Below are 72089 nucleotides of genomic sequence, written 5' to 3'. Positions count from 1 at the left end.
CCCCCCCTTCCCCCCCAGTCGCTCTCTCCCCCCCTTCCCCCGTCCCTCTCTCCCCCCTTCCCCCCCAGTCGCTCTCTCCCCCCTTCCCCCCCAGTCGCTCTCTCCCCCCCTTCCCCCCCCAGTCGCTCTCTCCCCCCCTTCCCCCCCCAGTCGCTCTCTCCCCCCCTTCCCCCCCCAGTCGCTCTCTCCCCCCCTTCCCCCCCAGTCGCTCTCTCCCCCTTCCCTCTCTCCCCCCTTCCCCCCCAGTTGCTCTCTCCCCCCCTTCCCCCCCAGTCGCTCTCTCCCCCCTTCCCCCCCAGTCGCTCTCTCCCCCCCTTCCCCCCCCAGTCGCTCTCTCCCCCCCTTCCCCCCCTTCCCCCCAGTCGCTCTCCTCCCCCCTTCCCCCCCAGTCGCTCTCTCCCCCCCTTCCCCCGTCCCTCTCTCCCCCCCTTCCCCCCCAGTCGCTCTCTCCCCCCTTCCCCCCCAGTCGCTCTCTCCCCCCCTTCCCCCCCAGTCGCTCTCTCCCCCCCTTCCCCCCCCAGTCGCTCTCTCCCCCCCTTCCCCCCCAGTCGCTCTCTCCCCCCTTCCCTCTCTCCCCCCTTCCCCCCCAGTTGCTCTCTCCCCCCTTCCCCCCCAGTCGCTCTCTCCCCCCTTCCCCCCCAGTCGCTCTCTCCCCCCCTTCCCCCCCCAGTCGCTCTCTCCCCCCCTTCCCCCCCCAGTCGCTCTCTCCCCCCCTTCCCCCCCAGTCGCTCTCTCCCCCCCTTCCCCCCCAGTCGCTCTCTCCCCCCCTTCCCCCGTCCCTCTCTCCCCCCTTCCCCCCCAGTCGCTCTCTCCCCCCCTTCCCCCCCTCCCCTCCCCAGTCGCTCTCTCCCCCCCCTTCCCCCGTCCCTCTCTCCCCCCTTCCCCCCCAGTCGCTCTCTCCCCCCCTTCCCCCCCCAGTCGCTCTCTCCCCCCTTCCCCCCCAGTCGCTCTCTCCCCCCTTCCCCCCCCAGTCGCTCTCTCCCCCCCCTTCCCCCCCAGTCGCTCTCTCCCCCCCTTCCCCCCCCAGTCGCTCTCTCCCCCCCCTTCCCCCCCCCTCTCTCCCCCCCTTCCCCCGTCCCTCTCTCCCCCCCTTCCCCCCAGTCGCTCTCTCCCCCCTTCCCCCCCAGTCGCTCTCTCCCCCCTTCCCCCCCAGTCGCTCTCTCCCCCCCTTCCCCCCCCAGTCGCTCTCTCCCCCCTTCCCCCCCAGTCGCTCTCCTCCCCCCCTTCCCCCCCCCAGTCGCTCTCTCCCCCCCCTTCCCCCCCAGTCGCTCTCTCCCCCCCTTCCCCCCCCAGTCGCTCTCTCCCCCCCTTCCCCCCCAGTCGCTCTCCTCCCCCCCTTCCCCCCCCAGTCGCTCTCTCCCCCCCTTCCCCCCGTCCCTCTCTCCCCCCTTCCCCCCCAGTCGCTCTCTCCCCCCCTTCCCCCCCAGTCGCTCTCTCCCCCCTTCCCCCCCAGTCGCTCTCTCCCCCCCTTCCCCCCCAGTCGCTCTCTCCCCCCCTTCCCCCCCCAGTCGCTCTCTCCCCCCCTTCCCCCCGTCCCTCTCTCCCCCCCTTCCCCCCGTCCCTCTCTCCCCCCTTCCCCCCCAGTCGCTCTCTCCCCCCTTCCCCCCCAGTCGCTCTCTCCCCCCTTCCCCCCCAGTCGCTCTCTCCCCCTTCCCCCCCCAGTCGCTCTCTCCCCCCCTTCCCCCCCAGTCGCTCTCTCCCCCCCTTCCCCCCCCAGTCGCTCTCTCCCCCCCTTCCCCCCCAGTCGCTCTCTCCCCCCCCTTCCCCCCCCAGTCGCTCTCTCCCCCCTTCCCCCCCCAGTCGCTCTCTCCCCCCCTTCCCCCCCAGTCGCTCTCTCCCCGCCTTCCCCCCCAGTCGCTCTCTCCCCCCCCTTCCCCCCCCTTCCCCCCCTTCGTCGCTCTCTCCCCCCCCCCTTCCCCCCGTCGCTCTCTCCCCCCCTTCCCCCCCCAGTCGCTCTCTCCCCCCCCTTCCCCCCCAGTCGCTCTCTCCCCGCCTTCCCCCCCAGTCGCTCTCTCCCCCCGTCCCTCTCTCCCCCCTTCCCCCCCAGTCGCTCTCTCCCCCCTTCCCCCCAGTCGCTCTCTCCCCGCCTTCCCCCCCCAGTCGCTCTCTCCCCCCCTTCCCCCCCTTCGTCGCTCTCTCCCCCCCCTTCCCACCCCCGTCGCTCTCTCCCCCCCCCCCTTCCCCCCCGGTCGCTCTCTCCCCCTCCCCCCCCGTCGCTCTCTCCCCCCTTCCCCCCCCGTCGCTCTCTCCCCCCCTTCCCCCCGTCGCTCTCTCCCCCCCCCCTTCCCCCGTCGCTCTCTCCCCCCCCTTCCCCCCGTCGCTCTCTCCCCCCCTTCCCCCCCCCGTCGCTCTCTCCCCCCTTCCCCCCCAGTCGCTCTCTCCCCCCCTTCCCCCGTCGCTCTCTCCCCCCCCTTCCCCCCGTCGCTCTCTCCCCCCCCTTCCCCCCGTCGCTCTCTCCCCCCCCTTCCCCCCAGTCGCTCTCTCCCCCCCCTTCCCCCCCAGTCGCTCTCTCCCCCCTTCCCCCCAGTCGCTCTCTCCCCGCCTTCCCCCCCAGTCGCTCTCTCCCCCCCTTCCCCCCCTTCGTCGCTCTCTCCCCCCCCTTCCCACCCCCGTCGCTCTCTCCCCCCCCCTTCCCCCCCGGTCGCTCTCTCCCCCCTCCCCCCCGTCGCTCTCTCCCCCCCTTCGCTCTCTCCCCCCCTTCCCCCCGTCGCTCTCTCCCCCCCCTTCCCCCGTCGCTCTCTCCCCCCCCTTCCCCCCGTCGCTCTCTCCCCCCCTTCCCCCCCCCGTCGCTCTCTCCCCCCCTTCCCCCCCAGTCGCTCTCTCCCCCCCCTTCCCCCGTCGCCTCTCTCCCCCCCCCTTCCCCCCGTCGCTCTCTCCCCCCCCTTCCCCCCGTCGCTCTCTCCCCCCCCTTCCCCCGTCGCTCTCTCCCCCCCCTTCCCCCCGTCGCTCTCTCCCCCCCTTCCCCCCCCTTCCCCCCCAGTCGCTCTCTCCCCCCCTTCCCCCGTCGCTCTCTCCCCCCCCTTCCCCCCCGTCGCTCTCTCCCCCCCCCTTCCCCCCGTCGCTCTCTCCCCCCCCCTTCCCCCCAGTCGCTCTCTCCCCCCCCTTCCCCCCCAGTCGCTCTCTCCCCCCTTCCCCCCAGTCGCCTCTCTCCCCGCCTTCCCCCCCCAGTCGCTCTCTCCCCCCCTTCCCCCCCTTCGTCGCTCTCCTCCCCCCCTTCCCACCCCCGTCGCTCTCTACCCCCCCCTTCCCCCCGGTCGCTCTCTCCCCCCTCCCCCCCGTCGCTCTCTCCCCCCCTTCCCCCCGTCGCTCTCTCCCCCCTCTCCCCCCCGTCGCTCTCTCCCCCCCTTCCCCCCGTCGCTCTCTCCCCCCCTTCCCCCCCGTCGCTCTCTCCCCCCCTTCCCCCCCCCGTCGCTCTCTCCCCCCCCTTCCCCCCCAGTCGCTCTCTCCCCCCCTTCCCCCCGTCGCTCTCTCCCCCCCCTTCCCCCCCCGTCGCTCTCTCCCCCCCCTTCCCCCCGTCGCTCTCTCCCCCCCCTTCCCCCAGTCGCTCTCTCCCCCCCCTTCCCCCCAGTCGCTCTCTCACCCCCCTTCCCCCCCCAGTCGCTCTCTTCCCCCCCCTTCCCCCCCAGTCTCGCTCTCCTCCCCCCCCCAGTCGCTCTCTCCTCCCCCCCCAGTCGCTCTCTCCCCCCCTTCCCCCCGTCGCTCTCTCCCCCCCTTCCCCCCGTCGCTCTCTCCCCCTCCCCCCCGTCGCTCTCTCCCCCTCCCCCCCCGTCGCTCTCTCCCCCTCCCCCCCGTCGCTCTCTCCCCCCCTTCCCCCCCCCGTCGCTCTCTCCCCCCCTTCCCCCCCCCCGTCGCTCTCTCCCCCCGTCGCTCTCTCCCCCCCCTTCCCCCCCCAGTCGCTCTCTCCCCCCCTTCCCCCCGTCGCTCTCTCCCCCCCCCTTCCCCCCGTCGCTCTCTCTCCCCCCCTTCCCCCCGTCGCTCTCTCCCCCCCCTTCCCCCCGTCGCTCTCTCCCCCCCGTTCCCCCCAGTCGCTCTCTCCCCCCCTTCCCCCCCCCAGTCGCTCTCTCCCCCCTTCCCCCCCAGTCTCGCTCTCCTCCCCCCCCAGTCGCTCTCTCCCCCCCCCTTCCCCCCGTCGCTCTCTCCCCCCCCTTCCCCCCAGTCGCTCTCTCCCCCCGCTTCCCCCCAGTCGCTCTCTCCCCCCCCCTTCCCCTCAGTCGCTCTCCCCCCCTTCCCCCCCGTCGCTCTCTCCCCCTTCCCCCGTCACTCTCTCCCCCCCTTCCCCCCCAGTCGCTCTCTCCTCCCCCCCCCAGTCGCTCTCTCCCCCCCTTCCCCCCAGTCGCTCTCTCCCCCCCCTTCCCCCCAGTCGCTCTCTCCCCCCCCCTTCCCCCCAGTCGCTCTCCTCCCCCCCCCCTTCCCCCCAGTCGCTCTCTCCCCCCCCCTTCCCCCCAGTCGCTCTCTCCCCCCCCCTTCCCCCCAGTCGCTCTCTCCCCCCCCCTTCCCCCCAGTCGCTCTCTCCCCCCCCCCTTCCCCCAGTCGCTCTCTCCCCCCTCCTTCCCCCCTGTCGCTCTCTCCCCCCTTCCCCCCAGTCGCTCTCTCCCCCCCTCCCCCCTCCTTCCCCCCCAGTCGCTCTCTCCCCCCTCCTTCCCCCCAGTCGCTCTCTCCCCCCCTTCCCCCCAGTCGCTCTCTCCCCCCCCCAGTCGCTCTCCCCCCCCCCTTCCCCCCCAGTCGCTCTCTCCCCCCCTTCCCCCCCAGTCGCTCTCTCCCCCCCTTCCCCCCAGTCGCTCTCTCCCGCCCCTTCCCCCCCAGTCGCTCTCTCCCCCCCCCCTTCCCCCCCAGTCCGCTCTCTCCCCCCCTTCCCCCCAGTCGCTCTCTCCCCCCCCTTCCCCCCAGTCGCTCTCTCCCCCCCCTTCCCCCCAGTCGCTCTCCCCCCCCTTCCCCCCAGTCGCTCTCCTCCCCCCCCTTCCCCCCAGTCGCTCTCCCCCCCCCCTTCCCCCAGTCGCTCTCCCCCCCCTTCCCCCAGTCGCTCTCCCCCCCCTTCCCCCCAGTCGCTCTCCCCCCCCTTCCCCCCCAGTCGCTCTCTCCCCCCCTTCCCCCCCAGTCGCTCCTCCTCCCCCCCCTTCCCCCCCAGTCGCTCTCCCCCCCCCCTTCCCCCAGTCGCTCTCCCCCCCCCCCTTCCCCCAGTCGCTCTCCCCCCCCCCTTCCCCCAGTCGCTCTCCCCCCCCCCTTCCCCCAGTCGCTCTCCCCCCCCCTTCCCCCCAGTCGCTCTACCCCCCCTTCCCCCAGTCGCTCTCTCCCCCCCCTTCCCCCCAGTCGCTCTCCCCCCCCTTCCCCCCAGTCGCTCTCTCCCCCCCCTTCCCCCCAGTCGCTCTCCCCCCCTTCCCCCAGTCGCTCTCTCCCCCCCCCCCTTCCCCCCAGTCGCTCTCTCCCCCCCCTTCCCCCCAGTCGCTCTCTCTCCCCCCCCTTCCCCCCAGTCGCTCTCCCCCCCCCCTTCCCCCCAGTCGCTCTCCCCCCCCTTCCCCCCAGTCGCTCTCCCCCCCCTTCCCCCAGTCGCTCTCCCCCCCTTGCCCCAGTCGCTCTCTCCCCCCCCTTCCCCCAGTCGCTCTCTCCCCCCCCTTCCCCCAGTCGCTCTCTCCCCCCCTTCCCCCCAGTCGCTCTCCCCCCCTTCCCCCAGTCGCTCTCCCCCCCCCTTCCCCCCCAGTCGCTCTCCCCCCCCCTTCCCCCCAGTCGCTCTCCCCCCCCCTTCCCCCCAGTCGCTCTCCCCCCCCTTCCCCCCAGTCGCTCTCCCCCCCCTTCCCCCCAGTCGCTCTCTCCCCCCCCCTTACCCTCAGTCGCTCTCTCGCCCCCAGTCTCTCTCTTCTTCCCTCAGTCTCTCTCTCTCTCTTCCAACAACATGCTCTCAAAAACCCTCGGCACCGCCGGGCACTCCAGCTAGTTTTGTATAAATTAAACATTACGGCCTAGAAATTGGCCTGAGGCGCCCAAGCGGTGCGAAGTCGCCTGCGCGCTGGAATTTGCGCCGTGATCGCCGCATTAGCGATCGCCGCAAATTCAGTTGAAGTGCCCCTAGAGGGAGACGGGGTGCGGCTCGAGGCGCTCCGCGTCCCTCTTAGGGCGCTGAAGAAGTGAATTTCGCAGCACTACGCGCAACAGCGCCACACGCTGCGGCACGGCACGCTGCGATACTGCAGGCCTTCCTCCCACTGTTAAGGGGAGGGGCCTGCAGCAGCGCAAGCCCCGATCGCGAGTGCCGGCAAAAGAGCCCAGCACCAAGGAGAAGTGCCGGGCTCTCGGGGAAACAGCCGGCAATGCCGCAGGGTGGGGGGGGGGGGGGTGGCGGGGGAGACCAGGAGGCCGGGGATGGAGGTGCTGGCAGGCAGCCGCCAAAAAAGCAGCTGCCCCGCACCGCCACCTTAACTTGCGCCTCTGCCGGCACAGTAAGGCCCTGTGAACCGGGCAGCGAATGGCGCTACAGCGGCGTTCGCTACCAAATATCGCGAACGGGGCGCTGCGCACACCGATGACATCATCGGTGGCGGCGCAGCGCAAAAGGCTAACGCCACCATTAGCGACCCTGCTGAATATCGCGGGAGGCGCAGCCAGTGGCGCTACAGCCACTGACTGCCTCTTTAGGCGTTAAGAGGTGGCGCTACTCACCCAATTTTTCCCTCCACCTCTTTACTCTTGTACACTCTGCATTTGTTTCTAAAACCCAAAATACTGTTTGCCTTCTTTATAGCTTTAATCGACTTGCAGTAACCCAAGAATTTCTAAATGCTTACTAATTTCTCAAATAATGAAATCTAACTGTCCACAGGTGACATTAGATTAACTAGTCTGCTGATACCCAGTTTATCTTCCTCTCCCTTCCTGAGCAAGGGTATGTTATGTCACCTACTGTTTAGTCCCATTGCACAATTTTCATTTTTAAAGGAGGATTCTCAGCACTACCCTATCTTTGTGCCTAGTTTTACATTTCATTTTTGTTTAACAGCGACAAAGAAGTCTGTCTACATGTTGTATGGCTTATTAAGCTTTTTGTTAAGTATCACACCAAAGATAAAGGCAATCTGTTGAGCAGCAACATGAAAGGGTCTTGAATGTCACCAGCTGTGGGAAGCTGTGTGCTCTGCAGTGCAATGTCGGAGACACTGCTGAGATTTATCAATGACATTTTGTAGTCATGTTAACCGCTTACTCTTAGCTTGCTTTTGTTCTAAAGTTGTTGCAGAAAAGCTAAATGGTCAACTTGAAAAGAAATGGTAGCCTCAATGTCTAAACTTTGCCTTCAGAAGAAGAAAAGCTTAATGTAAAAAGCTGTTTGAATAAGCAATATAAAGTTATCATATGCTTACTGTTGTGTAAAATTTTTGGTACTTGTGGAGACAGTGGACCAGCTATTTGGAGAAAAACACGTGAAATGTAAATTTTAATCAAAATTTTTGACCCACTAATGATGTTGCAGGAATGTGTGTGGGAGAGAGAATCAGAGGTCGGGGGCGGGGGAGCGACGGTGTATTGCTCAAATATTTGGTCAGGGGGAGCACTCCTACTCTTCCCGGCTTCACATTCAGGCAAGTACATTCCAAAATTTACCTTTTTTGTCGATGGCACCAGCTGCCTCAGGGCAAACTAATCCTGTACTGGGCGGGGTCTCAAACAGCTGTTAGACCCTTTGCTTATGCAAACAAGGAATAATGGTTGTTTCAGGCAAGGGCCCTGGATGCCTGTTTTTTTTCTTCAGCAACCAGGGTGGTGCAGTTCCAGCCAGAAATGTACATGCTTCCTGCCTGCCATAGTGGGAGGTTAGTAGGCCAGTTAGCAGCTGAGAAATTGGGCTCTGCACAGCCAAAGTCGAGATATAGTTGTCAGCAACAGCTTGCATTTATATAGCACCTTTAACATAGTGAAAGATTCCAAGCCACTTCACAGGAGCGTTATCAAACAAAATTTGACAGTGTCACATAAGGAGATATTAGGACAGGTGACCAAAAGCTTGATCATAGAGGTAGGTTTTAAAGGAGTATCTTTAAGGTGGAGAGGTAGAGAGGTTTAAGGAGGGAATTCTAGAGCTTAGGGCCTAGGCAGCTGAAGACACGGCAGTCAATGGTGGAGTGAAGTAAATCGGGGATGCTCAAGAAGCCAGCATTATCTCAGTGACAGCCACAAATATGCGACAGTGATCAGCAACATTGGGACCGTGGTAAAGTGTTTGTATTCCACCCATTTCATGAATAACAAAATTATGTGAAGAAGAACTATTGCTTTGTGCACCAAAGTTCCTGTGAAGCACCTTGGGACGTTTTACTTTAAAGGCACTATATAAATGCAAGTTGTTCTTGTTGTAAACTAAATAATTTGTGCCATATATCAATCAGTTTGGCAGATGAGATGCATCTCAAATGACTGTAGTGACATAATTCTCTCAAAAGGAGCAGGCATTGCTGAAAAAGTTAGAGAAAGCTGGAGCCTTTGTTTAAAAGGTGATTTGATACAAATTTTCTGGTTTTGTGCACGGAGGACTGCATTTATTATATCACCAACAATGGACATTACCAGGAAAGTAGGAAAGGACTTCCCATGGTAGGGGCCGTTTAGGGTGCACTGTTAAGTCTTGCCACTCCACTGCACAGGTCTCCCATAGCAGGTCGAGATATCTGGTAAAAAGCAGAGATTTGCCCAAGAAAGCCAAGGTTTAGCAGGATAAAGCGGCATCAACTCAGGAAGACGCAACACCTTGTATGGCACAGCCAAAGTCAGGTGGCCCTAAATGTTTATGCACGGGTGCCACCCATACCTGTGCTAGGACATTTGCCACGTTTGCTTCCACAGATGAATCAAGGAGCAGCAAGCATATTAACATGAGAAAAAGGGGGTAGATCAATAAACTTAATACGGTCAGTTCTGTTCTTGCTGTGCCGCAGTAGAGCAGTCCTGATTCTACCGATATCGCAAAGCTGCATTTTCAGATTTACAGCAATTACAGTATATTTATTTTATACTTTACCTCATTCTTTCAATAATGTGTACAAGAGACTGTTTTATTAGATTAGCCAGTCACCTGCAGACTTACTTAAATGCTGTCCTAGCCAAATTTAAAAAACTCATACTTGTTTTTTAAACCCTCTGGCCGAGAAATTAGGTATGGCCCCGCCAGCTCAGTTGCGCCCAAAAGTTTGCGCAGCGCCCGGAGCCCGTTGCGCCCGCCAGAAATTCACTTTTAGCGCCCCAAGTCGGAACCGGGCGCTGTTCCAGGGTGTGCCCGCCTCCGCTTGGGGCGCTGAAAGTGAATTTCAGCGCTCAGCTGCCGCTGCGCCACCCGATGCGGTGCGGCAGGCTGGGGTACTGCAGGCCTCCTCCTTCTCTTAAGGAGGAGCTGCCTGCAGCCGTGAGATCGCCGCTGGATTCTGCCGGCAAATGAGCCCGGCACCACGGAGAAGTGCCGGGCTCGCGGGAATCAGCCACCAATGCCGCCGGGGGGGGTGGTGTAGGAGGCCAGGGAGGGAGGTGCGGGCAGGCGGCCGCCGAAAAAGCGGCCGGCCGCACCTCCACCTTTATGCGCCCCACTAACGCTGCATGAAGGCCGTGTTTCACGAACGTTGTTTGCGGCCGCTGCGGAAGAGGCGGCTGCAACTGAATATGGGCGTCGGGCTGGAACCGGGGCGCTGCGCACACCGATGACGTCATCGGTGCCGGCGCAGCGCTACCAGCTACCGCTGCCATTAACGCTGCACTCAATTTCCGCGCTACCAACCCGCCGGCGCAGAAGACCTCTTTCGGCGCTAAGTGGGCGCAAGGCCCACTGAATTTCTAGGCCTCTATCTCACCTCCTCCAGCCCTATAACAGCCACTTGCCACCCAATCGCTATGTTCCTCTGACTCCAACCTTTTGTTAATTGTTCTGTCTGATTTTGATAGGAACTATCCTCAGAGCAGCCCTAAACATGAATAGTATTGCACCACTGTTTATACACATCTACTTTTTCACCAATAGCAAACAGAGAAAAAATATGGCTCAAGAGTCTGCCACCACTTACAAATAGCAAAAAGACCAACAACAAAAAAACCTCAAGGGGCTTCTGCTTAAAGGATGAAACAAAATTAATCTTGTAAACTGTTTCCTACCACAGAATAACAAGTGCTGACAAATGTGAGAGATTTTTCAGAGGCTGCTAAAAAACAGAAGAATCAATAAAATAGCACAAACTTCAAGGGAAGTCTTCCAATGTCATGTGCAAATCTCTGAGATTTACTAGTAGCAAATCTCCACACTGTGACTGTTGACATACAGTAATAACAAAGCTCTCTTAGCGGCACAACCCATCATAACAATGTACACCCAGTCTCAAAACTAAAGATGGTCATTGTGTTACATAGAAACATAGAAGATAGGAGCAGGAGTAGGCCATTCGGCCCTCGAGCCTGCTCTGCCATTCAATGCAATCATGGCTGATCGTCCAAATTCAGTACCCGGTCCCTGCTTTCTCCCCATCAGTGGTGCATCCATCTCTATTGAGATTCTCTGGTAATAAAAGGAAAATTTTATGGTGAAGGCTTAGCAAAATCTACAGTATAATCCTCTAAACATGTATTCATTTTTTAAAAAGGAAACAGTAACAAACGAATTGGACAAAAGCATTTTCCTATTTTTGTCCCCATCACCACTTATAATCTATTTCCTTTTATTTTTTTTAATGGTGGTGGTGGTGGTCCTTACCTGTTCATTAACATAGATGTTAATAAGGATCACAAAAATAAAGCACAGATAAGAACTTTTACAATTTTGCACCAACATTCCTTAGCCAAAGTTTAACAAATATATAACCAACCACCCAGCTGAGCGAGTGCAAGTGCCTGAAGTGATTGGCCCAGAATTTGATTGGTAAGTAACAGAATTCAATGCACACACCGTTTTTTTAAATTTCACACACCGTTATTAGCATAAAAAAACAGCAGTCTGTGGCGAGGAAGAGATATGCCGTGAGTGCGAACCACCACAATTTGAGTGATTTATGCTGCTCCGCCATTAGTCTTGCGAAAACTGGAGCGCAGTCAAGCTCACGGCAAGTTTCAAGAAATTGCTGCATTGTGCTTTTCAAATTAAACTTGCTGCAGGAAGTTAGAGCTGGTATTTAATGACAAGATTAGTGTTGCTGCAATGACAAGATTAGTGTTGCTGCAATGCCACTCAACCTCTCTGGTCCAGAAAGGAAATAATTGAAACTGGGGAGTCTCACTCCTATAGGTAGCAAATTGTTCAGACATTTTAAAAATGTTAAAAAAGGTTTACTTTTCCTTTGCCTCTTCCCTCTCAATCCAATCTTTCTGCCCTCTCCATTTCTTTTTATCTAATTTGACTCTAATTCACCCAATTTCCTCAGTCATTCCTGTTTCTTCCTCCATCCTTAAATCTCATGATACTGTTAGTTCTGTCGTTCACCAAGGTCCCAGTTACCACGTTGACTTCTGTTATCCGCTTGCACTTCCAGCAATTTAAAAAAAAATAGCTGATGAGGAAAAATATCGAATAAATGGTGCACACCACAAGATGCCCTGCTCCAGCAAATTCTGGGCCATGAGTCACGATTAACCTTCAACAGGATAAGTTGGGGTTGTTTTCTTTGGAACAGAGGCCGAGGAGAGATTTAATTGAGGTGTATAAAATTATATGGGGCCTAAATATAGAGTGGATAGAAAGGACCCATTTCCCTAAGCAGAGAGGTCAATAACCAGGGGCATAGATTCAAAGTCATTGGTAGAAGGGTTAGAGGAGAGATGAGAATAAAACATTTTCCCCAGGGAGTGATGGGGGTCTGGAACACACTGCCTGAAAGGGTGGTAGAGGCAGAAACCCTCATCACATTTAAAAAGTGCTTGGGTATGCACTTGGAAGTGCTGCAACCTACAAGGTTACAGACCAAGAGCTAGAAAGTGGGATTAGGGTGGAGAGCTATTTATCGGCCGGCAACAACATGATGGTCCAAATGGCTTCCTTCTGTGCCGTATATTTCTATGATTCTATGACTCCTCCCAGTGCCTCAGATTTCCACATGTTATGTGAATCCATTTGTGCTGCTCACTATTAAGTAGGAATCTTTTCACTTGTTCTTCTTGCCACTCATTGCTCTGGGTACATCCCACAGTGAAAGTATTCCTGGTCTATGAAACAACAAAATACTGCTTAAATGTCATTTTCCTTTTGCATTTGAAAATGAAAGTTACAAAAAGGGCTTGGGTGAAGACAAAACGACATTCATTCTTCCCTCTACCGCAGTGACCATGAAGGGATAATTACTAGTCCTAGCCCTTTTCGGGCTACCCCGGATCAGGCGTATTCCCCAGGCGTTCACCTTCAACTAAAGTTAGAGATAGCCGAATTCTATAAGATGCTTAATTGGGTCTAAAAGGTCCAGGCTATCTCTCTCTAAAGGAAAGGAATAACTTGAAGACGTTACCATCTTCCAGATAGCACTTTTAATAAGTTTAACTAGACTATAACCTTCCGGATATTGAGGGTCCGGAATACTCCCCCAGAATTCTGTAACTCCTCACCAAAGAGTGTACAGAGATTGAGTTTGCGAGTTTGATACAGAAACACTCAAGACAATTCTAAAAATATATAGATTTATTAAAGAATTGACATGTAGTTAATAGCTGGTGAGTCAATCGCAACTTTAACAGCTTACATTTCTTATTCTCAGATCCTTATTCTCAAATCTTAACTTCGTTACATTTTGACATTTCTTATTATTCTTAATCCAGAATATCCACCAAAATCAAATACGAGTACCTTTTGATCAGAGACTCATTAAAAACTTAGAGCCTGCCTCTGAAGTTGAGAATCGCTTGCCCCTTCCAGCGACTTTTCTATCTGAAAGTTCCATATTTTATACCCTTTTTCCGGTGGTATATTCTTTTTTCTGCTGATGTAAGCTAATTATCTCTACTCATTCTTTCTGTTGACTTCTTTCTAATCTTACTAATCTACTGGAATTTTTTGAGGATGTAACTGGTAAAATAGATAGGGGAGAACCAGTGGATGTGGTGCATTTGGATTTTCAAAAGGCTTTTGATAAGGTCCCACATAAGAGATTAGCGTGTAAAATTAAGGCACATGGGATTGGGGGCAAGGTATTGACTTGGATAGAGAACTGGTTGGCAGACAGCAAGCAAAGAGTTGGAATAAACGGCTCTTTTTGTGAGGGGCAGGCAGTGACTAGTAGGGTACCGCAGGGATCGGTCCTTGGACCCCAGCTATTCACAATATATATTAATGATCTGGACGAGGGAACTAGATGTAATATCTCCAAGTTTGCAGACGACAGAAAGCTGGGTGGGCGTGTGCTGCGTGGAGGATGCCGAGAAACTCCAGTATGATTTGGACAGGTTGGGTGATTGGGCAGAAGCATGGCAGATGCAATATAACGTGGATAAATGCGAAGTTATCCACTTTGGTGTCAAAAACAGGAAGGCAGATTATTATCTGAATGGCAATAGATTGGGAGAAGGGGAAGTGCAACAAGACCTGAGCGTCCTTGTGCACCAGTCACTGAAAGCAAGCATGCAGGTGCAGCAGGCGGTTAAGAAGGCAAATGATATGTAGCGAGAGGGTTTGAGTACAGGAACAAGGATGTCTTGCTGCAGTTGTACAGGGCCTTGGTGAGACCACACCTTGAGTATTGTGTGCAGTTTTGGTCGCCTTATCTGAGGAAGGATGTTCTTGTCATGGAAGGAGTTCAGTGAAGATTCACCAGGCTGATACCTGGGATGGCAGGAATGACGTATGAGGAGAGATTGGGTTGATTGGGCTTGTACTCGCTGGAGTTTAGAAGAATGAGATGGGATCTGATCGAAACTTATAAAATTCTAACAGGACTAGATGCTGGGAGGATGTTCCTGATGGTCGGGGAGTTTAGAACCAGGGGTCAGTCTAAGGATAAGGGGTAAGCTATTTAGGACAGAGATGAGGAGGAATTTCTTCACCCAGAGAGTGGTGAACCTGTGGAATTCTCTGCCAAAGAAGGCAGTAGAAACCAATTCATTAAATATATTCAAGAAGGAGTTGGATATATTTCTTAAGGCTAAAGGGATCAAGGGATATGGAGAGAAGGCAGGAACAGGGTACTGAATTTGGATTATCAGCCATGATCTCATTGAATGGCGGAGCAGGCTCGAGGGGCCGAATGGTCTATTCCTGCTCCTTTCTTCTATGTTTCTACTGTCAGTTCAGCTGTTAACTTTCAGAATCCTGTCTGCTGTATAGGTGTTCAAAAACTTATAAAAATGGTTATGACTGATGTATCTATTTGATGCCACTCTTATCAAAGTCTCGTTTGTATCTTTTTTACATTTAGAACACCTTAACTGGTTGTATTACAGACTCCGTGGTGTTTCAAGTCCAACACAAACAATGTGATTGCTTCGTGCATCTATTGATGTAATATTTACAAAGTCTTCTGTAGGTATCTTTTACAACATGTAAATCATAAACACTTCAACCAGGGTGTTCTATGCATTTTTTAACTACTTCAATGGTTATATCACAGACGTCGTGTCTGCTTGTTCTATGTTTAACACAAAACTATTTTACAGCAGGTATTTCTTTTACTTGATGTCATTTTTTCCCAAAGGCACATGTTTTTTTAAATTTATGTGATGCTTTCTGAAGTGTTGGTTTATAACACTTAACTTGGGCATTGCTATTGTGTTTCTTCCAATGTTCAGGCATAGAGGAACCTCCAACCTGCTGTTTCAACAGGGCCATTGTTTTAGCATTAACAACCGATTCCCATTTCAAAAGCTTGTATGGTGTTTACAACTTGTGTTAACAAACCATCTCATCTCAGAAGCCTGTATTCTGTTTACAGCCCATGTCTGAGGCTTTTAGATTTTTAAACCCAGTTTTCATGTTTTAAGAAAGTCAAAAATTCCATTCATAGGATGGTGCATGTTTCTGAAATATGGCTTCTCCTTTACAACCAGTCCCTGCAACGCAGAGTTTCAGTATTCCAAGGTTCCTCGACCCCCACCCCCCCCCAAACAAAATAATGACCAATGCCTCCTATGTTTTAGATGGCCGAGACACCTTTCCTAATTATGTAATGTCCTCAAACTATACACCATAGTATAAATAACTCAATCCAATATAAAAGTTTATATACTTGCAAACCATTGTGAACAGCAATGTTCCATTACTGAGCTATCCATTATACTGACAAATATCACAATAAAACACAGTATATACTGGTAACATAAGAACATAAGAAATAGGAGCAGGAGTAGGCCAATCGGCCCCTCGAGCCTGCTCCACCATTCAATAAGATCATGGCTGATCTGATCCCAACCTCAAATCTTCTATCACTCTGCATCCACCCGAACCCATGTGATCTCCCGGGAGAGGCGAAAAACCAGATAAAGACCCAATGGCCAATTTGGGAGAAAAAAAATCTGGGAAATTCCTCTCCGACCCATCTAGGCAATCGAAATTCTTCCAGATCACTCTGTCCCTATATTTTCTACAGTACTTACCTTCTGTAAAGGCGATCTCCACCCCAGCCAGGAACAGGAATAAAACCATCTCCTAAAATCTAACACAGAATTAGAACACAGTAGGAGCAGAACAAGGCTACACGGCCCTGGGCCCACTCCACTACCCACAGGGCCATGACCATTCCGAACCTAGACTCATGTCCAATTTCCTGCCCGCTCCCCGTAACCCTTAATTCCCTTTACTTCTAGGAAACTATCTATTTCTGTTTTAAATTTATTTAATGATGTAGCTTCCACAGCTTTCTGGGGCAGCAAATTCCACAAACCTACCACCCTCTGAGTGAAGAAGTTTCTCCTCATCTCAGTTTTGAATGAGCAGCCCCTTATTTTAAGATTATGCCCCCTAGTTCTAGTTTCACCCATCATTGGGGCAAGTACCGGTGAACATCAATAAGCTGAAACTGTGCAGTCTCCATCTCAATAAGAAATTATTGTCCAATACTACTTGTGTTCTTTTGGCTGTAGGCTATAAAATAATACATTTCCAAAAACATTCCTCGCAACTTTTTTCAATTCATAAACAATTTTCACTTCACTGCATCACATCTCTCCAGACACTGCAGGAACAGAATCTGGGGATTATTTTGAGTCTATATGCTGTTGGCAAAGAACCTTGCCGTCCAGCAGTGCAAATTGGAAATTCAGATGGTTACTGACTATAACTTTCCATCCATTCATTTTAAATGATTGGAAAATAGTTGTTAAGTGCACAACCCCACCACTCACCAGCCACACTAATGTCCCCCTTTATATCTAATATTTTATACTGCCGAGCGCATACTGGAAATATCAGTGGGTAATCTCTTTCATTACTATGTGGCATGGCTTCAATAGGAAGGGTGGGCATATTCAAACTCTCAGGAATTTCATTATAGTAAAGTTTGAGTAAATGCAGCTTTACAAACAAAATTTGATTATTTTGCGATCTTGCATTAAGTGGTCAAAGACAAACATTGCTTCAAAATCAATATCCAAAATAACATTTTGATCACAGTATCATCCACAACGTTATTTGATAAACATGTTGTAAACACGTTTGACCAAGTGAATACACAAATAACCGTCAGAGGTTAAAGAATCACTGAAAAATGGAAAATCAAAGTTAGGAATAATGGGAAATTGTACTACATAGGATTTACATACATTTTTGAATAACTCCATACTAATTGTATAACCTCTGAAAATATCAGAGGTTGCAGAAATATTAGGGAACTTTCCAAGGTCGCGAAAGGCACTATATGAATACAAGTCTCTCTTTCAAGGAAAGTTGTACCAAGGAAAATGCCAAAAGGAATATTAGGTTAACTTAAAAAAATATTTTTTTTTAAAGTGTCCTCAGAAATGAGCCTCTCCCTCTAAAGGATACAGAAACTATCCTTTCATGATGATTAGGAAGCTAATATTCTGATTGTGAATTCTGCACATATCTAGAAACACTTTCTTGGCATCAGTTCGTAGGAAAGATATTTTAAGGTGCTAAAGTGTTATAGATTGGGGCAGAACCATTATCTGTTTTCAATAAAGCTCATGTAACTGTAATGAACAACTGCACTCATTTTCATGTGCCTTACTATAATACATTGTCTTATTCACCAAGTCTTTCACTATTCTCAAAGGTCTGACCTTGCCAACCATATTGCTCCACTGTTCTTTTCTACAATGAAATATCAGTAATAGGGATGAGAAGGAGTTACAAAGAAATGCGAAAGAATTGAGATTGGTGCAAGGTTCATGGCGCCTTTTTACTGCAACCAGTTGCCTTTAATCTATGCTAAATAAGCACACTCCTGACATCTGGTGGCTATGCAACAGTATTTCATAAACTTCTCCTGGAATTAAAAGTTTTGGTTCAATTTGCAAGGGCAATAATAACTGAAATCTGAACATTTTTACCAAATAAAGGGAAGAAACTAAGAAAAAAATGGAAGGTTGAGAAAATCCACTACCATTAAATCTATTACCACAGTGGCTAATGAGAAATCTTAGATAAATTACAGGAATTAGATAATAAATGAAAGGAAATCACCTACATCAATCTGGCTAGAAAAGAAAACATAGGTGGTGGCTTAAGGGAAAGGTTATAATTGATGCACCTTTTTGCCATGCTTCCTCAGATCCCCCTCCTTCAGCTTGCAATTACAAACAGATGTACAGAGATGTACATAGCTTATATAAGCAGCCCACAATGAAATAAACATAACAGATGGGGTCCAGCTTTAAGCTCTGAATAAGTTATTTTTAAGCTAAACAGTTAAACGGATAAACAGCAGCACAGTGTGGAAATTGGTGGAAACTCAACTTCAGCACTGGTTTCAGTCATAATCAATACCAACACTTCCATGTAATAGAATGAAGCAGCCCAATCAGTAACCCCCTGCCCTCCACGAATACTTCTGGATATAAGAGAATGCTGCTCAGCTGTTGCATCTTTACTGGAACATTTGAGAGAATATTCCCTGCTCGTGGTTCACTGGTTGGTAAAACAGTAACAAGGGGGAAACAACTCAATTATCACAACAAAGGGGGAGTTGGAGGCATTTTTTTTGCCACTGAACATGGAATGCTTTATCATAAGTGTTTATTGGAGCAGATACATCATTGAAAAGGGAACTTGGCAAATCCAATAAGGAAAAAACAATACTATTCACATAGCAGGTGCATGGGAAACTCCACCACCTCCAAGTTCCCCTCCAAGTCACACACCATTCTGACTTAGAAGTATATCGCTGATCCTTCATCATTGCCAAGTCAAAATCCTGGAACTCTCTCCCCAACAGCACTGTGGGAGTACCTTCACCACACGGACTGCAGCGGTTCAAGGAGGTGGCTCACCACCACCTTCGAGAGCAATTAGGGATGGGCAATAAATGCTGGCTTTGCCAGCAAAGCCCACATCCCATATATGAATTTTTAAAAATCACTCAGAAGATAACCAGTCAAATTCAAGTACACAGCATTTATTATTGTCAATACAAGGAGATAGCAAGTCATCACATGCAAACATTCAGATTCTTGCCCGACAAATCTTATCATAAGCAACTCCATGTATAAGTTCTGGTGTAAAGACCCTGCCGATCGTTTATACACATAGGATTTGTAAAAGTTGGCTGTGTGCAAAAATATGGGTAAACAATGCTACAGTGCTTTGAAGAGCCAATGTGCTACACTAGGGAGTGGTAAAACAATATAACCACCTACAATCCTCAACATGCTGCATACCTCATCTCAGCTGTAGGGAGTCAAGGCATGGAGGCGAGGCACTTTCTTTTTGGAATGGAACATGGAGAAATAGAGAAAGAGGGGGAAGGCAAGACTTGAGCAAGTCATTCCACTCATTATGGTGCCAAAAACGATTACACTTCACATAGGAACCCTATTGCAGGTATGAGTAAACAACACAATGGTCAGGGGACAAACTACAAAGCTTCACCCTCAAACTGACATGTGCACCATCTACCTCTATTATGGTGAAGTTCAAGAAGTGGTTTTAAAAAGGTGTGTGTGTTTTATCTTGGTTACTTAAGCAAGCGTCTTCACAATAAACTCTCAGCTCGTGACGGAGTTAATTTCCAGGGGATAATTCCTATGTAGTGAAACGAGCTACTGGGAAAAGGGCTTTACAAAGGAATGGAAACATTACAAACAACTCCGAAATAAAAGTGGTCACAGGAGCCCCAGTGGCAGAAATAAACTACGGCTATCTGAATTAAAAATCTCAAATTCAGCAATCAAATAGGTGAAGAGAGTAAAAAGGAATTACTTTACTTCAGCTCCTCTTGAAGCAGACATGCTTTCAATACATGCAGTCTTGAACAAGTCACACAACATAAAGGCCAATTCTAATGGTAGAACAAAATTATAATTAACATGGCTCGAATTTGGAATGGAAAAAAACTAGCTATCCATCATTAATTGTTTGTGAAACTTTAGATATATTTCAAAACTGACAATAGTCATACAATTTATTTTGGTTTCAAGTGCTTCAGTTGAGTTTAGGCTAGGGACTGGGCAATCTCCCTGATTTGTATCTCTGATGCAGAGGGACAACTGGTTGGGGAAAGTTATAGATGAGGCAACTCACTGCTATTCTTGATGACCCAGTCAAGAAAAAATAATTGGGCAACTAAAAAAAATTACTTTTCTTCTTTTAAAAAAAAACCCCTCAAATTTGATGGAAAGTTGCACAAGCCATTTTTAAAAGCTGCCTATTGCCAAATTTAAATCAATGCACACTCTTATGGCTTATAATAAATTCTGCCTGTAAGGGTAGGAGGTAGATCAGGAAATGTAGTATTTTGATTAGCAGTCATTTAGGCAACAAGTTGGTGTTTTTCAAAGCCACAATTAGTTCCACGATTGCTATTTTTCAGAGGAAGTCTTTCTAAGGTACTGACCGACATGCATGTCAAGTAATGTAACAAAATAAATCCTTATTAAAACATACACTGCATAGATCAAAGTATTTAATCCTATACCAGCACACACCAACACGGAGATGGTTTAACAACTTAGTCTCAATTGACAGATTGTAGAAAATTATTTTAAAATAAACGATCTAGGATTTCATTTGGATCCAGATATCTGCACTCCAGTCCATTGCAGGATCAAGGAAATAGTTTTACAAAAGTAATTCACAAAACACCCCATTTATTACAATAAGCTTTGGTATCCCACAGAGCCACTCAGCATTGCACACCCCATAGATGCAAGACAAAAACAGCATTACACAGCAGCTTTCTGCCAACATGAAATTGTCTAATTATCATGAAGTTAAATAAAAACAAATTCTGCAAACTTCATTTTGAACATATCTGCAAGAACTTCCAAGACCGACTGCTAAGGGATCGCAAGCAGCACAATCTCTATTTTGAAAGCAACATTTTTTTAAAGCTTATTTATACAAAACTCAGATCAATTCTTAAAATTAAAGCAAGATTCAAAATTCAAACTTATTTCTCCAGTTTTGCTTCCAGCAAGCATGCTTGGTTATTCCCCTTAAAGTTTTGGCACTGGAGTAGCTGCTATAGCAATGCTTTCAATCGCACATTCATCACTGCCGCGATGGATTCGGAAGAAGCCACTTTCTCCCCATTTTTCTCCCCAGCTGTTCTTAACTATCCAGTAATTTTCCTTTGTTTGAGGGTCACTGCTATAGCCTACCAGCAGCACTGCATGATTCGTAAGCTCAAAGGGGTTGAATGGATCACGTAACCCAGTGTGGTGATAGATTCCGCCCTCGTAATTCAAAAAATCAGCATAAACTTCAAAAGCAACAGACACTGGGCCATTTTTTACCAGCTCCAGTTTCATTGCTGCTTCATTGCAAGCACCATAAAACCCACCCACATAATAATACTGAGAAGTGTAGTAATAGTAGCAAGATTTCTTAATGGTGCAAGGAGCATCCCTTCCAACATAAGGGAAACAATGTTCTTCAACCAAACCAAAATCTTGGGCATACTTTCCAGCAATCAGGTATGGAAATCCTCCATCACATCCTGGATGGGATTAAAAAACACACAAGTAATCTGATTATTCACATCTACACACCATGTTGCATTAATGCTAGGGTGAAAAAACAACAGCAGTGACCCCACCCCACCAACCTCAAGAAAAGTGACCTCTGTGCAAAGCGAACAGTTTTCAGTAGGAATCTGCCATTGTAATGAAACCCATTGGAACTAAAAACTCAGCTGGTGTATTATTTATATTGCAAGCTGTAAAATTGTCTGGTATGCAGTATGACCACTGCCATTGTGGATTTATTTCCTTATTTTATGCCAAAAAGGTGAGGACATTAAGTGCTTATTTTGCCTATAGGCATAGCAATTTTAGGTATAAATTGGGCCTATACTCTCGAGTTTAGAAGAATGAGAGGTGATCTCATTGAAACATTTAAGATTCTGAGGGGGATTGGCAGGGTAGATGCGGAGGAGGAATTTCTTCACTCAGAGGCTTGTGAATCTTTGGAATTATCTACCCCAAAGGGCTGTGGATGCTGAATTATTGAGTATATTCAAGGTCGAGATAGACAGATTTTTGGATCCCAGGGGAAATTAAGGGATATGGAGATCGGGCAGGAAAGTGGAGTTGAGGTCGAAGATCACCCATGATCTTATTGAATAGTGGAGCAGGCTCAAGGGGCGGTATGGCCTACTCCTGCTCCTAATTCTTATGTTATGTTCTTAATCCAAATGCATCTGGTCAAGAAAGTCAACTTTGAGAATGTTGGATTGACTATTGAATGACAGCTTACAACATCCCACATTAACACTTACAGGGTTATTACATACATGGACATTACATACATGGACAAAGCTGTCTACTACTAGACATGCATTTAGATTTTGATCATAGCCAGTATGAATATTTTAATGAAGAGGATAAAATAATCTTAGGCAAAGGCACCAATTTCCACACTTAATGACACGGCTAGCATATTTTGAATAAAAACATATTAATTCATATTTTGTAGCCCAAGAACAGTTAGTTGAAAGTGTTTTGTGAAGTCACAACCCAAAATCAACAAGATTGTCCTTAAAGTGCAGAAAGTAAACACCAATGAATTGAACAATACTGGTTTTAGTCAATTACCTTGTGAATATTGGCTGCAGGAAACTATCTGCTGCGTGCTCAGGATTGGATTCTGTGTGTTGTTTGTCAGAATACGAACACGGGCTTCAAGCATCCCCATGGAAGAAAAGGAATAGCAACTGCCACAGCTGCCTGGAGTAGTACAAAGAGACAAGTGGGGTCAGACAGAACAACGAACCAAAAAAAACATTTGTTCAAGTGTCAAATAGTGCAAAGTTAAGGCTGATCAAAGTTAAAAACAGACATTATCTCCTGTGTACAGAACCTTTACTCAGCTATCATACCTTAGCATGGCACATTGACTGGAATATAGTCCTCATTGCCTCATAGCACTACAAATCCATCACCCAAGCAGCTGCTGCCTAGATAACACCTTTCAAAGAAACAAGAGCGTCCTGAATCACACATCAGCTGTTGGAAGAACTGCAGACAACCTAATTAAATGCAGATTCATGAAGGACTATTGACATGGACGTGGCAAACAGCAGCAAGAGCATGTTCAGTCTAGATTATTTAAAAAAGAAAAGTAGCAACCCAGCCATAAGATTTTGCCAAATTGGATAATGAAAGCAGTTGAATTTAATGCCCCAAGGAGTGATTCTAAAGCAGATCATATAGGTTAGCAATTCCCAGAGCAGAGTTTAGGCTGTACTGAACAAAAACAAAACGATTAGGCTGCATTTTGCTATATTTACATAATCAAAAAAGAAACTATACCATTACATTGGAACTTTTTTTTGAAAGTTTTCCTTGCCAAAGTATTTTATTGACCAGGCCCCTCAAGCATTGCCAGGACAATGTTTGAGAGGCCTGGTCCCTCTGTCCAGCCTTTGGCCCTCCATTCACCACGACATTTCTGCAGCTACCAATCTGCTCAACCACACCCTCACCACCACCTTTGATGCCCTAGTCACTATTAAAACAATTACCCTCACCCTGGCCATTCCCCTATGTACGGCCCTCATCTTCGCTCCCTCAAGTCCAAGGGACACAGACTTGAACAGATATGGTGGACAACTGGTTTAGCCATTCACCGCCAGATCTGGCTGGACTACATAAAGCATTATTGGGTCCTGCTCTCGTCTGCCAAAATTGCTCACTATTCCAGAATCATTCTGGAATACAAAGATAAACACAGGCTTCTATTCTCCACTGCTAACCGTCTTCTTAAACCCGTCTCCCCTGTCTCTTCCACCCTCACCTCTGACAAGTGCAAGGAACTCATGGATTTCTTTGTCTCCAAGATTGAGACCATCCATTCAGCTGCCTCTGCCAGTTTCCGTCCTTCCCCTAGCCCACTGGCCAAACTTCCTCTAAGGTTCCCCCCTGCCCTAGCTCTGAACTCACATCTTTCTCCAGTTTCTCTCTGGTCTCCCTTCAGGACCTCTCCACGCTCATCTTGTCCATGAGACCCACTTTCTGCTCCCTCGACCTTATTCCCACCAAGCTGCTGACCACCCAACTTCCTTTTCTGGCTCCCATGTTAGCTGACATTGTTAACCGTTTTCTCTCCCTCAAATCTGCCATCAGCACTCCTCTCCTCAAAAAACCAACCCTTGACCCCTCTGTCCTCGAAAACTACCACCCCCACCCCATCTCCAAACTCCCTTTCCTCTCCAAAGTCCTTGAACACGTAGTCGTCTCCCAAATCCATGTCCATCTTTCCCACAACTCCATGTTTGAATCCCTCCAATCAGGTTTCTGCCCCTGCCACACTATCGAAACAGCTCTTATCCAACTCACAAATGACATCCTTTGTGACTGTGACAGAAGTAAACTATCCCTCCTCGTCCTTCTCGACTTGTCTGCAGCCTTTGACACAGTTGACCACTCCATCCTTCAACGCCTCTCCACCGTCGTCCAGCTGGATGGGACTGCACTCGCCTGGCTCCATTCTCATCTATCTAATCGTAGCTATAGAATCGCCTGCAACGGCTTCGCTTCCCGTTCCCGCATCGTTACCTCTGGTGTCCCCAAAGGATATATCCTTGGCCCCTCCTATTTCTCATCTACATGCTGACCCTTGGTGACATCATCCGAAGACAGAATCAGTTTCCACATGTACGCCGAGAACACCCAACTCTACCTCACCACCACTTCTCTCGATTGAGATTGCCCAAAATCAGCAATGTGGATTTTCAGGTCAGTCTGGGCTGGATTCAAACTAGGGCAACAAGCTGAACTACTGCAATCACAATTCAATAGTATGCTACATAAAACCCTCAAATTCCAATTGGTCATGGCCAGTTTTTGGGCCTAACCAACTGAAAAAAGACTGAGTATGCTTAATACCAGATCTACCCCTTCTTAGAACATTGCATACATTTCTGATTTTAACACAGTCTGAACTCAGTTTTAAATGTACAAATCATTTAGACATGTATAGCACTTTCCAGCACCAACACATGTTCACTCTCATTGAAAATCAGCATTCAGGTTTGCCAGGCTAAGAGCTATATATAGAAAGCCCCAGATAAAGATTCCATAAGCCTTTTAATGCCATTTCCACTTTTTTTTTTTTTGCTTAGGTACCCAGGAACCAGTGCCAAATACAGCACTAATTATTTTTGGTAAAAGTTGCACATTGGGTTTGGAGAGGAAAACAAGGACATTGGACGGAAGTATGTCAGACAAGTTAGACTGCTCTGCACCCATTTGGTGGTACCTTCATCTACAAACCAAGGGGTACATACTTTGCTTTGTCATAGTATTAGTGCAATTTCTAGAAGTGGCCATGACAAACAGCCACAATGGCACAAATGTGATACATGAAAGCCCAACTAACCTCCTTTTGAAACGCTCACATTATAACATGCTTAAGCGGTAGATGATAGCAGGCATGCTAGGGAGCTACAGTCAGAGCCTGGTCATCACATCCACCATGATACCAACAACCACAACTGCAGGCTCGGTCAAATCCATGTAGCAATGTCTATGGGTAACTGGATTCACAAACTTGGAGTCAGCAAGTGAGCCAGATGCCAAGCTGCCACCTTCCGCAAAGACACCTGTATCTAACATGCACAAGACCAGCACGGCCAGTGACAACTAGTCAGCTGCTTCAAATTCTGCCTCTATCTACTTTCACGTATTCTGTCACACTGTCTAATGGGAATGGTGCCCTACACAAGATTTTATTCTTCACAACCACCTCCACATCACTCAGCCAAGAGTGTGTTCAGGCATGGGCTACTCCATCAATTTCTTGCAGACTCAGGCCCACACTAACAAAAAAGATCATATGCCATTAAATGTTCACTTAGAAGGGAAGGACTGAAAGATTGTTCTCTCATGCAAAATTAAGCTAGCTCCCATAGAAGGTGAAAGGCGCACATGGAATGATAAATTAATGAGCTAACTACAGAAAGTTGCAGCACACTACATTTCTAGCAGTTGTTTCTAGCTGTATGCACTGCACTGCTCCAACAAAATCTACCCGAATATCTTATGGAGTATTTCTTCCATATTTGGGTTGTTGCCCGCTATTACATTTTCTCAAAGCTTTGTTCAATATTGGCTTTCAGAGGCCATTGACATTAGTTCTTTCTAGCTTGCAAAAGTGACAGTAATCTGACAATTATTTTTGTAAGTCAGTCAGCTCCTGCACTGGTACGCTATAAATTGAAGTTGTTGCCTGCTTAAGAGGGGATGAATTCCAGATCTCCCAGCAGCCAGAATGTTTGTCCCTGGACATTAAAAATCCTCCCTCACAACCACCAGACGTCTCAAAGCGCTTTACAGCCAATTAAGTACTTTTTGAAGTGGAGTCACTGTTGTAATGTGGGAAACACGGCAGCCAATTTGCACACAGCAATGTGATAATGACCAGATAATCTAAACACCGGGGATAACGCCCCTGCTCGTCTTTGAAATAGTGCCATGGATCTTTTACGTCCACCTGAGAGAGCATCCGAAAGATGGCACCTCCGGCAGTGCAACACTCCCTCAGCACTGCACTGGAGTGTCAGCCTAGCTTTATGTGCTCAAGTCCCTGGAGTGGGACTTGAACCCACAATCTTCTGACTCAGGAGGTGCGTGCGCTACCCATTGAGGCATAGCTGACACTACCAACACAAGAAACAGATTTCTCTCTACATTGCAATACAAGTGCAAGTCTTGCTTTTAATTCTGTACATCAACCCCATTCAGAGCCTCCCTGTCTAGATATAGTTCAATATAGCTTTTGTGGAAAAATTGGATCCTGCTACTGAACATGCTGCAGGTGATCAATTTTTTCAGTTGATAAAGGGCTCAGGCCATGTTTTGAAATATGGTTCCTATAAGCATCTGGCTTTTCAGACCTTTGTTGTTGCATTTTTTGAAAGATTTTAAGCAAGCCACTCATTTTTTTTTAAAATGACTGTACCTTGATTTCGAACAGGACTAACATAATTCACTCCAGCAACATTCCTCCAGTCCCATGATTCTGGCAAAGAGTCTGCCAACTTCTGCATCTCCTCTGACGCAGGCATAGGTCTTGGAAGCCTATTAAAGAACATCTAATTACTATTCAGGAATCTCAATTTGAAGTACCATGCTTCATTACTGACTACTTTTAATTCAAAGTAATCTTCTTGGAATTAAGTTTTAGAGCACAAGGTAAATACTGTTTTAATTTGCTTTAGCCAAAAAAACAAGATCATTTAATTATTTTCCCCATGCCAAAAAATGACAACAGGAGTAGACTACAACTCAACTAGTAGTTGCAGACGGAATAAAGTAAGTAGCTCGACTAGCAATGTAGGTGGCCAAATTAGTCACATTGCAATAATATGAAAAATAGAAAATTTTGCAAGAATTGATTCTCCCAGCTGCTTTAAAATTCTGCCCCTTCAAACAAATCATTTTTGCCTCCCCTTTTCTCCCTACTCTCACCAAAAAAGTGATTTACCGATTGCACTCTTGACCAAGCTGCTAAGCATCCTCGGACCTCAGATTTCCCTGTTCATGCAAGGATACACTGCTTCCACTCAGTAAATCTCATTCATAGTACAATTTAGATTTTTTTTTTTTTTTTTTTTTTAAAGTTGCAATGAAATTGTATTGCACAAGATGTAGAAGCATTAATGTATTGTGCAGAAATGTGGAATAGAACTACCTAATGTATACATACATGCATATTAGCAGCTTACACCTTACAGAAGCATGAAAGTATCAACAAATGTGTAATTGGGGGAAACTAGACAGATCAAAACTACTAAAAAGAGGACACGAGAAAAAGCATGGAAAATGAAACTGAATGAGGGGTAAAGGGCATGATCGAATATACAGGAAAAACTTCTGAAAAGGGAAACCACTTTTGGTCATGGTTAATCTAGAAACCATTGGCATAAGAAAGAGCACAATAGAAGTCTTGAGTTTGAAAATTAAGGATCTAGATTAAAAGACAGACAGAAGGAATGCACTAATAATAGGAGACTTGATAGTTAGACGGGTGGAGACTAAGGCCCATATTTTGCGGTGGGTATGACAGCGTACAATATACCGCAAGTTTGTGATTTCCGCAAGAGCACGCGCTAAATCCCGAACTTGTGATCGGCCAAGGTACATCTTGACATATCACCCGCTCCGCCTCGGAAATCACAATTGCTGGCACAAAGTTGGGCTATTTGCCCACCAATTACATCCAAAAATTTTAGTTAGTGAAAGCGGGCGCAGAAGCCTGTTTCTTAAAAGATCTATGCATATATTTTGGTAGACAAAACTTTTTATTGTCGGTCTATTAAGGTTCAAATGGTCGTGCCTTTCAATTTAAAGCATATATAACAGTACAGTACGGACACCCAATCTTCAAAACCAGGAAACATGTCAAACTAAATAAAAAGGTTTCAATTTTTCCAAGCTTGACGCTCAATATAAATTGGTGCTTTTTATATATGTGTGTGTGTGAGAGAGACGTACACAAGCACACAAGTAAATATTTGTAGTACAGGTAGACTACCCTTTATCCGGACTTCCGAAAACCGAAACCCTCTAAAAACCGAAGGTTTTTTCGTTCAGCGTAAGTCGTGCGTACGAACGAAAAAACCTTCGGTTTTTAGAGGGTTCCGGTTTCGGAAGTTCGGATAAAGGGTAAGCCGTGCGCACGACCCCCCGCCAACCGCCGGCCCCGACAACCGCCGACCCCCCCCGCCGGCCCCGACAACCGCCGACCCCGACTGACTTACGCTGAGCGTCAGCGTAAGTCGTGCGCACGACCCCCCGGCCGAAATCCGAAATTCTCCTTTATCCGAAACTCGGCTGGTCCCGAGGTTTTCGGATAAAGGATAGTCTACCTGTATTGTATTACCAAGAACAGAGTTATCACAGGGAGCACCCAAATTCAAATAGCCTGGATAAAAACATCTAAAGTCAAAACACACTTCTTCACAGTGCGTGCCCTCAGATGTTTGACTTTGCAGACTTTTAAGCAGAAATCAATTCAAGATTTCAAGGATAACTTGGCTTTGTTTCAAGTGTGTAGTGAGTGGATGTTATCTTTCGTGTACTTCAGTTTATCATTTAACGGCGAGCACACATCCGAATCGTACAATCTAACAGTAGTTAAAAAAAAAATTATTTTTGCAAGTTTTATGTGAGCACACTATTTAGCATACTCTATTATACTTTATTAAATTCTGAAAATTAAATTGATTGCTCATGAAAAAATATCCTTTAGAAACACAGAAGGCCAGGCAGATAGAAAGTATTCATTTTAATTGCTTGGGAAGCAGAAGAAAATTAAATAAAGTGAACATCTATCCGATTTCAGTGACCAATTCTGTCCTTTCAACTCAAAAATGAACAAACAATATAATGCATCTATAAACAAGGAAGATAGATTTCTCCATTACCAGTCTAAATGAGGTCTGAATAATATATGGCTGAGAATCTCTTTCTGAAGTTCAGCAACATTACTTGTAGGAGTGTTAGACCTTTACTTGGTATCAAAACAAGTAGTTGTATACATATAGGGACTAATAAATTGAGAGTTTGGATGAAAATAAAAAAATGCCGATATGAAATAAGTCCAAGTACAGTTCCTAAAGAAGTTTCTAAATTCTTTGTAAGTTGGCGGCATTCTCCATAGGTACGCCGTCGACTGCAAATTTTGGGCCACTATTTTGCAGTCCAGATTAAGAGTGCTAGGATAAAGGGTTTTTCAGAAAGACGAGAAAAGGAGAAAACAGCCAGTCATGGTCCACCTGAGAGACAAGATAGATAGGTCTGAAGAAACGTTCCCTCGAAGCTGCACGGCCGCATAGCTCTCTGCCAGTCCTGCGCAGCCCGAGAGTGGCTTTTTCAATGTTGCATTTTGCGCATGCGTGAAACTATGAATAGGCCCCGCACCCAAAAAAAATTAGGGGGAACATTGGTCTGAAGTCCTGCAAAATGAGTTTAGGAAGACGACCGTGGTGCAGTCTTCAAGGATGGTATTCTCTGGATTACTCCTCCAGCTGTGTGTTTGAATAGGGAAGGTTAGAAAGCTCAACACATGACTATAGTAGTGGTATCATGAAGATGGTTTGTGTTTTGTGGGGCATTGGCACCAGTTCTGGGGAAGATGGCATCTATTCTGCAGGGATGGGCTAAATCTGGACAGGAAAGGATCTAATGAATTGACAAAAAAAAAAGTCAAGTGGAGAGGCATTTAAACAGGCAGGAAGGAGTGGGGAAAATAAAAGCAGTCAAACTGCAAGTAAAAAAGGTAGAAATAGAGGAGATAAATGTGCAGAATGAAATAAGCAAAAAGGTTATCATGCAGAAGGAATAAAGCAAAGAGGATAAAACAAATTGACCAGTTCTAAGCAGGAAACAGATAAAGGAATGAGGTGCTACCTTGGCCAAAAAAACCCAAGGGAAAATTAGCTGCTTTAAGTAAGAGAAGATAAAGTGCATTTATTACAATGCGCAATGGGAAATAAACCGATATCTTCCTGTGACATCATTTCGGCTGCAAATTATGCAGGGGTGGAAAATAAATATACTGGGTTACACATTACAGCAGTGACTACACTTCAAAAATACTTAATTTTCTGTAAGGTGCTTTGGGACTTCGAGGTTGTGAAAGGCACTATACAAATGCAAGTCTTTCTTTTATAATATTTTTTTTTTAGAAGGGACAGAACAGAACAGGTCAGAGAGGAGGAGTGCCAATATTGGTGAAGAAGGGAATGCATACTGTAGAGAGGACCAAGGTCCAAAAAGTTTAGACAACATAGCTGGTAACAGAAGATTTTTTAAAAAAAGTTACATTAGTAGGCTGGACTACAGACCCCTATTTGTGGGAGGAAAATGAAAGAGAAATTCTGTACACAGACCAGGGGGGAATGAGTAAAAATAATAAAATGTCTAGGAGATTGCAATTAGCCACTGTTGATTGGGATAAGGAGGGAGTAAACAGAGAGAAGGGAATGGAATTCCTAAAATGTTTGCAAGACTTCTTCCTCAAACAGTATGTTCATTTGCCTACAAGATCTAGTTATGGAGTAATGAAATAGACCAGGTAGGAGAGTTAAATGTGGGTGAGCACCTCAGGAGAAGTCATTACAATACAATGAGGTTTAAGGTTCAAATAGAAATGGTCCAAAATAAGGACACCAGATTGGAACTGGGTAGATTTTTTAAATGGGAGCTCGTTGAGGTGAGGTGGAAAGAGAAATTGGCACAAAGGAGTGCACATCAACAATGGGATATATATAAGATATTGCAAAGTTGCAGAATAAAAGTATACTATATAAGTTTCAGAATTACATGGATAATAGAGGTTAGAATCAAAAATTGTAGAGGGCATATGGAGCCTATAAGGCATCATAAAAATGATAGAAGTGAGAAAATACAAGAAAATAAGGAAACAGGTTAAGAAAGGGGCAAGGAAAGCAAGTAGGGAGTAGGAGGAGCATCTGAAAAAACATTAAAAACAGTAAAGTATTTCTAGAATACATCAGTAAATGTGATAAGAGATGCCCGAGAAGATAGTGAGTTAGTAGAGCATAAGCATAAATTGGTGGGCATATAATTACTTCATTTCAGTGTTTACAAAAAACGTGAGGGGGTAAATTTTAAATTGATTAAAAGATGAGAGATATTAAAAATATTAGAGAAGTTAGTTAAGCTAAACAAGAACACCGTGCCAGGATACATCCATTGGTCCCAAGGGGAAAATAGAACAAACAGCAGAAGCCCTAGAAATTAGGGGGTAATTTTAATTTAACATACTAGACAGGAAATCGACAGGACTGTATCACCCCCACCCTCCTCCTTTTACACCTCGCCAATGGAAAGGAAAATCAGGTGGGGTGTAAAACAGACGACTGATCCAATCCAGTCATTTTTCCACCAGCTGGGTTAGGTTAAAATTAACCCCTACATTTCAGGATTCCATTGAAAGTGGATGTGTGTCAGATGACTGGAGAGGGGGCAATGCAATACTCATTTTCAAAAAAGGGAGACAGAACTAACCTGGGTAATTACAGGCAAGTTAGTTTAACAGCTCCAACAGGTAAAATTTTGGAATTTTTAAATTAAAGATGACATTACTAAATAGAAATATGGAAAACATAATTAGAAGCAGCCAACAGATTTCAAAAAGGAAGATGGTGCGCGGCAAACCCAAGAGTTCTTTGCAGGAGGTGACAGATAGTGGAAGGGAGAAATACGGTGGATGTGGTGTACCAGGACTTCAGCAAGGCTTTGAGAGGCCAGTGTCAGGAGGAGCAGAGAGCGGCGGTACAGTGAGTACTTAAACTCACTTTTGCGGGCCTTTTTTTTTTTTTTTTTTTTTTTTTTTTTTTTTACAGAGGCTTAACAATCTCTCAGACCAGCGGTGGCATTCCGGAGCCACATCACGATTCAAAAAGTGACGCGGGCAAGAGGAAGCAGCTGATTGAGTGAGTACGGCCAGGTGAGTATTTATACTACTCTATAGTTTGACAGTTAAGATTAATAGTTTATAAAATTTAGAAGGTCTTAATTTTTGTGGTTAGTTTCTAAGGTCTCTGATGTGTATCGGGGAGTGCTAGTAACCAAGGGCCCTTGAGTATATTATTTAATTGTAGTGTAATTAGTGGTATCGATTTGATTAAATTTAAATTAATTAAAGGGTAAGTCATGGCAGGACAGCGCCTCCCTGTGGCATGCTCCTTCTGCACTATGTGGGAAATCAGGGACACTTCCTGTGTCCCTGACGATGTGTGCGGGAAGTGTACCCAGCTGCAGCTACTGACAGACTGCATTGCGGTGCTGGAGCTGCGAATGGATACATGCTGGAGCATTTGCGATGCTGAGGACGTCATGGATAGCACATTTCGGAGTTGGTCACACCACAGGTAAAGGCTGCACAGGCAGAGTAGTAGGCGCAGGCAGGTAGTGCAGGGGTCCTCTGTGGCCATCCCCCTTTCAAACAGATATAACACTTTGGATATTGTTGAGGGAGATGGCTTATCGGGGGAAGGCAGCAGCAGCCAACTTCCTGGCACCGTGGGTGGTTCTGCTGCACAGGACGGGAGGAAAAAGAGTGGGAGAGCTATAGTGATAGGGATTCTATTGTAAGGGGAATAGATAGGCATTTCTGCGGCCGCAAACGAGACTCCAGGATGGTATGTTGCCTCCCTGGTGCAAGGGTCAAGGATGTCTCGGCGCAGCTGCAGGGCATTCTGGAGGGGGAGGGTGAACAACCAGTTGTCGCGGTGCATATAGGTACCAACGATATAGGTAAAAAACAGGATGAGGTCCTAAAAGCTGAATATAGGGAGTTAGGAAGTAAATTAAAAAATAGGACCTCAAAAGGTAGTAATCTCAGGATTGCTACCAGTGCCACGTGCTAGTCAGAGTAGAAATAGAAGGATATTTCAGATGAATACGTGCCTAGAGGAATGGTGCAAGGGGGAGGGATTAAAATTCCTGGGACATTGGAACCGGTTCTGCGGGAGGTGGGACCAGTAGAAACTGGACGGTTTGCACTTGGGCGGGACCGGGACCAATGTCCTAGGGGAGTGTTTGCTAGTGCTGTTGGGGGGGGTTTAAAATAAAATGGCAGGGGGTTGAGAACCTGTGCAGGGAGACAGAGTAAAGGGAAGCAAGGATAGAAACAAAAGACAGGAAGGAGAAAAGCAAAAGTGGAAGGCAGAGAAATCAAGGGTGTAAATCAAACAGGGCTACAGTAAATAATAATTCTAAAAGGACTAAGTGTTAAAAAAACAAACCGGAAGGCTTTGTGTCTTAATGAGAGGAGCATTCGTAATAAGGTGGATGAATTAGCTGCGTACATAGATGTAAATGGATATGATGTAATTGGAATTACGGAGACATGGCTCCAAGGTGAACAAGGCTGGGAATTCAACATCCAGGGGTATTCAATATTCAGGAAGGACAGGCAAAAATGAAAAGGAGGTGGGGTAGCATTGCTGGTTAAAGAGCAGATTAACACAAAAGTAAGGATATTAGCTCTGATGATGTGGAATCTGTATGGGTAGAGCGGAGAAATACCAAGGGGCAGAAAACGTTAGTGGGAGTTGTATACAGACCCCCAAACAGTAATGCGGAGTTTGGGGATTGCAGTAAATGGGAAATTAGAGACGCGTGCAATAAAGGCACAGCAGTTATCATGGGTGACTTTAATCTATATATAGATTGGGCTAACCAAATTAGTAACAATACTGTGGAGGAGGAATTCCTAGAGTGCATACGGGATGGTTTCCTGGACCAATATGTCGAGGAACCAACTAGAGATCAGGCCATCTTAGACTGGGTATTATGCAACGAGAAAGGATTAATTAGCAATCTTGTAGTGCGAGGCCCCTTGCGGAGGAGCGATCATAATATGATCGAATACTTCATTAAGATGGAGAGTGATGTAGTTGACTCAGAGACTAGGGTCCTGAATTTAAATAAAGGAAACTACAATGGTATGAGGCGCGAGTTGGCTAGGATGGATTGGGGAACGTTACTTAAAGGGTTGATGGTGGATAGGTAACGGCAAACATTTAGTGATCGCATGGATGAACTACAGAATTTGTTCATCCCTGTTTGGCATAAAAATAAAACAAAAGAGGTGACTCAACCGTGGCTAACAAGGGAAATTAGGGATAGCATAAGATCCAAGGAAGGACATATAAAATGGCCAAAAAAAGCAAAGCTGAGGATTGGGAGCAGTTTAGGATTCAGCAAAGGAGGACAAAGGGATTAATTAAGAGGGGGAAAATAGCTGCAAGCTTATTCTTGTAATCGAACATAAAAACTGACTGTAAAAGCTTCTATAGATATGTGAAGAGAAAAAGATTGGTGAAGTCAAGCGTAGGTCCCTTGCAGTCAGAATCAGGGGAATTTATAATGGGGAACAAAGAAATGGCCGAACAATTAAATACATACTTTGGTTCTGTCTTCACAAAGGAGGACACAAATAACCTTCCAGAGATGTCTGGGAACACAGGGTCTAATGAGGGAGGAATTGAATGAAATCAGTATTTGTCGGGAAATGGTGTTATGGAAATTGATGGCATTGAAGGCCGATAAATCCCCAGGGCCTGATAATCTACATCCTAAAGGTACATAAGAAGATAAGAAATAGGAGTAGGCCATACGGCCCCTCAGGCCTGCTCCGCCATTCAATAGGATCACGGCTGATCCGAACCTAGACTCACATCCACTTCCCTGCCCGCTCCCCGTAACCCCTAATTCCCTTATCAGCTAGGAAACACTCTATCTCCGTTTTAAATTTATTTAATGTCGCAGCTTCCACAGCTCTCTGAGGTAGCAAATTCCATAGATTTACTGCCCTCGGAGTGAAGAAGTTTCTCCTCATCTCAGTTTTGAAACGGCAGCCCCTTATTCTAAGATTATGCCCCCTAGTTCTAGTCTCACCCATCAGTGGAAACATCCTCCCCGCATCCACCTGATCAAGCCCCCTCACAATCTTATATGTTTCAATAAGATCGCCTCTCATTCTTCTGAATTCCAATGAGTAGAGGCCCAACCTACTCAACCTTTCCTCACAAGTCAACCCTCTCATCTCCGGAATCAACCTAGTGAACCTTCTCTGAACTGCCTCGAGAGCAAGTATATCTTTTCTTAAATATGGAAACCAAAACTGTACGCAGTATTCCAGGTGTGGCCTCACCAGTACCCTGTATAACTGAAGCAAGACTTCCTTGCTTTTATACTCCATCCCCCTTGCAATAAAAGCCAAGATTCCATTGGCCTTCCTGATCACCTGCTGTACCTGCATACTAGCCTTCTTGTTAGGGAATATAATATTTTAATAACAGATTTTAATATGATTAAACTAATGATTTAAAGAAATCTGATTATGCTTAAGCTGACCACATGCCAAAGGATGGTGTGATGTATCAGATCCAATCACAGCTGGTAACGTCACATCGGCTGACTTAAAAACTGAGAACAATGAAAATGCTGATTTAGCTTAAACTGTGAAAGTGCTGATCTTAGCTTAAAATTGAAAGTGATGATTCTGCTTAACTAGAGAACAAAGGAATGATTGATGATCCAATCAGTGTGATGTAGTTGAACCAACCATAGCTCTGCATGCATGCTACTGAGCCAATGGTAATAAAGGGGGCGGGTACATCCGCTGCTGTATAAAAACCAGCCAGTTTGAATATGATGTTGGTCGGATAAAGGAAGCCAAACAAAGTGTAAATCAAGTGATGCAATAAATCGACTATTTAAAACTTACCACCGGACTCACAAACTTTAATTTTAGTGCGTTGACCTCAAATCAGTGTGGTCCACTGAAATTAATTACCCGATCTAACAATTCTGTTTCATGCACCAGGACCCCCAGACCCCTTTGTACTGTAGCACTTTGTAGTTTCTTTCCATTTAGATAATAACTTGCTCTTTGATTTTTTCTGCCAAAGTGCATAACCTCACTTTCCAACATTATATTCCATCTGCCAAATTTCTGCCCACTCACTTAGCCTGTCTATGTCCTTTTGCAGGTTTTTTATGTCCTCCTCACTCACTGCTTTCCCTCCCATCTTTGTATCATCGGCAAACTTGGATACGTTGCACTTGGTCCCCTCCTCCAAATCATTAATATAGATTGTAAAGAGTTGGGGTCCCAGCACTGACCCCTGCAGAACACCACTAGTTACTGATTGCCAACCCGAGAATGAACCATTTATTCCCCACTCTGTTTTCTGTTAAATCTTCCACCCATGCCAGTATATTACCCCCAATCCCGTGATTTTTTTTTATCTTGTGCAGTAATCTTTTGTGTGGCACCTTGTCAAATGCCTTTTGGGAAGTCCAAATACACCACATCCACTGGTTCCCCTTTATCCACCCTGTTTGTTACGTCCTCAAAGAATTCGAGCAAATTTGTCAAACATGACTTCCCCTTCATAAAACCATGCTGACTCTGTCCGATTAAATTATGCTTATCCAAATGTCCTGTTACTGCTTCCTTAATAATGGACTCCAACATTTTACCAATCACAGATGTTAGGCTAACTGGTCATCAAAGAGTGCTGTGAGTTTGGGTAAGTGTGAGTTAGGGTAAGTGGGGTGTTAGGAGCTCTTTTCAAACTTTAACTCTGAGTTGTAGTTAATAAGGCCTTTCTGGTGCTGAGTGACTGTTGGTAAACCATTTAACTGGTGTAACTAGAGGGATTGATTTAATTTAAATCCAATTAATTAAAGGGGATACTAGCATCTAAAATCGGGCAGAGGGTGTACATAACTAACAATAAAAAATTTAATTAATTACATAGAATGGAGCAGGTGATGTGTTACTGTTGCGAGATGTGGGAGCTGGTGAACTCCATTGAGGCTCACGGTGATTACGTCTGTGACAAGTGTCTGCTGCTACAGGAACTCCAGCTCCGTGTTGATGAGCTGGAGTCTGAGCTTCAGACACTGCGACACATCAGGGAGGGGGAGAAGTACCTGGACTCTGTATCAGGAGGTGGTCACACCCATGAAGTTAATTAATTCAGATGTAGCCCATGGTCAGGGACAGGACGGTGTGACTACGAGTGAGGCAGGTACGGGGATCCAGAAGGTAGAGGTGGAGGAGCTGCAGCCCTTGCTCTTGTCCAGCAGGTTCAAGGTTCTTACTCCCTGTGGGGACAGGAGCAGGGACTGCAGGGAGGATGAGCAACCTGGCCACAGCACCGTGGAACGGGGGGCCATTCAAGAGGGGGGAGTAAATAGAAATGTTGTCGTGGTAGGGGATAGTATTATTAGGGGGATAGATAGAGTTCTCTGCAGCCGAGAGCGAGAGTCCCAAAGGCTGTGTTGCCTACCCGGTGCCAGGGTTAAGGACATCTCCTCTGGGCTGGAAAGAAACTTGCAGTGGGAGGGGGTGGATCCAGTTGTCGTGGTCCATGTTGGTACAAACGACAGATAGGACTAGGAAACCGGTTCTGTTAAAAGGAGTATGAGCAGCTAGGGGTCAAATTAAAAAACAGAACCTCAAGGGTAATAATCTCTGGATTATTACCTGAGCCACGAGCAAATTTGGCTAGGACAAATAAAATTAGAGAGTTAAATGCGTGGCTCAAAGACTGGTGTGGGAGAAATGGTTTTGCTTCCTGGGACACTGGCACCAGTACTGGGGCAGGAGGGAGCTGTTCCGTTGGGATGGGCTTCACTTGGCCAGTGCTGGGACTAGAGTCCTGGCAGATCATATAACTAGGCCTGTAGAGAGGGCTTTAAACTAACTAGTGAGGGTGGGGGAGGTTCCTAGAGAGCAAATAATAAAAATGACAACAGAGAAGGTCATAGACTTAGGTAGCAGTGGGGAAATTAAAAACCAGAGCGTGTCAGGAAGGGGCAGGAGGTATGGAGTAAAAGGTAAAGTAATAAAAATGGCAAAAGCAGGAACTAAGTGTCACAAAACATATTTGAAAGTTCTCTATCTGAATGCACGTAGCATTCGTAACAAAATAGACGAGTTAATGGCACAAATAACTTCATATGGGTATGATCTTGTGGCCATTACAGAAACATGGCTGCAGGGTGACAATGCCTGGGAATTAAACATACCAGGTTATTTAACGATCAGGAAGGACAGGCAGGAAGGAAGGGGAGGTGGGGTGGCTATGTTAATAAAGGAAGGAATCACTGATACAGAGAAATGATATTGGGTCAAAAGATCAGGATAATGAAACAGTTTGGGTGGAGGTAAGGAATAATAAGGGGAAAAAAACACTAGTGGGCGTAGTCTATAGGCCGCCGAACAGTTGCAACTCTGTTAGACGGAGTATCAATCAGGAAATAGTTGAGGCTTGTAATAAGGGAACATCTATAATTATGGGGGATTTTAACTATCATATTAATTGGACAAATCAAATTGGGCAGGGCTGCCTTGAGGATGAGTTCATTGAGTGTATTGGGATGGGTTTCTTGAGCAGTATGTAACTGAACTGACCAGGGGGCAAGCAACCTTAGATCTGGTCCTGTGTAACGAGACAGGATAAATTAAAAATGTCCTAGTAAAGGATCCCCTTGGAATGAGTGACCATAACATGGTTGAATTCCATATTCAATTAGAGGGTGAGAAGGTTGGATCTCAAACAAGCGTGCTAAGCTTGAATAAAGGAGACTATGAAGGTATGAGAGCGGAATTGAGTAGAGTGGATTGGGAAAATAGATTAAAGGGTAAGACGATACATGATCAGTGGTGTACATTTAAGGAGTTATTTTACAACTTCCAAAAATATATTCCACCGAGAAGAAAAGGGTGTAAAAGAAAAGACAGCCATCCATGGCTAAGTAAAGAAATTAAGGATAGTATTCGACTAAAAACAAGGGCATATAAGGTAGCCAAATCTAATGGGAGGATAGAGGATTGGGAAAACTTTAAAAGACAGCCAAAAATAACAAAAAGATTGATTAAGAAAGGGAAGATAGATTATGAAAGTAAATTAGCAAAAAATATAGTTCTTTGAGGAAGTAACATATAGGGTGGATAAAGGGGAACCAGTAGACGTAGTGTATTTAGACTTCCAAAAGACATTTGACAAGGTGCCACACAAAAGATTATTGCTTAAGGTAAAAAATCACAGGATTGGGGGTAATATTCTCGCTTGGATAGAGGATTGGCTATCTAACAGAAGGCAGAGAGTTGGGATAAATGGTTCATTCTCAGACTGGCAATCAGTAACTAGTGGTGTTCCGCAGGAGTCAGTGCTGGGTCCCCAACTCTTTACAATCTATATTAACGATTTGGAGGAGGGGACCGAGTGTAACATATCAAAGTTTGCAGATGATACTAAGACGGGAGGGAAAGCAGTGAGTGAGGAGGACATAAAAAACCTGCAAGGGGACATAGACAGGCTAAGTAAGTGGGCAGAGATTTGGCAGATAGAATACAATACTGGAAAGTGTGAGGTTATGCACTTTGGCAGGAAAAATCGTACAGCAAGTTATCTTAATGGCAAGAAACTGGAAAGTACTGAAGTACAAAGGGATCTGGGGGTCCTGGTGCACGAAACTCAAAAGGTTAGTATGCAGGTGCAGCAAGTGATTAAGAAGGCCAATGGAATGTTGGCTTTCATTGCTAGGGGGATAGAATATAAAAATAGGGAGGTATTGCTTCAGTTGTACAAGGTATTGGTGAGGCCGCACCTGGAATACTGCATACAGTTTTGGTGTTCATACTTAAGAAAGGACATACTTGCTCTCGAGTCAGTACAAAGAAGGTTCACTCGGTTAATCCCGGGGATGAACATATGAGGAGAGGTTGAGTAGATTGGGTCTCTACTCATTGGAGTTCAGAAGAATGAGAGGCGATCTTATTGAAACATATAAGATTGTGAAGGGGTTGGATCGGGTGGATGCGGGGAAGATGTTCCCGATGATGGGTGAAACTAGAACTAGGGGGCATAGTCTTAGAATAAGGGGCTGCTCTTTCAAAACTGAGATGAGGAGGAACTACTTCACTCAGAGGGTGGTAGGTCCATGGAATATGCTGCCCCAAAAAGCTGTAGAAGCTACATCATTACATAAATTTAAAACAGAAATAGACAGTTTCCTAGAAGAAAAGGGAATTAAGGGTTACGGGGAGCGGGCAGGAATTTGGACACGAGTCTAGGTTCGGATCGGACATGGCCCTGTGGGTAGCGGAGCGGGCCCAGGGGCCGTGTAGCCTGATCCTGCTCCTATTTCGTGTCTAATTCTGTTAGATTCAGGAGATGGTTCTGTGATAGTAGATTGGCGGTTAGGATCAGATATGATCTTATTGAATGGCGGAGCAGGCTCGAGGGGCCGATTGGCCTACTCCTGCTCCTATTTCTTATGTTCTTATGTTCTTGTAGTTTCCAGCCTTTTGTCTACCTCCCTTTTTAAATAAGGGCGTTACATTAGCAGTTTTCCAATCTGCTGGGACCTTTCCTGAATCCAGGGAGTTTTGGAAAATTACCAATGCATCCGCAATCCCTACCGCTGCTTCTCTCAAGACCCTAGGATGTAAGCCATCAGGTCCAGGGGATTTATCCGCCTTAAGTCCCATTATTTTACCGAGTACCATCTCCTTAGTGATTTTAATCGTGTTTAGCTCCTCCCCCCCCACTTAAGGAAGTGGCCCTAGAAATAGTGGATGCATTGCTGGTCATCTTCCAAAATTCTATAGACTCTGGAATAGTTCCCATGGATTGAAGGGTAGCTAATGTAACGCCACTATTTAAAAAAGGTGGTAGAGAGAAAACGGGAAAAAAGAAAAAGACCGGTAAGCCTAACATCGGTAGTGGGGAAAATGCTAGAGTCCATTATAAAAGATGTAATAGCAGAACTTGGAAAACAGTGACAGGATCGGACAAAGTCAACATGGATTTACAAAAGGTAAATCATGCTTGACTAATCTACTGGAATTTTTTGAGGATGTAACTGGTAGAATAGATAAAGGGAGAACCAGTGGATGTGGTGTATTTGGACATTCAGAAGGTTTTTCAAATAAGGTCCCACTTAAGAGATTGGCGTGCAAAGTTAAAGCACATGGGATTGGGGGTAAGGTACTGTCATTGATTGTTTCCTGTCTGCCAACCAGTACTCCAAGAGTTGGATTAAACGGCTCTTTTTCCGAGTGGCAGGCAGTGACTAGTGGGGTACCGCAGGGATCAGTGCTAGGACCCCAGTTATTCACAATATATATTCATGATCTAGACGAGGGAACTAGAGGTAATATCTCCAAGTTTGCAGACAACACAAAGCTGGGTGGACGTGTGTGCTGTGAGAAGGATGCAGAGAAACTCCAGTAGGATTGGACAGGTTGGGTAATTATACTGCATCTGCCATGCATCCGCCCAATGTGGATAAATGTGAGGTTATCCACTTCGGTGGCAAAAACCAGAAGACAGATTATTATGTGAACAGCAATAGATTGGGAAAAGGGGAAGTGCAACAAGACCTGGGTGTCCTTATGCACCAGTCGCTTAAGGTAAGCATGCAGGTGCAGCAGACGGTTAAAAAGGCAAATGGTATGCTGGCCTTCATAATGAGAGGATTCAAGTACAGGAACAAGGATGTCTTGCTGCAGTTGTACAGGGCCTTGGTGAGACCACACCTCGAGTATTGTGTGCAGTTTTGGTCGCCTTATCTGAGGAAGGATGTTCTTGACATGGAGGGAGTGCAGCAAAGATTCACCAGACTGATACCTGGGATGGCAGGAATGGCGTATGAAGAGAGATGGGGTCGATTAGGCTTATATTCGCTAGAGTTTAGAAGAATGAGAGGGGATCTCATTGAAACTTATAAAATTCTAGCAGGACTAGACAGATTAGATGCAGGAAGGATGTTCCCAATGGTGGGGGAGTCCAGAACCAGGGGTCACAGTCTAAGGATAAGGGGTAAGCCATTTAGGAGAGAGATGAGGAGGAATTTCTTCACCCAGAGAGTGGTGAACCTATGGATTTCTCTACCACAGAAGGCAGTTGAGGCCAATTCATTAAATATATTCAAGAAGGAGTTAGATGTATTTCTTAAGGCTAAAGGGATCAAGGGATATGGGGAGAAAGCAGGGACAGGGTGCTGAATTTGGATGATCAGCCATGATCTCATTAAATGGCAGAGCAGGCTCGAGGGGCCAAATGGCCTACTCTTGCTCCTATCTTCTATGTTTCTATGTACCACACAGGAGACTACTGGAGAAGAATACTGGATTAAAAACCGGTTAGAGCGGACCACACAGTTAGAGTTAAGGGCAGTTTCTCAGTGGTTGAAACTGAGCAATAGTGTCCCACAGGTCTGTGCTAGGACCGCTTCTGTTTACTACATACATCAATAATTTGAAAGTAGAGCTAAAGGGAGTGATGTGCAAAATTGCAGAGGATACTAAAATAGGCTTAATAAATAATTTTGAGGACCAAAGGGAGCTGTAAAGATAGAGACAAGATAGTGAAATGGACAAAAAAGTGGCAGATGGAATTCAATGTCAGTAAATGTCAGGTAGTATATTTTGGTTAAAAAAAATTATACTTTGAATGAGGGAAAGCTGGGCGATGTGGAAGAGGGAGTTGGGGGCTCAGGTTTACAGGACATTAAAAGCAGTGCCTCATGTGGATAAGGCCATAGAAAAGCTAATGGAATACTGGGTTTTGTGACAAGAGACATAGAATATAAGAGAAAATGTAACAGTCAATCTATATAAAACCTTAAGACCACAGTTGGAGGACAGTGTGCAGTTTTGGGATCCACACTATAGGAAAGATGTTGAGACAGTGGATGGTACAGCACAAATCTACTCGGCTGCTGCCTGGCAAAATACTATACGAGGAAATACAATATGAAGACAGACTTGGAAAAACTGGGACCCTTTCAATAGGAGATTAAGGGGCGATTTAATAGAGATATTTAAGTTATGAAGGGATGGAATAGAGCAGAAAGGAACAGACTTTTCAGTGATTGTGGGGTCTAGAACAAGGGGCCCCAAACACAAGATTAAATGTAGGAGATTTAGGACCGAGATGATTTGTTTTTAAATAGAGGATTGTGAGGCTGTGGAATTGAAATAAAGAGTAGCTTGCCTTTCAAAAGCTAGGCTTTATTAACCTTAAAAAACCAGCAGTACATGTTAAGCACCCAGTCTCAACCAAACTGTAGAGAACTGAATTTAAGATGGCCACCACAGGTCACATGGAATCAACTAACCAATAAGTTTACAGCATGTATCTCAAGGCAGGAAAACAGGCAACCAATTACAATGCTTCTTATAAAACAAGAATAATCACCACAGGAATACACTACTGAAGTTAGTGACTGAAGCAGGGACATGTCAATATTTAAAAATGGATTAGATAGGAGGTTGAAGGAAAGGGGAAGAGACTATGGGAACAGAGTAGGCACTGAATTAGGACTACTGCTCATGCGGAGGACAAACACTACTGGTTGGGCCAAATGGCCTGTTTCCATGTCATCATTTGATCTCACATGGAACAACTGGCTAAAGAACCACTATTCGTCCAGATAACCAGGAAAAGTAGGTCAGAGTATGTCAATATGGTAAGGTTTACAATTAGGTTTATGGTGGAATGAATGAGAATAGAAACATTAAAATTTAGAAAGGCTAATTATGAGGGGTAAGGAGACTAGAAACGGCCAAGTCACTTACAAGCATGCTTATAAACTCTCAAATACGTTTTTTTTCTTTCTTTTTTTTTTTAAATCGCCCCATAACCTTAAAAATTCTAGGGAATACAACCCTAGTTTGTGTAATCTCATACTTTAACCCTTGGAGTCCAGGTATCATTCTGGTAAATCTACACTGCACGTTCTCCAAGGCTAATATATCTTAAGATATGGTGCCTATAACTGCTCACAGGTGTGGTCTAACCAGGGTTTTGTATAGCTGCAGCATAACTTCTACCCCCTTGTATTCTAGTCCTCTAGATACAGGAAACTTTGGTTTATCCGGAGGTTGTATGTCCGGAAACCTCGATCTACCGGCAGAAATCAGGAGCCTTTATTTTCTTCTCGTGGCTTTTTTTTTTCCCCCCCCAAACAGTCAGGCTCTGCAAAGTTTCTCTGAAGCTGTTGCTAAGCTACAGAGACGCTTCTAAGGTACGGCCGACTGTTTAGAAGCTGTACAGTGTTTGTTGCCAGATACGGAGCTGCAAATCTCCGTATGCTTCAACATTAACGCTGGTATGTCCGGCAGTTTTGATAGATCGGCAACAGCTCGGTCTCAGCGGTGCCAGATATAACAAAGTTTCCTGTATAAAGGCCAGCATTCCATTAACCTTTTTGATTAAAATAGTCATGAACAGGTACAGAAATAATGATCTATGTACCTGGACCCCCAAGTCTCTTTGGACCTCCCCTGTTTCTAGCTTTGCACCATTAAGAAAGTACACTGTTCTATCCTTTTTAGGTCCAAAATAAACAACCTCACATTTGTCTACATCTGCAATGTTCTAGGGAAAATAGCTATGTGGACAACAATGAAAGTAATGGGGAGAGTAGAGATTGTTCCTGAACTATAAGGCTAGTGAATCAAGAAATATGAAAACAAGGTAAAGGAGTTCAAGAAAATAGTCAGGAGAGCAAATGAGAAAAAAAAGTGAGGTTAGGATAGCAGGGAAATTTTTGAATGGCAAGCATGGCGATCAATATATTCACAGCAAGCAGGTGAAAAAGAAAATGGTGGTGCCATTGAAAATTCTCAAAAGGTGACATACCATGTGACCAAGGGATAGCAAATACAGTAAATTAATTCTTCCTGTGTGTTCATGGAGATAATCATGGAACAGTATCACCAGCACAGAAGTTTGAACTTCCTGGGAGGAGGAGGAAAGGTGGGGAGAAACAGCAACAAGAAACAGAAATTTCAATAAGGCAGTTACAGATAGGTTGAGGAAGTTCAAAGGAAGATAAGACACCAGACCCAGATAGACTTCATTCAATAGTACTTCAAGTGGCTAGCAAAAATTGGTTATCTCTTTGCTTCTTTTTATAGGTTGGCATCATGCTCCCTCTTCTCCAATCTTCAGCCACATCCTCATTTCCATGAGTTCCCTAATGATGCCTGCCAGAATACATTCAATGAGTAGCTGTTTAAGTGCCCTAGGGCTTAAATCAGACAAAGGGCCTTGGCTTCCTTCAACATCAGCCTGTCCATTACCTCCACCAATTACACCTCAGTAAAAGCTCAGGAAAGGTATTATTCAAGAAATTTAAGGGGTCAGATAAATTCAACTCCAACAAGACTGCCAAAAATTCTAGAAGCAGGTGACACTGGGCTCCGAGCTTAAAATAGGGACGATGCAGAATTGTTTTAAATATATTATACAGATGGTGGTGAATGTACAGAATGGACTATTCAGGAGGCAGATAGTATAGATATTTTAAAGAGTGGGCAGCCGAGAAGCAGTAGTTTGTGAGCAGCCATATGGACTACAGCATTTCTTCGGGTCCTATACTTTCCCATGTACGTGCACTTAAGCATACTGTCAAGAGAATTTAGGTGGGGCATTGCAGGAAAAATACAAAGCAGAAATTTTTTTACATTTAAAAATACAACTTCTGGACTTGACAAACTGTTATTATTTCAAGATTAGATTGTAATTTAGAATTAATGGCGATCACTTAACTACACTCACTATTCAATAAAAGTGAAGAGTAAAATATTGCCAATGGTCTTCACTTTTAGCCATTTTGTCATCACAGCCCCAAACAGTATTAATTCCACTATCCACAACTGCTCCTATGCTCCTTTTAAGGATATTTTGCCCATTTTTACAGCACAAAAGGTAAAATCACTAGCATATAAGTCAACAGTTTTCACAGTTCAGAGAACATTAACAGTACATTTAATATGACACATTCTTAAATTGTACAAGCAGAAACAAGTTCTTGCCAATTTTCAGACATTTATATAGTTCTGTTGCAGAAATGGTTGCAAGATTGTAGAGCACTTTGATAAACAACAGTACTGCTGTTGTACAGCATCACAAAACCTACCTAGGAATCCTTGAGCTATGACCACCAGCTCGATTGATCAAATCTTGAATGGTGAATTTTTCATACTCTTCATAAACTTTTGCAGTCCAAGATTTCTGAACTGTATTTATTGCTTTCACAAAATCCAAGTTAGACATATAGGGTCTCTGTGACAGGCTATTGAGGGTGGGGGGGGGGGGGGGAGAAACAGAGGAAGCCATTAAAACAAGTCCCATGTTGCAAATACAATATTAAATCAAACTGCATCTGAACAAGCATCTCCGTGCAAAATCTTTTTTCTAGACTGGGGAAGGTAAAGAGAAAACAATCCAAGCTAAGAACACCACCTTCATGAAAATATTTGATAAAATACTGTTTGCAAATATGGACAACAGCATATATTGCTTTGAAATGCAACATCAAATTAAAACACAGAACCCCAAAAGGTAATAATCTCTGGACTGTTACCTGAGCCACATGCAAATTGGCATAGGGACAAGCAGATCAGAGAGTTAAATGTGTGGCTCAAAGAGTGGTGTGGGAGGAAAGGGTTTCAATTCATGGGGCACTGGCACCAGTACTGGGGAAAGAGGGAGCTGTTCTGTTGGGATGGGCTCCACTACCGGGCTGGGACCAGTGTCCTGGCGAATCGAATAACTAGTGCTGTAGGTAGGGCTTTAAACTAAAAAAAGGGGGGGAAAAGAGAAAAAGAGGTCAAGTGAGGGGAAATTTAAAAATCTGAAAGAAAAGTCAAGACAATGGAGCAGTGAAGATAAGCAGAGTGCGACAGGAACAGAGTTTAACAGTAATAGTGCATCAGTGAATAAGGTGAAAGCAGGGAATAATGGTAAAAAGTTAAAATTAAAAGGTGCTTTATCTAAATGCATGAATATTCGTAACAAGATAGACAAATTAGCGGCACAAATAGAGATAAATGGCTTTGATCTAATAGCCACTACAGAGATGTGGTTGCAAGGTGACCAAGGTTGAGAACTAAATATTCTAGGATACTTGATCTTTTGAAAAGGCAGGCAGAATGGAAAAGGCGGTGGAATGGGCCGGATAACAAAAGATGGCATAAGGACGGTAGTGAGAAAGGATCTTGGCTCGGAAGATCCGGAAGTAGAATCAGTATGGGTGGATATAACATAAGGGGCAGAAAAAACTGGTGGGAGTTGTTTATAGGCCCCCTAATGGTAGCTATCCTGTTGGACAGAGTATTAATCAACATAATAGGCACTTGTAACAAAAGTAATGCAATAATTGTGGGGGACTTTAATCTTCATAGAAACTGGACAAATAAAATTAGCAAAGGTAGTCTGGAGGACAAATTCATGGAATGCATTCGAGACAGTTTCCTAGAACAATACCTCGTGGAACCAACCAGGTAACAGGCTATTTTAGATCATGTATTGTGTAATGAGACAGGGTTAATTAGTAATCACATAGTAAAGGATCCCCTGGGGAAGTAAATGATAAGTAATTCGCTCTCAACCCCAATGTGAAATAATAAGTCCGAAACTAGAGATTTAAACTTAAATAAAGCCAATTACATAAGCATGAGGGGCGAGTTGGCCAAGGTAGATTGGGAAATGAGATCAAAAGGTATGACGGTAGATAAACATGGGCAAATATATTTTTTTAAATTCCAAAATTCTCAAATGAATATACATTCCATTGAGAAATAAAAAGTCCATGGGAGAAGTGATCCACCCGTGGCTAACTAAAGTTAAGGAAAGTATTAGATTAAAAGAGGCTTATAATGTTACGAAGAACATTAGTAAACCTGAGGATTGGGAGAGCTTTATAAACCAGCAAAGGATGACCCAAAAAGAGAGAAAATAGAATGCGAGTAAAGTAGCAAGAAAAATAAAAACAGATTGCAAGAGTTTCTACAAGTATGTAAAAAGGAAGAGAATAGCAAAAGTAAGTGTTGGTCCCTTTGAGGCTGAGACAAGAGAAATTATAAATGGGGAATAAGGAAATGGCAGAGAATGGTAGGGAATCAACAGGCTAATAAGAATGAGGAACTTAAAGTAATCAAGATCAATAAAGAAAAAGTACTTGAGAAATTAACGAGACTAAAAGCCGACAAATTCCCTGGAACCGACAGCCTACATCCTATGGTTCTAAAAGAGGTGGCTGCAGAGATAATGGAGGCATTGGCGGTGATCTTCCAAAATTCCCTAGGTGGTAGAATGGTCCTAGCAGATTGGAAGGTTGCAAATGTAACCCCGCTATTCAAGAAAGGAGGGAGAGAAAACAAGGAACTATAGGCCAGTTAGCCTGACATCAGTCGTCAGGAAAATGCTGGAATCCATTATTAAGGAAGTGGTAACAGGGCACTTAGAAAATCATAACATGATTAGGCAGCGTCAGCATGGTTTTATGAAAGGGAAATCGTGTTTAACAAATTTTAGAGTTTTTTGAGGATGTAACTAGCAGGGTAGATAAGGGGAACCAGTGGATATCGTATCTTTGGATTTCCAAAAGGCATTCGATAAGGTGCTACATAAAATGTTGCTATACAAGGGCTCATGGGGTTGGAGGCAATATATTAGCATGGATGGATAGAGGATTGGTCAATGGACAGAAAACAGAGTAGGGATAAACGGGTCTTTTTCCGGTTGGCAGGCTGTAACTAGTGGGGTGCCACAACGATCATTGCTTGGGCCTCAGCTATTTACAATCTATATTAATGACATAGATGAAAGGGCTGAGTGCAATGTTTGCTGACGATACAAAGCTAGGTGGGAAAGTAAGCTGTGAGGGGGACACAAAGCTTGCAAAGGGATATAGACAGGTTAAGCGAGTGGGCAATAAGGTGGCAGATGGAGTATAATGTGGGGTTATTCACTTTGGTAGAAAGAATAGGAAAACAGAATATTTTTCAAATGGTGAGAAATTATTAAATGTTGGTTTTCAGAGAGATTTAGGTGTCCTCGTACAGGAAACACAGTGTTAGCATGCAGGTATAGCAAGCAATTAGGAAGGCAAAAGGCATGCTGGCCTTTATTGCAAGGGGGTTGGACTACAAGTCTTGCTACAATTGTACAGGGCTTTGGTGAGATCATACCTGCACAGCTTTGGTCTCCTTATCAGAGGCAGGATATACTTGCTGTAGGATTTCACAATAATTTTGAAATTTCCTACAGTTCTGAAGATTAATTTTGATTAAAGAATATCTGGGTAGTATACCTTTAAAAATCCAGGGGATCAAAATGGCCACCAGACCGCATGGCAAAAGACAAAGGACTTGAAAAGGCAGCTTTTGTGTGTGTCTGTGAAAAAGGTGAAGATCAAAGATGGCTGACCAGACTGCCAATCAAAGGCAGTTCAGGGAGTTTCCCCTCCCTGCAGAGAGATGTGTTTACAGAAACTGCTACACAAAGGACACATTTCAAACCACTGCAGCCTTATTCGAAAGCCCATCACAGACAATTGAAGACACATTTAAACTGAAAAGGAACAGTTTGAACGAATGGGTAATTCATCCAAACCCATCCTAGACAATGGGGCAGCTTGGATCCCTTTTGTTTTAGCCCAGATACATCCGGATCTGGGCAGGAACATTTCGGCCCCAAATTGGGATATAAAAGATAGCTTCTCAGAAGCCATCTCTCTCTCTCTGGCCTCGCCTCCGTGCTCTCTACAACATGGGAGTCTGCCTGAAGAAGTGGAACACCAGCAGTTTACTTTTAAAATGCTGTGGTGTTTTTACTTCGGGGCAGTGAAGATCAAAGATCGCAGGGCACGGAGAAAGCGTTTTCATTGGTGAGCATATATTTTTCTGGCCCATTACAAGGCAACTTAGAATAGGTATAGGGGTGGGAATTTTGTTAGAACTGTGATTTTAGTCGATCTTCCCTCGTTGTGTCCGTTCTCTCCTTCCCTATTTAAGTAACAGTGTTGCACTAAGCAGGGAAGTGCTTCAGTGAACACTGAAAGTAGCTGTGTTAAAGTGCTGGTTTTAAGTAAAAGCCACTAAGCAAAGGTGCAGTAGTGAGCAAGGTGTTTCTATATTTAAAACTGTATTAAAAAGGGGTGTTGCACCTAGCAGAGAAGTGCTTCAGTGGACACTGAGTGGCTGTATTTAAAAGTGCTGTATTTAAAAGTGCTGTATTTAAATAAAGGAGTGTTGCACTGAGCAAAGAGCGCTCTAGTGAACACCGAGTGTACTGCGTTAAGCAAAAGTGCTGTACCAGGCATAAGTGCTGTATCGATTACATTATAAGTTGTTTCTTTCTTTTTGTTTCAATAAATACTGGTCTGTTTTGCACCCAAACCATGAGTCATGTTTTCTGTCCACATCGCTACCGAATAAGTCCGGCGGTCAGAACCAGGAATAGGGGAGCGCTTCGAAACCGCACTGGGGTCCCTGGAGCAGCTCAGAGGCTTCTGACTGACCAGAGACAAATAACCCCAACACTGCTAGCGTGTGCCAATTCCTTACATGCCTTAAGGGCAGGGCAACGAAGGTTCAAGAGATTGATTCCTGGGATGAGAGGGTTGTCCTATGAGGAGAGATTGAGCTTATACTCTCTGGAGTTTAGAAAAATGAGAGGTGATCTTGTTGAAACATAAGATTCTGAGGGGGATTGACAGGGTAGATGCTGAGAGGTTGTTTCCCCTGGCTGGAGAGTCTGGAACAAGGGGGCATAGTCTCAGGATAAGGGATCAGCCGTTTAAGACTGAGATGAGGAGGAATTTCTCCAGAGGGTTGTAGCTTTGGAATTCTCTATCCCAAGGGGCTGTGGATGCTGAATTGTTGATTAATTCAAGGCTAAGATAGATAGATTTTTGGATTCTTGGGGAATCAAGGGGTATGGGGATAGGACAGAAAAGTGGAGTTGAGGTCAAAGATCAGCCATGATCTTATTGAATGACAGAGCAGGCCTATTCCTGCTCCTAATTCTTATGTTCTTATCTTGTCACTAATATTACCCTTCCAAATACACCAAACTCCACTGCTGTCCACACTACCCCCACACCCCACCCCCAGATAATGGCTTTAATGTAAGTCATTGATGTGTATTTAATGAGACCGAGACAGAGTCCCATCCAATTTTTGGAGGGCATCGGTTGTGTTCCCCCCTCCCCTCCAATCAATGGATACATCTTTGGGCTTTATCCAGTTAATAAAATTTCAGAACTGATTTAGAAAAAGCAAATTTTCTTGGTAATCCAGAAAAAGCAGCTCAAACTTAAATTATGCTAGTTGAAATGTTAAAACAATTTGACATCTGAAAACTACATTTTCAACTGGTAGATTATCACTACTGATCAGATCAAATGAGGACTTCGAAGAGTCAATTATAGCTTTCCATGAGGCCTAAAAAGGGGAACAATTGCTGCATTAGATCTAGACTATTTCCTGCTTGCCTTATTGCCCCATCCCCGTATATAAATGGCTGTACTGCAGATCATGCACAAGTATTTTACTTTACAAAAGATGAAATTTTAAATTAATACCCATGATTCATTAAGAATATTTGCATCTGCTCAGAGCAGGTTAGCAGCTGTGGTCAGAGTTGTCATTTTCATACCAATGGTATGGCAATCTTGCTGTTTTACAAACAAATGCCATTTACCACCAATAGATTGCTGGCACCCAGTTTTCTGGTTAACAAGAGTCATAGCTACAAGAACACAAGTTAGTTACAGAAAAGGAAAGCACTTTAGCCCATCTTAGCTCATTCAAGGTTCTATCATCACCACATTACAGCATCCAATTGCATCTTAAAAGGTTCCAGTGTTAATCACCTCCACTATCCTTCCTGGAATTCTATTCCATATGTTGATTATCCTTTATGCAGAGAAAATTCCTATATTGATCCTAAATAAGAGTGTTAGTTTGAGTCTGTATCCCCTTGCTATTTGCATACTATTTAAATATTCCAGGTTTATCTTTTCCATTCCCTTAACTATCTTAGATCACCTTGTAGAATTGCTGGTTACTTTCCGCTCTGCGAACACTCTCACCCAAGATCCTTTGTTGTCTCAGTCCTCCTTCCTCCATTCCACCAATCTAGTGTAATGATTCACAATTCACTCGTCTCCATTTCATGGCAACCTTGCTGGTCCTCAGCTGTGATCCTTCATTCTCAAGGTCTGGCATTAGCCTGGCCATTTCACAGATCTACGAGGACTCACTTACCAAGTCAAATACTATCTACACACCTTCAGAAACACATTCACTTTTGTCTGCTGTTGCAAGCTGATTTACCATCTTCGCCAACACTATAAACTTACTTTTAAAAAAAAAACCTCAATTACCACTTGCTTCACCTTCTTGTTAAGCCTGGCTTTCTCCTTCATAAATATACAGCAAACATCTCAGCCTCCGTCTTGCCTATAATTATCTCTTCTGTTCTTTACTTTGCTCATTTGCCTCCTCTTAACTTCTCGCATCTCATTTGCATCACAGTTTTACATCACATAGGGGCTCCTTTTGTGATATATATTCTTTCACTCATGTTCCCTTTGAACTCAAGTGACTCCCTTTAACTTCCACTTATCATAGGAAGCCGCTTGTGAAACCTACTTCGGCAGTGGAGGGGATAAGGTCAGCTTTCACATGACCTCAGCTCCAGCCTATCCAAGGGAGAAAAGTAGGAGGTTAGCAACATTGGTCTGCTTCTTCTGAGCCCAGATGTAAGTTGTGCTCATTTAAAGGCTGGGAGAGGCCAAGATTGGCCAAGGCTTGATGGAGAGGGAGCAGTTTTGTCATTAAGAATTTACCACTGAACATGCTGCAGACAAGGATAGGGAAAGGACAGAAGCAAAATGCAGCTCATTGTGAAGAACTGGGCTAGAAGAGGGAAAGAAGTCCTAAGATAGCATTTCTAGACATCACGTTAAAAAAAGCCTAAATTTGGCTGGGAGAAGTTTTCCGTTTAGTATAACTGTACAATATCTTCTGACATTATTTTCTGTGTGCTACAATAAGAGATGCTTTGAAAAACATATTTCAGAGCAGTTTAACTATTTTTGTCCTCCCATTGTTAAGATGACAGACGTGCATCTTGAATAATTAATTGGGCTATGCAAGGATAAATGACCAAGTTGGGAGAGGATTTAGCATGAGCAATACTCAGTGTCTTCTACTCCAAGTTATTCTGCACACTCTATGGTAGCTCTAGATAATCAAACTGCAACCGTTTAAAAAAAAAAATTACAAAAATGAGTTAAGTAAGATTGCTTCAACTTCAAGAATTTCATGTAGGATCAATTCTGAGAGTTTCAAAGATATAAGTGCAAGTGCTCCTTGTACAATGAGGAAACCTTGTATGCAGAAAAAAATGTAAAAATAGTTATTAATTGTTAGAGTTATATGCTACTTTTCACAAGAAAGTAAGTTTCTATGACTCAATTATTTTCCACCGATTTTAACTCGGGGCCCCACTGGGCAAGAGCAAAATTCTCAGTAACAAAGCTGATGAGGCAACTAATCTAGCACTGCTGGCCTTGCATATGCCATGCATTATATTAAATATGAAATACACTGGCTGTAGCTTACTATATATGCAGCACACAGAAAAAACAATTTATTAAATCGGTTTTCTTTTCTTCAGACATCCCTCTATTCATGCCACCACTTCCATTAGAACTACTTTTGCAACAAGATGGTCTACTGGGGGATTGAATTTTCTTTCCACAGCTTAGTAGTGGAATTATATTAAACATGTCTTTGCTGACCTACAGCAGCTCCTGGTCTTGCCCAAATACCTAAAATTATTTTCCTAGTCTATAAATCTCTCCATGGCCTCAGAACCTCCAGCCCCACTCCCTCAGCTCGGTAGGCTCTTCCAATGCTACACATTCCCAAATTTTCCCCTTCCTGACTTCAGCCTCTCACACATCATCCCCTCCACCCTCAACCCCCCCCCCCACCACCACCGCAGCTAAGTCTAACTCTGGAATTGCTTCTCTAAATCCCTTTGTCTGTCTACCTTCCCCACTTACTTTATGGCCCTCCTTAAAACCCCTGGTCAACCAACTTTGGTCATGCCTACTTCTTCAGCTCAATGTGCCTCGATCCTCTGAAGTACCCGATAACATTCTTCTACATTAAAAGCATTGTATAAATGCAAGTTATTATTGCACAGCTGGATAATTCACTACAAATTCTACCTCCAGTTGCTTCTTTATTACTGACAAAGATGCAGATTGTAAGTGAAATCCAAAACAGAAGCACTTCAAGTGCCCTCGAATATGTTTAAACACGTCAAACTATCTGCTGGTACCTGGCCAAGATTGGAATTGGCTTACTTCTCCAAGTGAACCAAATTCAGTATTTCTGCAAAAATAGTATTGAATCACACAGCAGTAGTTACTGTTACATATAGAATAACAGTCTGTAGGGTGCCACAGGACAAAGACTAGGTTTTCAGTTGCAATACCTACAGGCAGCATTATTCCATGCAACGTAACAGAAACTTGCTACATAATTAGTTTTGTGTTTCCTTGCTGACAGGGACCAGATAGCAATGGAACAGGGACCAGATAGCAATGGAACAAAGTTTACCTGAACTTTGTTGCATCTTAGCAGCAATGTCAAATCTGCTATGAGTTGAAACCAGTTATAAGTAGCTTGTGTGTTTTGTAACAGTGCAGAGATCTTAAATCCAAACAATGGGCCAGAATTTGCCATAGCAGGGCATCTAACGGCATCTACCTGACTTGCCCCTACATCCTTCAGCTCAAAACATTTTTGCTCACAAAGCTGCTGAAAGTGTGAGCTGATAACAGCGCAGCGAGGGAGAAAGAAAGAATCTGGGACCTGAGTGAACAGGGCATCTCCTTAACCAGTAAGATTTAAGGACTGGGCAATAAACACAGGAAGGACTGAGTAGGAGGGTGCATTAAAGGGCATGAATTAAATGTCAAATCAGGTACAGAAAAAGCAGGGGGGGGGGGGGGGGGAGGAAAGATTGGAGAAAAAAACAGAAAAAAAGGAAAGGTCATAAAATTTTAAACTTGACATTTTTAAAATCTCTCCGAAAATTCAAAACCGAAAAGGAATGAGACTCCACACGTGTTAGTTAACTTTTGGTGCCAGAGGTTGATTGGCAGTCACTGACACTTATCACGTTGTTAAAAGGGTACTTGCACTTGTAATGACAAGACTCAACTTTCTGTGGCAAGTTTAATGGGCAATTAATGGGAAAATACAGCAAGTTCCCCCCAAAAAAGGAGGCTAAGTGCGAGATACCATTTTCGTGAAGCTAATGGCGGAGCGGCACAACTCGGACAGCAACTTTTTGATATTCACATTTAACCACACACCTGCTCCTCACCTGAAGTTACTGTACTATTTACCCCTAATTAACAGCGAGGGCCATTAGCCTTGCCGTTATTTTGACAGCAAATTCTGGCCCAATATAACATATTTGGCAAATAGTTACCTTGAACTATAAACATGGATTGTTGATTAGAAAAAAAAACTGCCTTTTAGTTATGAAGGAATCCAAACAACCCACAGCAAGTTATAAATGTCTTTATAAAAGAAGTTAAAATGTGTAATTTTGTCACGATCATGAAACATTCACCCAAACGTTTGGCCACTATTCTGAAGATCATGTATAACTTCCTTGAGAACTGCAAATGGAATAGAAGTGAGTAGGAAAACTTACTCCATCCTCACCCCTTGTGATTAAAAACATCAAATAACTGCCTCCTGTATTTGCTAAACAATCTTTGGCTGATGGATTCTTCCATAAAGCCAAAGATGTTTCCTCAAAAAGGTTTCAAGACATTATCCTTTTAAAGCACATACATGAGCCACTATAGATTGTCTTGTAGTTGGCGCCAAATAGGCAGCTGTATGAAGATTATGTTATACAAATTTATATTTACTATTTTTGGGACTGGTGGAAGAACAGAACAGAATGTGTACACTCCAAATGAGCTGTACATTCAAGAACACTGCTTTGATAATCTCAGGAACCACACAGTGCTTACCGTAACAGATCCTTATCTGAGCGGACTACATTAGTTCGAACATTCAAAGAGTTCTTCTTTCCAACAAAGCAAGCCCAGTTTCGACCCAACGTATCATGCACCGATCCAGGGAGTGTTTCATGACAATAGCTGGTTACATTTGAACCCTCTTTCTTGTACTGTTAATGGGTACCGAGATAAAAGAAAATACATACCGAGATAAAAGAAAATACAATGAACATTTATGCATACTTAGCACTTCAATAACTCAATCCAATTGGATTGCCAATATTCACAATAATGATATTTTAATCAATTAAATACAGGTAACATTGCATACAAATTTATAAGTATCGAAATTTGACATTTCTCTGGCCTGTGACATTGATGAGTTGTGGAAGATCATTCAATTCAATTATCCAGACAAGTGTAGTTTCTTGCACTTCCCCCACACAGCATCCAGCTGTTTCTTAAATGATTCCATAACTGCACTGCTCTGCATGGACTATAATGTACACTTCAGCTGCCACAACTCAGCTCTGCCACTCAAAAGTTTAACATAATCCTTTTACTGGCCGAGTGTTCATCCCCCACAATGCTGGGCTCGGTGTCTCCAGTGCAGTGCTGGAGTGTTAGCTTTACTCTGCTGCTATGGTGGGTAGAAATTCACATTCTCCCAGGCCAGATTCCATTTCTTCACTAAACTCTCAGCTTTACTGTAATCTCTACTTTCACCACCAATTTCTATGGAGACTGTACTCTCTGCTGGACTTTCTCTATTCCACTACCTAGCCATGCTCCTCCGACCTCAGTTTCTGTTCGTCCGCTGAGATTTTGTTACACTCTACACTAGGCTAGCTTCTGTGACTGGTGGGCGTCGCGGGGACTGGAGTGCATCATCACCCTGGCTAATGAAATTTTAATTTTAATTTGTGAAGGCTCTTTTAAAGTTTTATTAGTTACAGTTTATTTGTTTTAAGTGTGCACAAGAAGAGTACACCAGGCTAGCTCACCCATTCAGAATGGTTCCCATCCTATTTTGAATTGTGCTCCCATTGCTTCCCACGGCTGTCATTTCTGCTCCATTCATTCTTCAGAACTCCTCCATTACCCTTCACCGGACTTCAATGGACCAGCTCCTCGCCACCCGACTGCTTCGCCTTGAACCAGCTCGCTCACCTGCACGGCCCTCCTGGATTTACTCTTCACCCTCCCCAACTCTGACCGTCACTGCTCATCCTTGGGTTTCATTCTTGCTGCTCCTCACTCCTTTGCTGGTTCACCAACATACAAACATGAACACTGCAAGCTAATGCCATACTCAGAAGTCGACTTTATCCCACCACAGGGGCCCAAGACTTCATCTTGGGGACAGTTTCACCATCTCCACCATGCTCTCCATGATCATGACATGGCTCGCCGAATCTGTCTCATGACTATGGAACCCAAATTCCCTGTGTGTCTATTTGCATGCACAAGTGACTTCTGAAATGCAGTCAAATGTTAAATGAAGGTCAATTTGCCAGCCATTATGTACCAGCACCACAAAGAGCAATGTGACAAATGACCAGTTAATCTGTTTTTTTTAGTGGCAATGATTCAGGAAGGAATGTTGACTAGGAGACCAAGAAAACTCCTTGTTCATTCACAAATCGTGCTACAGGCCTTTAAGGGCCTATTTTCCAAGTATGTGCTGGTGACAGGAAACCTCACCTGCCAGCAGTGCACATCAAAAAGTCACAGGCAGTGCACCTACAATTCTCTAACATGCAATGCCACTTGGCGAGGCACCCCACCACCAGTAAGTACTCTAAAAATTCCCCCAATCTACAAACAGCAAGATGATACATGACCAGATAATCTGTTTTAGTGACATTTATTGAAAAATAAATACTGGCCAGGACACCAGGAGAACTCCCCTGCTCTTTAAATACATTTAATAGGATCCTATACATCCACGCGAGGGGGCAGTTAGGGTCTTAGTTTAACACTTCATCTGAAAGACACCACCTCAAACACTGCAGCACTCCCTCGGTAAGTACAAGTGTCAGCCTAGATTATGTGCTCAAATCTTGAACATATGACAGAGACAAGGGTGCAAACACTGAATATTGATAATTTTTATATATAAATATGCTGAATATTAGTTGAGACCCACCTTAAAAAAAGCAAACCATTTGTAATCACCAAGGACCACTTCAAAACCTTGGTTGTAAATCAAGGTGAAGAAACCAACATTCCCAAGATCACCCACAGCAACATCAAACTTCTGGAGATGTACAGTCACACTTTTTACAGGAGAGCCTTCAGCAAAACAAAAATTGTAAAACAGCTTTACACATTAAAAATGTACACACACCAGTTCAAAAATAGTCATTTTTGCAAACAAGGATATATGCATTTTGAAAGCCAATAGTTCTTTTTTTGTGGTTACAAAAACTTAGCGATCGAGCACTTTTTTCAGAATTGCTGAGTCAGGATCTCCTGACAGAAGTACTAGGCCCCTTGCTTTTTGTGGTATAGATCAACAATCTTGACTTGAATATGGGGGTATGATTAAGAAGTTTGCAGATGATACTAAAATCGGCTGTGTGGTTAATACTGAAGGAAGCTGTAGACTGCAGGAAGATATCAATAAATTGGTCAGGTGGGCCGAACAGTGGCAAAGGTAATTCAATCCAGAGAAGTGTGAGGTAATGCATTTGGGGACAGCTAACAAGGAAAGGGAATACACATTAAATGGTAGGACACTGAGTAGTGTAGAGGAACAAAGGGACCTTGGAGTGCATATCCACAGATCCCTGAAGGTAGCAGGCCAAGTAGATAAGGTGGTTAAGAAGGCATACAAAATGCTTGCCTTTATTAGCCATGGCATAGAATACAAGAGCAGGGGGTTATGCTTCAACTGTATAAAACACTAGTTAGGCCTCAGCTAGAGTACTGCGTGCTGTTCTGGTCACTACATTACATGAAAGATGTGATTGCACTAGAGAGGCTACAGAAGAGGTTTACAAGGATGTTGCCAGGAGTAGAGAATCTTAGTTATGAGGAAAGACTGGATAGGCTGGGTCTGTTTTCCTTGGAACAGAGGAGGCTGAGGGGAGACCTTAGAGGTGTATAAAATTATGAGGGGCATAGATAAAGTGGATAAAAAGGACCTATTTCCCTTAGCAGAGGTCAAAAACCAGGGGGCACAGATTTAAAGTAATTGGTGGGGGGGGGGGGGGGGGGGAAGGTTTAGAGGGGATTTGAGGGGAAATTTCTTCACCCAGAGGGTTGTGGGGGTCTGGAACTCACTGCCTGAAAGGGTGGTAGAGGCAGGAACCCTAACCACATTTAAAAAGTACAGGAAACTTTGTGCTATCCAGCACCGACGGGACCGAGCTGTTGCCGCCCCATCAAAACTGCCGGACAAACCAGTGCTAATGTTGAAACATAGAGATTTTGAGCTCCGTATCTGGCAACAAACCCTGTTGCTAACAGCTTCTAAACAGTCTGTACCTCGCAAGCGTCACTGTAACTTAGCAACAGCTTCAGCGAGACCTTGCAGAGCCTGACTGGTGAAAAAAAAGCAACAAAAAGAAAAAAAAACGAACAAAACGGCTCCTGATTTTTGCCAGTGGCTCGAGCATTCTGGACAGTTAACCTCCGGATAAACCAAAGTTTCCTGTACTTGGATATGCACTTGGGATGCTCTAACCTGCAGGGCTACAGACCAAGAGCTGGGAAGTGGGATTAGGCTGGATAGCTCTTTGTTGGCCGGCATGGACACAATGGGCCGAAATGGCCTCCTTCCGTGCTGTAACTTTCTATGATTCTAGAAGCGATGTGGATTCAACTTTATAAATTCAACTTTGCAATTGAATCAATAAATGCAACCCATTTAAGATAGCCATTTTCATCCTAGCTTCTTCCTCATTCAGTTTCAGTCCCAACAACCCTAGAGGGTGAAACTCGACTTCGGATGTAGTGCAAAACAAGCACTGGCAAATCGGCAATCCGTTTTGCAAGAGGAAAGGGAACTCTGGCCTCGTTTTCTTCTATCTTGGATTTCTGTGAATATTTCACGGAGGGTTTTTAAGCCCTCCCTGCCTGACAAAGCGAAAGCTTTTATATTAAAACATGCAACTTTTAAAAATGAGATCGTTTTGCTGTGATTTAAATAGTAATATTTCACAACTTAAAAAGGTAGGACTTTGTTAAAATCATTGGCTTCCGTGTGATCCGCAAAAAAAAAGTTGACTGAAGTTCGGTAACTTTTAGCTACCATTCTTCTGGTAGCTTTAAACTCAAGCATATCTTTCACACTGAAAAAAAAAGTTTAAACGCTGTTGCAAATGTCGAACACGGTCGGACTGCCTATTGATAATTCTATTAATTAGGAAAATTGCTTACTTCATTCAATGTAAAGCCTCGGTGAATAAGGGTGACAGAATGTTAAAAAGACCCATTTGCCAAGCGTGCAGAAAGATCGCAACCTACCCATCTTGGAGCAGTCGACATTTCTGTCTTGCCCTTCCCGCCCAACATGGAAGACCCAGGTACCCATCAGGTCCTCATAAGTGCAGTTGGCCGGCGTGTCAGCGACAGCGGTACCCACTGCGAGCACACAGAACAGGGACACGGCGCACAAACAGCGGGCCATAGCCTCCGGAACAGCTCAGCGGACAGACAGGGGAAGTGAGGGCAGCAAAGGAACCAGTAATACTTGGCTCAGGGGTTTTAGAGATCTTTGGTCATGGGATCAGCCCCCCCCCCCACCAAATAAGTCAGGTGCTCGGTCACGTGACCAGGAGGGATTTGGGCAAAAAGTGCAGCTACCCATCCGCCTCTCTCTTAATCTTTTATTTAAATCTGGTAATACTTATTACAATACATCAACTTCATAATAAATCCATTACATTCATTAACCACAATAAGGCTAACTTTAACAAAAATCAACTTTAAGATTAACAGTACAAATAAAATAATACATTTTTTCAGACAAATACAATGTCAACAATACAAATATCCGCCTCTCTCTTTGGTTATGATTGAAATGCGGAGTGTGAGGGGGGAAAGTGCTGCATTTCTTGCTGCACTGTCGGCCGCTACTCCCAGTGTCGGGGCGAGTGCTGCCGGGTTGGCTACGCACCCGGGGAATTCCTTGCGGGTTTTTTAAAAACTACTTCCTGAAACTTGACAGGGACAAGTGACCAGAAAATACTACCACATTGCAAACTATTTACAAATAAGAACGAAAAATGATGGACTTTTTTTTGAAAAGAGAAGTGTTTCCACTTTAAAGGTGTTTGTTGCTAAATGTGAACAATTGTACCCGACCAATACACTGCTTTCGCAACTGAACAGTTGCAAATAGTGCGTTGGTCAGAACTGAAGATGTGTATATGACAGCTTGTTTCAGTTTCGGGCGATTGTACTTAACACAAATTACCTTTATTCACATTTCTAATCTGCGGACGCATGAACAGAACCCAGAGCACGGTAATTATTTGTGCTGACTGTTGAATGCGCTTGCTGATGTCAGTTTGTGGTCACCAGTTCCGTGTGGTTATGTTGCCGATAGTAGATATATTAGTCACTCATTAATGACTCATATAGTCACAAGAGAAAAACTTCACTTCGTGAGATTTGCTTATACTGTGGTATTGTCACTGGGCTAGTAATCCAGAGGCCTGGACTAATGATCCCACCACGGCATCTGGGGAATTTAAATTCAGTTAATTAATTAAATTTGGAATAAAAAGCTAGTATCAGTAATGGTAACCATGAAACTATCAGATTGGTTCATTAATGTCCTTTAGGGAAGGAAATCTGCCATCCTTCCCTGACTCCAGATCCACAGCAATGTGGTTTACTCTTAACTGCCCTCTGAAATGGCCTAGCAAACCACTCAGTTGGAACAAACCGCTACGAAACACAATAATAAGAATGAAACCGGACGGACCACCCAGCATCGACCTCGGCACCAGCTACAAACACAGCAACGGCACACCCAGCCTAGTCGACCCTGCAAAGTCCTCGCCAACATCTGGAGATTTGTGCCAAAATGGGGAGAGCTGTCCCACAGACTAGTCAATCAGCCTGACAGAGTCATATTCACAGAATCATACATTTCAACCAATGTCCCAAACTCCTCCATCACCATCCCTGAATATGTCCTGTCCCACCGGCAAGGATGGCAGCAGAGTGGTATACAGTCGTGAAGGAGTGGTCCTGGGAGTCCTCAACATTGACTCCGGACCCCGTTAAGTCTCATGGCTTCAGGTCAAGCATAGGCAAGGAAACCTCCTGCTGATTACTACCTACCGCCCTCCCTCAGCTGATGAATAGTACTCCTCCATGTTGAACACCACGTGGAAGAAGCCCTGAGAGTAGCAAGGGTGTAAAATTTCCATCACCAAGAATGGCTTGGTAGCACCACTACTCACCGAGCTGGCTGAGTCCTGAAGGACATAATAGTTTGGGTCTGCGACAGGTGGTGAGAGAACCAACACAAGGGAAAAACCTACTTGACCTCGTCCTCACCAATCTACCTGTCGCAGATGCATCTGTCCATGACAGTATTGGTAGCAGTGACTACCACACAGTCATTGTGGAGACGAAGTCCCATCTTCACACTGAGGACACCCTCCATCGTGTTGTGTGGCACTACCACTGTGCTAAATGGGATAGATTCAGAACAGATCTAGCAGCTCAAAACTGGGCATCCATGAGGTGCTGTGGGCCATCAGCAGCAGCATAATTGTATTCCACCACATTCTGTAACCTCATGGCCCGGCATATCCCTCACTCTACCATTAGCATCAAGCCAGAGGACCAACCATGGTACAATAAGGAGTGTAGAAGAGCATGCCAGGAGCAGCATCAGGTGTACCTAACAATGAGGTGCCAACCTGGGGAAGCTGCAACACAGGACTACATGCATTCTAAAAAGTGGAAGCAACATGCCATAGATAGGGCTAAGTGATCCCACAATCAACAGATCAGATCAAAGCTCTGCAGTCCTGCCACATCCAGTCATGAATGGTGGTGGACCACTAAACAACTAACGGGAGGAGGAGGCTCCATGAATATCCCCATCCTCAATGATGGTGGAGCCCAGCACGTGAGTGCAAAAGACAAGGCTGAAGCGTTTGCAACCATCTTCAGCCAGAAATGCCAAGTGGATGATCCATATTGGCCTACTCCTGAGGTCCCCACCATCACAGAAGCCAGTCGTCAGCCAATTCGATTCACTTCACGTGATATCAAGAAATGGCTGAGCGCACTGGATACAGCAAAGGCTATGGGCCCCGACAACATTCCAGCTATTGTGCTGAAGACTTGTGCTCCAGAACTAGCCGTGCTTCTAGCCAAGCTGTTCCAGTACAGCTATAACACTGGCATCTATCCAATAATGTGGAAAACCTGCCCAGATATGTCCTGTCCACAAAAAGCAGGACAAATCCAATCTGGCCAATTACCGCCCCATGCTCAATCATCAGCAAAGTGATGGAAGGTGTTGTCGACAGTGCTATCAAGCGGCACTTACTCACCAATAACCTGCTCAATGATGCCCAGTTTGGGTTCCGCCAAGACCACTCAGCTCCCGACCTCATTGCAGCCTTGGTCCAAACATGGACAAAGGAGCTGAATTCCAGAGGTAAGGTGAGAGTGACTGCCCTAGACCTCAAGGCAGCATTTGACCGAGTGTGGCATCAAGGAGCCCTAGTAAAATTGAAGTCAATGGGAATTGGGGGGAAAACTCTCCACTGGCTGGAGTCATACCTAGAATAAAGGAAGATGGTTGTGATGGTTGAAGGTCAATCATCACAGCTCCCAGACATTGCGGCAGGAGTTCCTCAGGGCAGTGTCCTAGGCCCAACCATCTTCAACTGCTTCATCAATGACCTTCCCTCCAACATAAGGTCAGAAATGGGGATGTTTGCTGATGGCTGCACAGTGTTCAGTGCCATTCACAACTCCTCAGATAATGAAGCAGTCCATGCTCGCATGCAACAAGACCTGGACAACATTCAGGCTTGGGCCGATAAGTGGCAGGCAACATTTGCACCACAGAAGTGCCAGGCAATGACTATCTCCAACAAGCGAGAGTCTAGCCACCACCGCTTGACATTCAAGGGCAGTACCATTGCCAAATCTACCACCATCAACATCCTAGGGGTCACCATTGACCAGAAACTTAACTGGACCAGCCACAAAAATACTGTGGCAACAAGAGCATGTCAGAGGCTAGGTATTCTGTGGCGAGTGTCTCACCTCCTGACTCTCCAAAGCCTTTCCATCATCTACAAGGCACAAGTAAGGAGTGTGATGGAATATTCTCCACTTGCCTGGATGAGTGCAGCTCCGACAACACTCAAGAAGCTCAACACCATCCAGGACAAAGCAGCCCACTTGATTGGCACCCCATCCACCACCAAAAACATTCACTCCCTCCACCACCGGTGTACCGTGGCTGCAGTGTGTACCATCTACAAGATGCACTGCAGCAACTCACCAAGGCTTCTTTGGCAGCACCTCCCAAACCCGCGACCTCTTCCAATAGAAGGACAAGGGCAACAGGTGCATGGGAACACCACCACCTCCAAGTTCCCCTCCAAGTCACACACCATCCTGACTTAGAAGCATATCGCCGATCCTTCATTGTCGCTGGGTCAAAATCCTGGAACTCCCTACCAAACTGCACTGTGGGAGTAGCTTCATCACATGGGCTGCAGTGGTTCAAGAAGGTGGCTCACCACCACCTCCTCAAGGGCAATTAGGGATGGGCAATAAATGCTGGCCTTGCCAATGATGCCCACATCCCATAAATGAATTTTAAAAAAGAACATAAGAAATTGTAGCAGGAGTAGGCCATGGCTCTAGGCGTCTTCTACCTCAACTCCACTTTCCCACCCTATCACCATATCCCTTGATTCCCTTAGTGTCCAAAAATCTATCGACCTCAGCCTTGAATATACTCAATGACTGAGTATATTCAGCCCTCTGGGGTAGAGAATTACAAAAATTCACAATCCTCTAAGTGGTGTGGGAGAAAGGGGTTTCAATTCATGGGGCACTGGCACCAATACTGGGGAAAGAGGGAGCTGTTCCATCAGGAAAGGCTCCACATAAAACTGGGCTAGGACAAGCATCCTGGTGAATCAAATAGCTAGGGCTGTAGATAGGGCATTAATCTAAAAAAGGGGGGTCAGGGGAAATTTAGAAATCTAACGCGAAATGTCAAGGCCATAGAGCAGTGTAGCGATTTGGCTAAAAATAAGCAGAGTGTGACAGGAAGGGACAGAGAGTTTAATGGTAGCAGTGCAGCAGAGAATAAGGTCAAAGCAGGGAATAATGGTAAAAAAATTAAATTAAAGGCTCTTTATCTGGATGCACAAAGCATTTGTAACAAGACAGATGCACTAGTGGCACAAATAGAGATAAATGGGTTTGATCTAATAGTCAACAGAGACATGGTTGCAAGGTGGCCAAGGTTGGGAACTAAGTATTCCAGGGTACTTGACGTTTTGAAAAGACAGGCAAAATGGAAAAGGAGGGGGGAGTAGCCCTGATAATAAAGGATGACATAAGGACAGTAGCGAGAAATGATCTCGGCTCGGAAGATCAGGAAGTAGAATCAGTATGGGTGGAGATAAGGAATAACAATGGGCAGAAAACACTGGTAGGAGTAATATATAGGCCACCTAACAGTAGCTCTGTTGGACAGAATATTAATCAAGAAATAGTAGGAGCTTGCAACAAAGGTAATGCAATAACCTTGGGGGACTTTAATCTTCATATAGACTGGACAAATCAAATTGGCAAAGGAAGTCTGGAGGACAAGTTCATAGAATGCATTTGGGACAGTTTCCTAGAACAATATGTTATGGAACCAACCAGGCAACAGGCTATTTTAGATCTTGTATTGTATAATGTGACAGGGTTAATTAGCAATCTCATAGTAAAGGATCCTCTGTGGCAGAGTGATCATAATATGATAGAATTTCACATTAATTTTGAGAGTGACTTGCCTAAGTCCGAAACTAGAGTCTTAAACTTAAATAAAGCCAATTACATAGGTATGAGGGGTGAGTTGGCTAAGGTAGATTGGAAAAATAGATTAAAAGGTATGGCAGTAGATAAGCAGTGGCTAGCATTTAAAGAAATATTTCATAATTCTCAACAAAAATACATTCCATTGAGAAACAAAAACTCCACGGGAAAAGTGATCCAACCGTGGCTACCTAGACAAGTTAAGGATAGCATTAGATTGAAAGAAGAAGCTCATAATGTTGCAAAGAATAGTAGTAAACCTGAGGATTTGGAGAATATCAGAAACCAGCAAAGGTTGACCACAAAATTGATAAAAAGGGAAAGAAATAGAATATGAGAGAAAACTAGCAAGAAATATAAAAGCAGATTGTAAGAGTTTCTACAAGTATGTAAAAAGGGAAAGAGTAGCAAAAGTAAACATTGGTCTCTTAGAGGCTGAGACAGGAGAAATTATTATGGGGAATAAGGAAATGGCAGAAACGTTAAACAAATATTTTGTATCTGTCTACACAGTAGAAGACACAAAAAGCATACCAAAAATGGTGGGGAATCAAGGGTCTAATGAGGGTGAAGAACTTAACATAATTAATATAAGTAGAGAAAAAGTACTAGAGAAACTAATGGGGCTAAAAGCCGACAAATCCCCTGGACCTTTAGGTTTCTAAAAGAGGTGGCTGAAGAGATAGTGGATGCATTGGTTGTGATCTTCCAAAATTCCCTAGATTCTGGAATGGTCCCAGCGGATTGGAAGGTCGCAAATGTAACACCGCTATTCAAGAAAGGAGGGGGAGAAAAAACAGGGAACTACAGGCCAGTTAACCTGACATCAGTCATTGGGAAAATGCTGGAATCCATTGTAAAGGAAGTGGTATCAAGTCACTTAGAAAATCATCATAACATGGTTAGGCAGAGTCAACATGGTTTTACGAAAGGGAAATCATGTTTGACAAATTTATTAGAGTTTTTTGAGGATGTAACTAGTAGGGTAGATAAAGGGGAACCAGTGGATGTAGTATATTTGGATTTCCAAAAGGCATTCGATAAGGTGCCACATAAAAGGTTATTACACAAGATTATGGCTCATGAGGTTGGGGGTAATATAGTAGCATGGATAGAGGATTGGTTAATGGAGAGAAAACAGAGAGTAGGGATGAACTGATCTTTTTCAGGTTGGCAGGCTGTAACTAGTAAGGTGCCGCAAAGATCAGTGTTGGGGCCTCAGCTATTTACAATCTATATTAATGACCTAGATGAAGGAACCGAGTGTAATGTATCCAAGTTTGCTGATGATACAAAGCTAGGTGGGACATTAAGCTGTGAGGAGAAAACAAAGGGGGTGATTTTCATTCAGAAGTCGGGAAGGAGGCGGGACTACAACTTTTGGGGTTGTAGTCCTGCCTCCATCGCGATGCGGACAATCCACGCAATTTTAACTTGATTGACCTTGTTGAGCCCGCCCAATTAAGGACCACCCGGCAACAGGTGACGTCACAGACTGAAATTTCATCTGTCAAGACATTTTGACAGATGAAATATCAGTGTTTCCCAGCTGTTTGAAGCTGTCAAACACTGACAGTCTTACTTCTAACCTGAGTCCTTCTACACAGACTCAGTTAGAAATCTCACCGGCACAGAAAGCTGCAGGCTGTCACTTTTGACAGATCGCAGCCATTCTGCTTTCTGTGCCGGTCAGATGATGGACTCCCAAAACCTAGAGGAAGAAAGGCTGAAAAGGTAAGTACAGGTAATTTAATCTTCTTTACACACTTTAGACACACCAAACATACTTACCTTTGCACTCATACACCCATCACTCACCTGAACACTGACATCTCGACCTCTCCAAGTCCTTCAACCCGACGGCCCGACTCCTCTAACTTGGTGTGGTTTGGAACCATCAGGAATCCCTCACTTCAAGCTTTAAAATAGGGATTAGGCTAAAAACTGCCTGTTAACTACCTGTTAACAGGCAGTTAATTGGCACTAATCCCTTCCCGCCTCGGGTGGCCGGGTCCCAGTGTGGGGCAGTTACCCGCCTCCTTTGAAACTTACATGGAGGCGGGTTGGGGGCGGGATGGTGTCGGGACTCCCGAATTCGGGACTTTAACCCCCCCGCAAGCCTCCAATCCCGACTCCATGGGTCAATGAAAATTGACCCCAAAGAGTCTGCAAAGGGATATAGATAGACTAAATGAGTGGGCAGTGAGGTGGCAGATGGAGTATAATGTAGGGAAATGTGAGGTTATTCACTTTGGTAGGAAGAATAAAAAAACAGAATATTTTTTAAATGTTGAGAAATTTTCAAATGTTGGTGTTCAGAGAGATTTGGGGGTCCTCGTGCAAGAAACACAAAGTTAGCATGCAGGTACAGCAAGCAATAAGGAAGGCAAATGGCATGTTGGCTTTTATTGCAAGGGGGTTGGAGTATAAGAGTAAGGAAGTCGTGCTACAATTGTACAGGGCCTTGGTGAGACCACACCTGGAGTACTGTGCACAGTTTTGGTCTCCTTATCTAAGGAAGGATATACTTGCTTTGGAGGCAGTGCAATGAAGGTTCACTAGATTGATTCCTGGGATGAGAGGGCTGTCCTATGATGAGAGATTGTGTAGAATGGGCCTATACTCTCTGGAGTTTAGAAGAATGAGAGGTGATCTCACTGAAACATACAAGAGTCTGAAGGGGATTGACAAGGTAGATGCTGAGAGGTTGTTTCCCCTGGCTGGAGTGTCTAGAACTAGGGGGCATAGTCTCAGGATAAGAGGTAGGCCATTTAAGACTGAGATGAGGAGGAATTTCTTCACTCAGAGGGTTGTGAATCTTTGAAGTTCTCTGCCCCAGAGAGCTGTGCATGCTGAGTCTTTGAGTATATTCAAGGCTGAGATAGATAGATTTTTGGATTCTAGGGGAATCAAGGGATATGGAAATCGGGCGGGAAAGTGGAGTTGAGGTCGATGATCAGCCATGATCTTATTGAATGGCGGAGCAGGCTCGAGGGGCTACTCCTGCTTTTATTTCTTATGTTCTTACGTTCTTATGAAGAAATTTCTCCTCATCTCAGTCCTAAATGGCGACCCCTTATCCTGAGGCAATGACCCCTAGTTCTAGAATCTCTAGCCAGTGGAAACGGCCTCCCAGCATCTACCCTGTCAAGCCTGCTAAGAATTTTATGCTTTTCAATGAGAGTACCTCACATTCATCTAAACTCCAGAGAATATAGGCCCATTCTCCTCATACTCTCCTTGTAGGACAACCCTCTCATTCCAGGAATCAATCTTGTGAACCTTTGTTGCATCCCCTCTAAGGCAAGTATATCCTTTCTTAGCTAAGGAGACCGAAACTGTACACAGTACTCCAGGTGTGGTCACCCAAAGCCCTATATAATTGCAGCAAGAGTTCCTTACTCTAAAACTCCAATGTCCTTGCAATAAAAGCTAACATACCATTTGCCTTCCTAATTGTTTGCTGTACTTGCATGTTAACTTTCTGTGATTCGTGTACAAGGACACGCAAACCCCACTGCATACCAACATTTACTAGTCTCTAACCATTTAAAAACTATTCTGCTTTTCTATTCTTCTGACCAAAGTGGATAATTTCACATTTCCCCACATTATATGCCATCTGCTACCTTCTTATCCAGTCACTTAACCTGTCTATATCCCTTTGCGGCATCTTTGCATTCTCCTCACAGTTTACTTTCCCACCTAGCCTTGTATCATCAGCAAACTTGGATACATTACACTCAGTACCCTCATCTAAGTCATTGATATAGATTGTAAATAGCTGAGGACCAAGCATTGATCCTTCTGGCACCCCACTAGTTAAAAACCTGCCAACCCAAAAATTACCCGTTTATTCCGACTCTCTAATTTCTGTCCTTTAACCAATCCTCGATCCATGCTAATATATTACCCCCAACCTCTTGAGCCCTTATCTTTCAGGTGGCACCTTATTAATGCCTTTTGAAAATCCAAATATACTACATATATACTCTGGTTCCCCTTACATGCTCCTCTAATTTCCTGATTTATATTCTGTCCATCACTATAACTACTGTTAAGGGGCCTATGAACTACTCCGGCCAGTGTTTTATGTCCTTTGTTTTTTCTTAGCTCCACCCATACTGATTCTACATCCTGATTTTTCTGGGTTAAGATCCTTTCTCACTACTGTTTTTATCTCATCCTTTATTATCAGGGCTACCCTACCTCCTTTTCCATTTTACCTACCTTTTCTAAATGTCAAGTACCCTGGAATATTTAGTTCCCAACCTTGATCATCTCAATAATGGCTACTAGATCAAACCTTTTTATCTCCATGTGTGCCACTAATTCATCTAACTTGTTATAAACGCTTCGTGCATTCAGATATAGCACCTTATTTTTAACTTTTGATATCTTTTCCTGATGTGACCTTAGTCACTAATGTCCTGTTACCTTTGTTAAACTCTCTGGGGGAGAAATTCGGTATCGCCCCGTTTGGGGCGCAATTATCGGCCAGGCGCAAAGTTTAGCGCCTGGCGCTAATTATCGCCTCTGACTGCAAACTTGGCTTCTATCGCCCCTGGAGGTGATTGGAGCGCTAAATCAGGCGCTACACACCTCTCTTAAGGTGCTAACGCCGAGGAGCGAGGCGCTACCTCAGAGTGCTGGTGAAGCTCAGGTGATGTCAGTCAGCAATGGAACACAGACACACTGGCGCCAGCCAGTTCTTAAAGGGAAGGGTCGATCTTGCTCTCCATCCACACCCTGCTCATTGCAGCCTTGAATCTCGGCCTGGAGAGGCCTGTACATCAAATCTGCTGGAAAGAACAATGGAGAGACCCAGGGAAAGAGCTCAGAGTGCAACCCCCATAGTTTCTTCCAAAACAATGCAAGGAAGATCAAATCAAAATGAACCTGTAAAGTGCTGCTCAGTACCCAAAACTCCACAACACAGCGTTGAATATCTCCAGAAGTCTCTCTCTCTCTCTCACTCAGAATGCGTGGTGCAAAAATGTCGCCGACAAAAAAGGCAGGAAGCGGGCACCTTTAAATAGCGCTCCCCCAGTCCCTTCCTGACTGCAAAACGCTCTCCTCAACCTGTCATTACTAGCGGCAGGTGGTAAGGCAGGGGGCACCACTCAATATCTGGTCCGGGGCGCTACCGGGGCATTGCACGGTCGACTGACGTCACGATCTGCGGGCATAGGAGATCATGGCGGTAGTGTTTAGCGCAGCCGCAAAATGTCGGGTGAATTTCGCGAGCGGCACAAACTTCGCCGCGCACGGGCGCTAGTTGCTTTGCGCCCCATTTGCGCCCTCTTAAGGCACTAACAGGAGGTGCAAACCAACCAAATTTTTCCCCCTCTGTCCATTCCTGATGCACTCTGCTTGATTTTACCCAAATCGCCACTCTGCTCTACAGTCTTGAATTTTCTCTTTAGTCTTATAAATTTACCCTTACCTAAACGCTCCCCCGCCCGCCCACTTACTAGTTTAAAGCCCTATTTATTTCATATGATCAGAACACTGGTCCCAGCCTGGTTTAAGTGGAGCCCGTCCCAACGGAGCAGCTCCCTCTTTCGCTGACACTATTGCCAGTGCCCCATGAATTGAAACCCCTTCCTTCTACACCACTCTTTGAGCCACGTATTTAACCCTCTAATCTGTTTGTCCCTATGCCAATTTGCGTGTGGCTCAGGTAGTAATCCAAACATTATTAACTTTGAGGTTCCGCTTTTTAATTTGGATCCTAGCTCCTCAAACTCTCTCAGCAGAACCTCATTCATGGTTTCCTAGTTCTACCGATGTTGTTCGTTCTTATGTGAACCACGATAACTGGATCCTCCCCCTCCCCTCAGTAATGCTGAGGTTGGGGATGGCATTAAACAGGAAATAAGGGCACAGCAGTTATCATGGGTGACTTTAATCTACAAATAGATTGGGCTAACCAAATTACATAAGAACATAAGAAATAGGAGCAGGAGTAGGCCAATCGGCCCCTCGAGCCTGCTCCGCCATTCAATAAGATCATGGCTGATCCAATCCTAACCGCCAATCCACTATCACAGAACCATCTCCTGAATCTAACAGAATTAGACACACGAAATAGG

General features: G+C 45.0%; 1 protein-coding gene across 1 annotated transcript; it reads right to left on the bottom strand.

Moving 5' to 3' along the window:
- Positions 1–18479: 18479 nt before the first annotated feature.
- Positions 18480–60678, bottom strand: ctsc (cathepsin C). Its single transcript, XM_085998804.1, has 7 exons — positions 60436–60678; positions 58112–58257; positions 55975–56132; positions 46033–46188; positions 26504–26622; positions 22138–22269; positions 18480–21041 (listed from the first exon to the last, which is right to left on the bottom strand). The coding sequence occupies exons 1-7, from the start codon at positions 60596–60598 to the stop codon at positions 20539–20541; spliced, it is 1377 nt and encodes a 458-aa protein (XP_085854930.1). The 5' UTR covers positions 60599–60678; the 3' UTR covers positions 18480–20538.
- Between the last annotated feature and the right edge of the window lie 11411 nt (positions 60679–72089).

This window comes from Somniosus microcephalus, chromosome 10, assembly GCF_052327205.1.
Source record: "Somniosus microcephalus isolate GS21.2 chromosome 10, FLI_Smic_1.0, whole genome shotgun sequence".
Classification (NCBI taxonomy): Eukaryota; Metazoa; Chordata; class Chondrichthyes; order Squaliformes; family Somniosidae; genus Somniosus; species Somniosus microcephalus.
The sequence above is the reverse complement of the archived record's forward strand: the minus strand, read 5'-3'. Positions and strand labels throughout refer to the sequence as shown.

Bases quoted from the DNA above. Each gene is read 5' to 3' on its own strand.
- ctsc (XM_085998804.1), bottom strand. From the start codon at position 60,598: ATGGCCCGCTGTTTGTGCGCCGTGTCCCTGTTCTGTGTGCTCGCAGTG. The intron at 58,258-60,435 runs GTAGGTTGCGAT...GTTTTGCTGAAG, and splicing joins TGTCGACTGCTCCAAGATGG to GCTCTCCTGTAAAAAGTGTG. The intron at 56,133-58,111 runs GTGGGTCTCAAC...ACCCATTAACAG, and splicing joins AATGGTTTGCTTTTTTTAAG to TACAAGAAAGAGGGTTCAAA.